General features: G+C 38.5%; 1 long non-coding RNA gene across 1 annotated transcript; it reads left to right on the top strand.

Annotated features, from left to right (window-relative positions):
- Positions 1-26,330: 26,330 nt before the first annotated feature.
- LOC142052074 (uncharacterized) lies at positions 26,331-68,203 on the top strand. Its single transcript, XR_012658701.1, has 3 exons — positions 26,331-26,401; positions 64,181-64,480; positions 65,006-68,203. It is a non-coding gene; the product is annotated as an uncharacterized LOC142052074 (long non-coding RNA).
- The last annotated feature ends 3,886 nt before the right edge of the window (positions 68,204-72,089 follow it).

Genomic DNA, 72,089 nt, shown 5'->3' with positions numbered 1-72,089 from the left:
GAATCTTCATGCTGTTGAAGCTGGGCTGCTTTTAGCACCCACTTGGTTAAATCTGGATTGAGCATATATGTGCTATAATGCTGCTGAGAACAGTCTTAACTCCAGGCTGGGGTAGTCCTGTGTTCTAGCCACATGGTCTTGTCCCCTGCTAGACAGAGGAACCAGCACTTGTGACCCGGTAGAGAGTTGTTTCAGAGAACTGATTTGGCAAAAACCCTAAACTTTCATTTTAGGTGTTTTTTGTCTGGTTAGCTTCCTGAACCAGCTCAAAGAAGGACATGAGGGAGCATGTCTCATTGGCAGTAATACCACACTGCAACTTAGGTCAGCTTAAGATGGCTGTGGAGGTATATCCTGAGCAGGCATCAATAGTGTGATGGTGTCCTTATTTGCTGCAACCTTCAGGATCAGGATCTTTGAAAGCAGATTCAGTGATCCAAGTGATTTCATAAAAATAAGACCTCTCCAGTGCTGGAAATTTATAATTTTGCTAGGCTGTCTAAACCTTTTTCAAAAGCTACCATAATTGTTTATTTTTTCTGAGAATTTACAACCAGTAAAGGAAGGAGAATGCATGAATTTTCTCTTTTTGCTGGGAGAATTAATGGGACTTGGTGTCCTGTCTGCAAACAAGCCAGGGATGGATTAGAGGTGACTCTGTCTTACTAACGGGTGTATGCACAACAACATTCTCATCAACTCCAGAAGAACTGATCCACTCCCAGCAAAGCCTGCCTTCCTTTCTCCGTGAGTGAAACCAGAGAAGAAACTGGAGTTCTTTATTCAGTTTGTTTTCCCTACAGCTCTTACTTACCACACTTAATTGTGTTGTGTGATAGTGATGAGACGCAGCTTTGGCTTTTCTAGCTCTGTAGATGACAAACAGAATGACAATTTGAGTAATTAAAACAATCGGGTTCTTTGGTGATTTGTAAACACATTAGTACAACAGAAAGCTTTGAAGTCAGGGAAATGTAAAAAAAACCCAAACAAACCAGAAAATAGCAAAAAAATTTAAAAAAATAATCCCTCTGGATGCTAAAATGTGACTGAGGTGGATTAAAATACCTCTCACAACACTTCAGGGAAACCCCTCTATTGTAAACAGCATTGCAAGAGAGAAAATTACTGCAATACATAGTAGCTACTACTGTATTATGTAGGTAGCCACCTGGCTGGACCTAGTTTAATTGTGTTGAGAGGGGAAATAACAATAAGAAAGGAAGTGGAATTTAAAAAGTACAACAAAAAAAAATTACCAAGATCTATTTATCAGTGTTTAGCTGCCTGAGCAAGATGATCACTTTTCATAGCAAAGGGTAAAATTGTTGTAGAAGGTGCGTCTGTTTCTGGAAATATGATGGAACGTGTAAAATTACAGTGGGGGGTAGAGGGAGGTGTTCGTTTCTCAAATAGTTACATCTTATACAGGGGTGCTTCCTTACTAGACACTTGTAGCCTGAATCCAATTCCCTAATAAGCATTTTCTGAGTTGTCATAATTAATTACCATAATTTTACTTATATGCAACATGGGGGGAAAAAGCTCCTTGATAGTATTTTCTACTGGCATGCAGAGGAGTAAAGGACAATGTAGAGTACAGTATGCTGGAGAACTGTGTTTAAAGCAATGTTATTTAGCCTGGTTTTTCTTCCCTCTTTGTCTTGTATTCTCCTTTATTGTAGTCTCTGTTAGATACAATATATTGGTGAGCATTTAATTAGAGCAGCCCTGCGATACAGAGCTAGGAATCACAATTTCCTGATCATCCAGCAACAAGTATACATGGCCACAGTTCAGAGTCTGGCCATAAAAATCAAGCTGCAGTGTTTCTGAAGGATTTCTCCTTTGCTTCTGAAGCCCACAGTGTCTCTTGAAACCTTTTAACTTTTGTATGTATTTCTGACATTCGTGAGTGCATGTTCCATTTGCACAGTTTTTATCCTACAAAACAAGTGCCCATGTGGAGGAAGGTTACCACACAAGCACCCATCCTAAGAGCTCTATGGAAGCATCAAATCTGAAATTTAACACAGTAAAATATCTCCCACCTCCAAAACGTGCTTTTAGTCTTGTCAGTTTGGGACTGTATAAGGAGTATTTAACCTCCAAGAATCTTTGCTGAAAAAGCACTGAATTAAGCTTTTTAGCAGGTACTCAGAAAATTAAATCTTGGCAGTCGGCAAATGTTTCTTCTGTGCTCACAAACAAGGGATTAAATGAGCATTGCGAAGCAATGTGATACAGGAGGCAGAGGGGAAGGCAAAGGAAACAGTGTTTCTCCAACTAACCGCTTGCATAGGGATCACATGGATAACAGTCCGGTTCCTTCGGCTCTTAGTGAGGCTGTGGTTTCAACAGATGGATTGGGCAGTGCTAACCCCCATGAAATAGGAGAGATCCTGTTTTTAGCCCCAGTTCTGCCTCTCTTTTCCTGGCCTGCCTGCTGCTGCTCCTTGCTTGGGATCCACCTGTGAGTCAGTTCAAATCAGCAAAAGATGAGGATGTTTCCCTGCTGGCTCAGAGCATTCAGTCAGCTCAGGGAAAGGTCTGAGCTGACACAGCAGAGGGGGCAGGGTGGTTGTGGTCAGCAGCTGTAGGAGGCAATGAGGTCTTCCCCTTTTGTCAGTAAGGAAACATGGCATAAGGCTTTCTTTTGACACCATTTCCTATAGGGAGAGGGCTGGGGTCCTCCTCTGGTGGGTACATCCCCTTAACCCTCCTTTGGCTGAGGGTCTTGGCTCTCCCTGTGATCCAGGCCAAGCTCATTGATGGTAACCCTGTGACTCTTCACAGTGGGTAGAGGCACCTCCTCGGCTGCAGAGCTGTGCTTTGTTGGCAGGAGTCAGCTGCCTTTCTCAGATAGTCTGCTCCTGGTTGCTGTGGTGGGGTCTTTCTGTAGGAAATTCAGCCCTCTAGAAAGCACTGCATAATCTCTAGGTTGTTTTTGTTGCAGAACCTGAAAATCTAACTTTGTGCACCGTTCTTTGCCAAAGTTTCTGTACTCCAAAGAAACGAGCTGCAGCATTAGGCTAGATTGATTGCTCTGAGCACATCAGAGTACTGTAGTTGGGTTGTCCTGACTTTTTACTCCGCAACAATTAAAGATTCTATGTTTTCTAATTTTTTTTTATACAGAAATAGTGGTGTAACATACAACATAAATTTAGCCTGTTTAAACTAGCCTGTTGGTACGTACCAGTGAGAAAACTTTAACATCCTTTAAGCAGGGAGTTTTCACCTTGGTGAGCCTGCAGCCTGTGTGAGACAAAAGCAGTTTCTTATTACATGCTGTGTCACTGGGTTTCTCTGTAAAATACAGGCATACACAGGGTTTTTAAAAAGCATTATTAAGCCAAAGATAGAAGGAGATTAAAACAATTTAGAAATACAATGTGAAGTTAATAATCAGACAAGTTAGCACAGCTTCATAATCTTCCTTCAACAAAATAATAATTTAAAACCTACTACAGTTCCTCTATGCCACAAACATTTTACAAAAATAATGTGTCAAAATGAGAAGATCGTGTGTAGATGTTGTATTACTCATATAGAAATCATAATGCTAGGTCTCTAGACTTAGAGGTTTTATTATGTGTGTGTATTAGATAGTACAGATAACTATACCAAACCAAAGATTAAGCTTCTGAAGCATCAGCACTGAATGTATTTGTCAGCTGTAGATAGTGTTCCTTTTTCCACATATGAAGATCTGGTGGTTTGGTAGGGGGTTTTCTTCAGTTGCTTTGAGAAACTTATTATAATTTTGATTTAAAGATTTCTTGTTACTAAGCCTTAAACAGGAAACAATGTCTGGAAGAAGCAAAAGTAGGTCCAGGTGGCCAAGAAGGCCAACAGCATCCTGGCTTGTATCAGGAACAGTGTGGCCAGCAGGAGTAGGGAAACAATCGTGCCCCTGTACTCGGCACTGGTGAGGCTGCACCTTGAATATTGTATTCATTTTTGGGCCCCTTAGTACCAGAGGGACATTGAGTTGCTGGGGCATGTCCAGAGAAGGGCAACGAAGCTGGTGAAGGGTCTGGAGAGCAGGTCTTATGAGGAGAGGTTGAGGGAGCTGGGGTTGTTTAGCCTGGAGAAGAGAAGGCTGAGGGGAGACCTTATCGGTCTCTACAACTACCTGAGCAGAGGTTGTAGTGAGGTGGGTGTTGGTCTCTTCTCCCAAGTTACTAGCTATAGAACAAGAGGAAAGAGCTTCCAGCTGCATCTGAGGAGGTTTGGATATTACGCAAAATTTCTTTACTGAAAGAATGGTCAGGCATTGGAAGAGGCTGCCCAGAGAGGTGGTGGAGTCACCATCCCTGGAGGTATTTAAAAGATGTGTAGTCGCGGCACTCAGGGACATGGTTTAGGAGACATGGTGGTGTTGGGTTGACAGTTGGACTTGATGATCCTAGAGGTCTTTTTCAACCTTAATGATTCTATGATTCCATGACTCTTTCTTCTTCTGTCTGACATTTTTTTTTGTCATGGAATTTAAATAGTAACATGATTATATAGATGTACTGTGACCTGTTTTCCAGAATTTCTTTGAAATCACTTTACCTTGAATAATTTTACAGGTGTCCCATTAATCTTTAAAAGCAATTTGATTTATATATTTTCTGATGACATTTTTGTTAGTGATATTGGTGCTGATGTGATATTTTGGTTTTATATGAAGGAAATGTTTTTGAAGTAGTTTTCGTATGATTCATATCCATCATAATTATGTTTTAATTGGGCACTAAGAAGCAAAATACCATCTTTTGATTTGAGAGTGTCTAATAAACTGGTTCTTCAAATCTGGGCGCCCATCCCTCTGGGGAGTAAAGGAAGACATTTTTGGGGGAAGGTACAGATATAAAGAAAGCATGTCCAGATCTACAGATCTAACCTTTTTCCATAATTGCTAACTATATCAAAATCCTTTTTGCTTGTACAGATAGCAAACACAGTTAGCTTAGGTTTTATAGAAAATTTTATTAACTATGTTTTGGGGAATTGTGAAAAGATTGTATTTTGTCAGCTAGTCACCAGTCTCAGGAAAAAATGTCTGTCTTTATTACCTGCCTGCTGCAAGCAGCGAATTCTGTGACCTGAGCATGCAGCTCTGAGACAGCCCAATGTGTATTTTCATCTAATTATGCAGATTCTTTTATCCAGTAAACTTACCTGTGTGTTTATTTCCTCGTGTCCATCATCAGGCTGTGCAGTTCTATCATTTATTTTTACTACCATTATGTACTACGGAGGGTTAGCTTGCTGCTGGAGGTAAAATCACCTTGTTTACAAGATGATTCAGAGAATCAGACAATATACATATGTTTCACTATAAGAGTCTGCAATACACCTAAGAGTGTACAGAGGCATAAATTAGGCTAGTATCCATTTTTTCTGTAAAGCATAAATGCAATTCCAACCGAGGTGCTTTTCCAATACCATCCAGGGTAGCTTTCTTATGTTCTGTTTCACATCTTAAGCAGGTTGTACTTTATGTGCAGAATTAAATCGTAACTTAGGCCATGAAAATTCAGTGAGACCAACATTTCATCCGTTATGTGCAGCCATGATAAAAAAAACAGCAAGAGTTCTGATTCAGCTCCTACCGCAATTTAATTATTCATAAAGCGCCTAGCCTATTAGATTTTTTTAATGAGGGATTTTTTTTTTTACTTTAAATAAATGAGGTTATTCTTGTGACTTCACAGTTAACATTTAACTAAAAACACTGCACAGATTCTTGCTAAAGTGAAGCAAGAAACTAAGCCAAATTATGTTTCCATTTTTGAATATAAAGACTGGCAAGAAGAAGGAGACTAAAGAATAAATTAATTTCAGGTCCAGGAGATTGTGATTCTGACAGGCTGAGTACAAGATATCAACTGTGATATCCTTCACAGTTCTCTAAACAAGGCCAACTTGTATGTTTTCTTTATTCAGTCATTTGTTATAAAGACACCTCTTGTATTTTTCCTCCTCTCCTTTTTGTTCCTTTGATGGCAAGCCCAGAAAAGAGTTTATATAGTCTGCAAGTATTACTGCAAGGGGACAGTTTTCACTTGCATGGAGGTGAGGTTACACAGATGACTCGTTTAGTGTTTGAAGGGTTTGGAGGAGAGATTTACTGAGGTGGCAGAAGGTGGTGCATATCTTTGGAAATGAGAACTGAAAACCTATGTTGTGTTTGCAAAGTCTGGACTTTTAAATTGCTAAAGATTTGTTTGGCAAAAAGATAAACATGACCTTTAGTTTTCTTCATCTAGAACAGGCCTTTCTAACCTGCTGTGGTTCAGGACACCAGCCTTCAAATCTCAACTCTGTTTATCAGGCTTTGCCTTCTAATTTCTTTGGGTACAAAGCCAAGAATTTCTCTGCATGTCGCCTTCCTGTGGGCTTCTTAATGGGTCAGAGGTTTAGCTGGAATGTTCTGACCTGGGAAATACGCCTCCTCATTTGGTGCTTGCTGTAGCACAATGCTGAAGATTTGTCTGAACATTTAAGATGCTTTTGTGTTAGATGTGGTGAGAAACTTCTTGTTTCTGGACCATTACTCATAAAGCAAAATTAATTCTAGTAAGTGCAAAATTATATTGGCACAAGGGGTTTTTAAGCTTTAAAGTGTAACACTGTTAGAAATAATCAAGAAACAAGCAGAGAACAGAAAATGACCCTTAAATAGCGGATGAAGACTTGAGCCATGTTGTGCCAAATGAGTTTGAGTAATGCGTAATTCCTTTCAGTGACTTTTTGTTTGCTTTCTATTGCAGGTTTTATCTTTTTTAATATAGCATATTATCTCGTTAGGATATCTTTATACCATCTCCTAAATGCTACTGTTTAGCAAGACTTAGGAAAATATATGAATACCTTTAAGTCTTCTGATTGCAATAAATTTAATTATAGATCCAACACTGCAGACAGAAGGGGTAGGGTTTATCTGACCAAATGTTGGTGCCAACTTTGTAAATATCTATTCCTAAGTTAGTTTCCTTAGGCTCCCTTTATATTCAAAGCAAAGAAGGTACTTGTAGTGCCCAATCTGTATTATTCTGAAGTAGATACCTGGAAAGATGAGCTATTGCCTCAACGTGCCTATTTCTTCCCAGACTGACAACAGGGAGAGATTAGGTTTACTACCTCTCATATGGACATCTACTTTGTACAAACAATAGGGTTTGGTGAGGTGAATCCCAACCCGTGTTCATGCTCTACGCTCTTCTGGAGTTTCCTAATCCAGAGCTCCTGTTCTGCTGTTCCTCTCACATAACTTTAGGTACCCAGTTGAACTCAATTGGATTTTATATGATACTCTTGTTAGAGTATGGGGAGAGACAGGTAACTTCAGGTTGTAACCCACCAAATGTATGAATTGCTCTTTTGAGTTGTTCTGATTTTTGTGCAGGTCCAAAAAGAAATTACTTCTGAGTATACTGTATACTTCTAAGTATACAGTATTAAAATAATACAAAGCATAACAGATTATACCAGTCTTTAACAACAACAACAACAAAATCTCAATTAACAATCATGTCATGCATGAGAGTAAAATAAAATTAAGATCTGGAAGAAGAAGAAAGTGAAAATAGGATTTCAGTGGATAAATACAGTAATGTTTACTGTTCTAATGCAAGAGCAAAAGAATATCTACACTTCACATTTCAGAAGCAATGTCAGTTGAGGCTCATGTGGTGTCTTCACAGAAGAGGGCATCTTCCATCTATCAAAAGCTCTCATAATTAAACCCTTAAGGTTTTCATGCTGTGAAAAGAGAAAAAACAAAAACAATTGTTTTAGTGATGATTTAAATATTCACTTAAATGTCTGTCCTTCATGCCCTCTATCCTGCAGTCCTCATCACTTGTACTGGGATCAGTTGTCTCACCCCATGGAGTCAGTTTGGGCTATTATACTTCTAACTTTAGCAGATAATTCTCTTTTTTCTGAAAGCTTCATTGCACCTATTCCCTTCAGCAATTGCTTTGGGAACACTCCCAAAGAGAAATCAGGATTATGTATGTTCGAAGGGCAGGGTGATATACACAGAATATGAAACAGGGTACTAAACAGTAGTATAGAACTAAATAAAAGAAATGAAATGGAAAAAAGGCAAAAGGAAGATTTAATACATTAATTGGAAAGAATACATCACAGAATCGCAGAATGGTTGAGGCTGGAAGGGACCTTTGGAGGTTGTCTGGCCCAACTGCCGCCCTGCTAAAGCAGTACCACCTAGAGCAGGTGACCCAGGACCATGTGCAGATAGCTTCTAAGTATCTCCAAGGATGGAGACTCCACCACCTTCCTGGGCAACCTGTGCCAGTGCTCGGTCACCTTCATATTCAGGAGGAACCACTGGTGTTTTAGTTTGTGCTCATTGCCTCTTATCCTAGCTCAGTACACTAATTCAAAGGAAATAAGCTGTATAGGAAAGCGATGACAGAAAAAGGAAATACAAAGTAGGCTGGAAAAGAATGGAGAAAATTTGTGGCTATCAACTGTCTACTGCCCAGATGGAAGGAACCAAAATGGTAAAACCATGAGGGTGGTTGATGAAGTAGTCAGATAATTGAAACTACATATCATGGGCAAATGAAATGGGGAAGTATGAGATAATATCAAACACCTAGTTATCTTGCAAAATCTACCCAAAACTCAAATGCTAGAGGAGAAAAAATTTATCTGAATTTTACTTTTTTTTCATAGCTTTGTTCCTGATTACATGTGTACTGTCTTCATTTGGACACTCTTTTATTGTTGTAGTCTGGCAAAAAACTTTTGGCACCATGCTATTGGATATTTTTCTTCTTCTTCTATACCAAATTTAAGTTTTTTATCCTGTGTAATTCCAAAGCTATTTACGTTTTCTCTTTGCTTTCTAGTTTCTTTTGCTGATCCCAACCTTATTTGCACTCTGTGCATATTTTTCGTCTTCTCTGTCTGCCTTCCCCATGCTGTGCTCCCTGTACTCAGTCATGTTGTTTGCATTGCAGAAATTACCAGTTCTTCACCAGTTCTCACCTTCCATCACATTTTCCTTAATATATAAACCGAGAGATGGCTGCTGCAAGATTATGTAACCTTAAATTCATAGTATTATCTTTTACATTAAGATATTTAAAATGTGCTGTCTGTTGTAGATAGTAAGCTCTGGGTCTGGTTTGTTTTCCCATGCAGGGCAATCAGACATACAGATTCAGTCAATGTATTCCAAATGATGCACCTGTATGGAGGAGCAAATGTAAATGTTGCAAAAAAAGAGATTTAGTATCTTTCCTCTGTATTCAACCTACTGTAATGGCAGATTTCCCAACAGAGACGACCTACTTTAAAAATTAAAAAATACCACATTGAAAAAAACGGAACCTATGCATTACATAATAAAGTATATCATATTAACAACTTACCCTATTTTTATATGTTGGACAATAGAATATGTTGATTTTGCAGAAACTTCAGAAAATAAAATGGTAATATGTGATTCATTATGACAAAGTGGCCAATCGTAATACACTGGTTGTAACAGGAATAATATTTTTACAGAACTGAGTTCTGAAAAGTTAGGTTCCAAAATCATGATAGTGTAAATAAAATAACAGCTAAAGACAGATACTCTCACAAATAAATTAGTTTGTTAGACTTACTGCACCCACTACATTTGTACCATAGCTTCTAATCCATGTTATCTTTATCTCTATCACAAATAAGCTGATTATCTTCAATAAAGCTATTGTGTAGCCCCAGTCGGAATCAAGCACACAGAGCCACTCGCTCACCCTCCCCACCCTGGTGGGACTGGGGAGAGAATCTGAAGAGAAAAAGTAAGAAAACTCATGGGTTGAGATAAGAACAATTTAATAAATGAAATTAATAATAATAATAAATTGTCATGAAAAGGAAAACAACAAGAGAGAGAAAGAAACCCCAGGAAAAACAACCGCTCACCACCCGCTGACCAATGCCTGGCCAGTCCCTGAGCAGCGATTGCTGCCCCATGGTGGACATTCCCCAGTTTATTTGCTTCCCCCGGTCACATGGTATGGAATATCCCTTTGGCCAGTTTGGATCAGCTGTCTTGGCTGTGCCCCCAGCCAGCTTCTTGTGTACCTGGCAGAGCTTGGGAAGCTGAAAAAGTCCTTGACTAGTGCAAGCACTGCTTAGCAACAACTAAAACATCTGTGTGTTATCAACATTAGTCTCATCCTAAATCCAAAACACAGCACCCTACCAGCTACTAGGAAGAAAATTAACTCTATCCCAGCTGAAACCAGGACACTTCTGTAAAGGAACAAAAGTTGTTAGTTCAAGGAAATACTGTCTACTCAAAAGTTTCTGCAACTTGTCATTTTTATAGGAAATTTTTGTTTCAGATGATTTTGAGGATTTGGGAAGTTTTGTCGTTTTTATTTTTGTAAAAGTATTTACCTTGAAAGGGGGATTATCAGAGAGATATTAGTTAAGTTTAGGTTTTTGAAGAGTATTCATAGGTAGTAAGTGAAATCCATGCTATATTCTATAGATTCAGATTAGCCAAAAAAACCCAAGATCATTTAAGAGTGCTTTTGCTCTATTTTGCCAGTTGTTTTCTTGCACAATCCATGCTGAATTAATGCATGAGGTAGAACATGTGGGTTTTTTTCAGGTAAAGCTCCTATTGACTTCCTAGTCAGAAGTGTGTGGAAACTAATGTTCTTCTGAAGTAGAACTTCCCATGATTGTGTTTGTTCAGTGACTTGTTGCCACATACAAAATGGTCCTGCTTGCTACTGATATTTTGTCAGACTAAACTAGTCTTTTTCATTTCACAGGGATTCTTATTAACACTGTTTCAAAGCCCATGAATGTATGTTTTATCAAGTGCTCTATCAGCACTGTGGAAGTGGATTTTCTAAGAAACCAAATTGACTTCTTGAGTCAATTATTCTGTTAAAGCTGCTTGTATGGTTTTCAGAACACAAATGTTGTAGGAAAGAGGTAATCTTGCAATTTTGTGGCATGCTGAAGGTTTTTATGTTGTTACCTACATTACTGTTTACAGAATTGTGGAATAGTTCAGACTGGAAGGCACCTCTGGAGATCATCTACTTTACCTAACCTCCCCCTCCTCAAAGCAGGGTCACCTAGTGCTGGTTGCCCAGGACCTTGTCCAGTTAGGTTTTGAGTATCTAAGGATGGAGACTCAACAGCCTCTCCAGGCAACCTCTGCCAGTGTTTAACCAGAAAAAAGTTTTTTCTTTCATTTAAATGCAATTTCTTGTATTTCAGTTTGTGTCTATTGCCTCTTGTCCTGTCACTAGGCACTACTGAGGAGAGCCTGGCTCTGTCCTCTTTATTCACCTTGTCAGGGTTTTATAGAAGTTAAGATCCCCCTGATCCTTTTCTTCTGCAGGCTGAACAGTCCCAACTTGTATGTCAGATGCTCCAGTCTAAATCATCGTGGCAGCCCTTCACTGTACTTGCTCCAGTGTGTCGATGTCTGTCTTGTATGGGGGAGCCTATAACTAGACCCAGCAGACAAGATCTGTCTCATCAGTGCTGAGTGGAGGGGAAGGATCACCACCTTCAACCTGCTGGCAATGTTTTTAATGCAGCCCAGGAGGCAGTTGGTCTTCTTTGCCACAAGGGCGCATTGATGGCTCATGGTCAGCTTGTCCACCAGGTCCCCAGGTCCTTTTCTGCACAACTATTTTCCAGCTGGCCATTCCAGGCCTGTTCTGGTGCATGAATTAACAGAATCAGAGTTTATATCCCAGAATGATGTGAAGACAAATAGATTAAACATTTAATTGTGATGCAGATGTTTTGTCTAGAGGAACAAAATACTCAAGAGTGTTTTGCTGGCTGAAAGCAGCAGTAAAATCCATTCCCTTAGTCATCTCTTCTTATGCCTGAATAAACCCACATTACCAAACCTTTCTATGTTGTGTGCTCCAGTTCCCTAATCATCTTGGTGGCCCTGAATTAGGCTTGCCCAGTTTCTCAGAATCTTCTGTGTGTTAGGCATCCCAAAACTGCACAGACTACTCTGGATGTAGTATCAGGTGCTAAAAGCAGAAGAATCACTTCCCTTAACCTGCTGACCTCACTCTTCCTAATGCAGCCCAATAATGCACTTGACCTTCATTGCTCAATTTGTCCGCCAGGCCCTCCATGCCCTTTTCTACACAACTGATCTCCCCAGAGAGTCTTGTTGCCTGATGTTACTCCATTCCAGGTGCAGGACTTTGCATTTGCCCTTGTGGAAATTCATGAGGTTCCAGTCAGCCCATTTCTCTAGCCTCTTGATGTCTTGAACAGCAGCTCTGCCCTTGAGCATGGTGATTTTACTTGATTTTGATTTTCCACAGGCTTCCTCATGGTACAGTCTATCTCATTATCCAGACTGATAAGAGATATCTTCCTCACTAGTGACACCCAAGGAGCAGCACTACCAGCTGGACTTCATAGCATTGATCACAACCCTCTAAGCGCAGCAGTCCAGCTAATTTACCATCCACATTATAGTCCACCTATTGAAACTGTATCACTACTTCGCTTAAAGGACACTATGGCAGACCATCCTGAAAACTTTAGTGAAGACAGGGTAAATGACACCCACTGCTTTCCCTTCAGCTGCATAGCTGATCATCTCATCACAGAAGGCTATCAGGTTGCTCAAGCAGGGTTTGTCCTTTGTGCCCATGCTGATTGCTCTCAGTCAGCTCCAGATATTATCCCATCCGTATCCATATTATCCCATATGCCCTAGATAAAGAATCCAGGAGGATTTGCTCTGTAACCTTCCCAGGGACTGATGTGGGAATGACAGGTCTGTCGTTCCTTAGAGCCTCCTTCTTATCCTTCCTGAAGATTGGTCTGATGTTTGTGTTTTACTGGTATTCAGGAACCTCCGATGATTGCCACAACCTTTCAAAGACATTATAGTGTAGCCTTGTGGTGACACTGACCAGTTCCCTCAGCACTACCTTTATCTCAGAAGTTGTTTATTAAAAAAAAAAATCTCAGACACTGTGCATTAACATATATATTTCTGGTTCTCTTTCCCTCCCTGTACACATATATATAAACAAAGAGAAGAATGTACAGGTTAATATTTACGTAGAGAAATTCCAAGCCAGTGGTAAGACAATATAGATTTTCAAGCAATGTTAGAAGAGAATAGAGCTTAGATTCCTGAACTTTTTAAGTCAAAGGGAGTTTTGCTGTTTCCTTCAATGGATCTAAAATTTCACTCACTGTATTCACTCACCTGCCTTTGAATCAAGTGTAGAAATTTCTTTGAAACTAGCTCTAAAGCTTTAGAGAGAAAAATTAATATGAATTGTAATTAAAAAAAAGAACTGAAAAGGTAGAGCATTCACAGTTTTTTCCATAAACTCATGCCAGATTCTGTGAAAAAATAGGGCGTGACCTTCATGAAATTTTTTTTCAGTTTTTTTGATTGACAGCAGATCTTTATATTGGGTCAATGTTAACCCATTCATGTGACTCCATTCATGCAAGTTCTGTACATAGGATCCCCTTCTGACCAAGAATGTGTATTTTGCATGTAGCAGGCAAGAAGCTGACCAAAAGACATGATGGCTGTGAAAGTGAATTTTCTCCTGGGAGTGGCTTAGTGGTTGCAACCCTTTTATTTGGCCAGACTTATGCAATCAGAAATGTATGGAGAGTCCATTCAGATGATAAAATTATATGCACACATTAAAGAATATAAACACATTTACGCACTAAGCCAGTTGTTTTAAGAAAGAGAAAATCAGCCATTTTAGAGCAGTTTTTAAATGTGACACCTAAACTGTCTCACTGGAGGTGAAGAAATTGCAGTAAATAGTGTCCAGCAGATGCAATAACCTTCAGCACATTAGAATAGGGGTTCAAATGAGAGGTGAATGACTTCCCTGCCTCAGTATAATGAAGATCAGTGTGACAGACAGTGAAAGTGGGAAGATCAAGCAAATCGATGGAAAATTTAATTAAGAAAGATACAATTTTCTCACTGGTATATAATGACAGTTGGCAGAGCCAAAGGCAGTTGCAGGAGGAGAAAATTCATTTAGTTAATACTCAGGCTAGGCACTATAAGTTTCCACAAAAAGAAAGAAACACATTTTCTAAATATATACTTCACTAGTCACATTTACTGAATTCTAAGACATGCTTCTATGAACCCTTAGAAAAAGGGACGGATTAGTTTTGATCCACATGAAATAGTGAATTCAGCTAAAAAGAAATAGAATTGATTATGCTTAAGCAACTAGGCTCTTAATCCAGTCTGTTTAACAGAAACTGCAAATGAACACATCCTACTTCTAATATTTGCAAATTTCTTAGTTGAGGAGAGTTATTTTTGCTGTTGGCAACAGTTTGGTTAGGGTTTAGGGTTTTTTTTAAAACTTCAGTTCTGCAACACATATTTGGAACCGATTTGTTAACATTTGCTTTGCTTGTGCAACTAATGCTTGTTTTACCCCATGTTAATGCTTGCCTGATCAACCCAGGGAATTTTTTTTCATCCTGTACCCCAATATCATAAAAACTAATAGCAAAGATATGACTTTCCCATCAACTTTTCCTTAGGAAGCAATAGTTCCTGCTTTGTTGTCTAACATGGTGGAACTAGGCAAGGAGCATGGAGTAATATGGCATGTGCCATCTTCATGCCATCTCATGTCTGCACAGACTTCCTCCTTGTGGGTCTTTAAGTATGTCTGGTCAGTCAGTCTGAAACACCTGCTGAATATCCTGCTTGGAAAGCCAAATTTCTTAGCTATGGTGTGTCTTATAGAAGTGGCTCCAGACCTTTTTCAGAGTCTCAAAAAATTCCTCAGAATTGTCCAGCATACATTCTTCTTTCTCACTGTAAAAAGGGTTTGCAAACCACTGAAGCATCTGATTTTGCTATGCTGTCCTTTGTTCATGTAATTAGATCATTGCAGGGCAGTGGCATTTGGGTAGGACAGGATTCATAGGATCATTCAGGTTGGAAAAGACCTCTGGGATCATCTAGTCCAACAGTCAACCCAACACCACCATGCCTCCTAAACCATGTCCTGAAGTGCCTGTTTTGAACACATTCAGTTTCCTAAAAGTTATTTTTGCTAGTGCCATTTGAAACACTCTTCCTTAATCTAAGCCAACTACATGGGGCTGGCAAATATGACACACTTCAGAGAGATTTGCACACTTGCTTCTCAGTGTGATATCCAGGATACCCAATGGCAGGTAAAATGGCCCTAACTGCCAGCATTGCACATCTCAATCCTGTATCTAGTGGTCAGACATCTGAATCACTCTGTAGGCTCTGGCATAAGGTCTGCACCTCTGCAGAGTACACCAGCTTAACCACCTAGATTTAGGTGGTTGTTACCTCTGACTGAACCCCACTCTGGTTGCCTAGTATTCCATTAGAGAAAAGACAGCTCTTCTAAAGTAAGATTCATCATCACTATTTGAAATGTTTCGCTTAAGGTAAGTTACATCCTTAAAATGCCCGTTTCCCATTACTCACTGTTGAGGGAAGCTGATTTCTGTGTACTCCACCCCATTTGTGTTTGGTGGCTCACAGTGCAGCTTAACAATGCAGACTGGTTTTGGCATAGAAAGTATTGAATCGTGTTGTCAAATTCTCCTTGCATGATACATCAAATTAATGGTCTTCCAAATAATAAGTAAAAGAGAGTCTGTCATAACCTACCCCATGTTTTGTAGATTGAAAATTATTCCAATTGTTTTTGGTAATGGTTTGTTATTATTACTTATCACACCCTAATTATGACTATTTCCAGTTGCTGTCTCTCCAGTCATATTTTGCATGTATTATTCTTCCCTTGTACAGGAAGGGATATTGTACACTGTAATAATAAAATAAATGTGAATGTTCCAGTAAAATAGCACCTCCCTCTAGCTAAAGAGGACTGAAAAAGAAGTAAAGAAGAATAGAAATTGAAAAGTGAAAAGTGCTTGCTCAAACGCCAAACATTAAGAACCTGAATCTTCACTGTTAAATTTCTAGATCCAGAAAATTGGGTGTTAAGATACCTGCATTTAAAAGCTAAAACCACCTTAATAATCTAGAAGAGTATGAAAGGAGTCAATTTCCCAACTTTTTTGTTCATTATAAGACAATATTAAATATCTGGATGTAACTATATACTCCAGTTTTATTTACGATTTATAAGTTTCTTAATGTGTAAATGGATTCTGATATATATATAAAACTGCTGTAGTTTTTATTCAGTTTAGTAATCCTACTCTGAAGTAAAAGCTTTTCTTTCTTTTTATAAGGACTTATATTCTCTGGGTGGAAAGCCTAAGAAAGATATTATTGCTCATTACCTTGATTTTATATGAAACCAAATTGTATTAATCACCCTGCAGATACTCTCAGCATGTGGAAAAGTAATTAAAGTAGGTATGTACCTTGTGATATGAAGTTTATTCACAGGTTTGGTTTAGCAGCTTTGCCAGTAGTCAAAGGAGCAGAACGTTGGTTTGAAGCTGAAGAAGAAAATGCTGTGTGAAGAAACACATCCCACTCTATTAGAAATGGGAAGCAAATAAGACTGAAGACAGAAAACACAGATTTGTGTTTAGGCCTAATTCGTTTCCCTAGCCCATTTCCAAAACCAGTCTTCCCCCACTTGCCAGTGCTAAGGATTATTTAACCAATACCTGTTTAAACACTCAGCCCGTTTATATCAGTTAGCGTAACAAGTGTTTGGCATAATTCTGCTTGAATGCAGTGTGTTTTTCTTTCCTTAAAATTTATAATGGAAAACATTATCTTATCTAAATAAAATTAGAACAAAACAGACTCATCATGCATAATGCCCTGTATCTGCTACGGAAATGGAAAAGGCTCATCCAGAACTTCATATAGGAGTGGTAAATGGTACAGTGCAATTATTCATGAAGAAGTAAAGTAAAACCCCACAACGCTGAGTATTTTAAAAACGTAATCAGGCTTTTCATTGTAAACTACAGTGGTGAACATGTAAAAACGGAGCTGTGCTGCTACCTTTTTATTCTGTAGATGGAGTTAGAAAAGTCTCTCCCTCTCCTGGGGCCCCATTTTACTGGCTGCTTTCCCAAGGACTCACTGACCTTGGTGAGAATGTGATGCAATGTTTCTGTAATTGCAAAGGAATGGGAAATCAGGTTGTTGGAACCACACACACATGGTTTATTTTAATGTTGACATCTAAAGTAGCTAAGAACCTAACTCTAAAGATCAACCCCAAAATTCTTATTTACAGCGAGAGATTGAAGGGTGTACGTATAAAATAATGCTCTCTGTCTGAAAATCAGTAGCCTCAGTCAATTCTGCCAGGAGCGACAACGTGGTCTTCACAAAGAAACTGGATATTTTAATGGTAATGCAACTGGAAGCATCAGAAATGCAAATTCCATTTCGTTGCACCAGCAAAGGTAGGCTGAACACAGGTGAGAAAACCATGTTCTCTGGCTGTGACTTCTGTCTGATCATGCTAGCAGCAAAGAAACCCAAGAGGAGGTTTGGACCACGGATCGTAACAGCCTTCCCTTCTACATATTTCCTTGAATTGTCAGGGATCTCTTCCTTGTACAAACTGCAGATAATAGGCAGTCAGTTCTGCCTCTGTCCCAAGGTTTTGGAAATTTGCGTATGGACAACCCAGGTAAGAAGCAATAAAGCATCAAAGTTTCGTTCTGATGGTGATATGACCAGACCTGCCTCCTCTTTCACTGCATCTTGAATTGTAAGAGAGAAAAACATTCTGAGTGTCCATAGAAGCCCTTAGATGATAAGAACATTTTCCTCAACCTTGTTTGCATGCTTCATTTACAAATACATGGCATCTCTGCCTTGTCTGTCCCATTTATTCTCACTAAGGCTCCCCACTATCATGGGCTGCTTCCTTCATGTCTCACTGCTTGGCCTTTGAGAAATCCCATAACAGCTCATAGTCTTTCTTTGCATACAGAAAGTTAAATAGCTGTGTCTTTTTTTGCATTGACAATTTATTGATCAAGAAAACGTCAAAACAGAGAGCAAGATATGACATTTTAGTACCACAAAATTCAATAATCTTTTTTGTGATATTTCCCTGAGCTAGGGAATACTAATACAGAACGAAGGTGGAAGACAGAAACTAAGATATGGCAGTGGGGTATAAGAAATCCACATGAAAAGCTTAGTTTTACTAAAATTAATTTATTATTTTATATCTGCTGTCATTCTAAGCAAAGTCACTTAAGGAATAAAATTGACACCAATACCATAGCTGCTCATTAGGAATTGGAAAATTACTCTGAGCCAAGACTTAGATTTGCTCCAGAAGTCTGAGACTGGCAGTCCTGAAAGTGGTAGTTTTCTATGGCCTTTTAAAAATTATTTCCTTTTTGATGGCAGAAAAATTTGAAGCACATTTGAATTCAACTTGTTACTCTAGTTTCACTTAGAAATCATGTGATGAAATACCAGCTGCCCTGCTCTTGAGTGGGATTCTGTGATGGGAAGACGAAAGGAGAACTTGCCTGCAGATCTAGCCAGGCATGTGCAGAGCTGGCTGAGGCACAGAACCCTGCAGCCTCTGGGTGCTGCCAGTTCAGCGGCTCTGCGGATTACATTTGGATAGTTAAGCATGTCCCCCATTGAACCTCTTAAAGCTGGAGTTGTTCAGCTAATTAGTTCTGATGAGGGTCTCCAGGCTCTGTTCTAATGGATTAAAAGTCAGAAAAGACCTTCCCAGCTTGTGTCCCCTTGCCTTATTTTAATCTAGATGCTTTAAGCATAGATAATTCCAAGGAAAACTCTGAGCTGAGTGGTATATCATTCTCTGCAGAGCTTTTTTTAAAAAAAATCTCCACATTTGCAAATTGCAGAGACTCCTTGCTCATTTTTGATTTCTTCATTCCCACTGGCAATGCTGAATGTGTTAGGTTAAATGAAAAGCCTCATTTTTTTTAGTGACTTATTTTTTCCAAGTTACTTGCATAACGGGGGATATGATTTCTTTCAAACCTGCAGCAACACATTCATGTGTTTATATATATTGTTGTGACTGAATATAAATGCATAATAATTAATATAACTGCATTTAAATCCTGCATTCCTATTGAAATATTTGTTTAATAGAAGTGAAGAATTCAGGGGACATTCAGATTAGAAATATTATTTATTCATCATCTGAGTAGCAATTGGCAGGGTTATGAGCTGAGAACAAAGGTAGTCTATTACATTATTGAAATTAAAATTACCTTATTTGTTTTGGTGATACCACACCTGAAGTTACATGTAAGATGCTACATTTTGAAACTAGTTGTGCTGGACAATACATAATTAATCTTTTTTGGTAAGAATTTTTGAATGTAGAAAGTAAAACTTTTTGCTAGAACACGTTATGCTGGTTGCAAAGTTTCACACTGCTATGGTATCTTTTTTTCCCTGAGTTCATAAGTATTATCAAACCAGGCTGAATATGTCCTAAATGATCACTTATATCAGAGATTATTCTTTTGTTGCATTGTGGAGGGTGTATGTAAACACGGTGTCTCCGCGATGCAATGCAACTATAATCTGTGTTACAACCACTTTGTCTGAGGTATTTCAATTTCATAAATCCGTTTACATTAAAAGTCACATTCCTAGTAGGAATAAGCATGAACACTGTTACTTCCATTATTCTTCTCATTCACTTGATGATTTTGCCACTGGAACTCTGTTTTCAAATTGTGTGCTATTACAAAAATGTTACAATGAAAACTCTTTGATTTGGCGCTCTGTCCACTGAAGCTCCTCTTCCATTAGCATCCTCTCGGTTTCATTTCTCCAATATCTCTTCTTATATCAAAAAGGTAAGATATAAATTAAGCTAGTCCAAATCCTTCTTGAACATATCAGCTCTGAGATATTGTTTCTCCCATTCTGTTTCTTCTCTGTCTTTTCTGAGTTTTACATTTTGAAATGTATAGCTCATTACAAAGACTTTAATATTGCCATCAAACACTTCATTATTTTCTGCAGACACACATGGGCCACTCACTTATCATGTCCAGGTATTTCAATAATAAAAGTATATCCCATTCTTAACACATGAGACAACTGTTACTTAGAACATTTTTAGGAGATTTGGGAATGAATAATCATTAAACCAATTTTATAGAAAGGGCAGAAGGAAGTGTTAGGGCTGTATGAGCAATAGTATAGCCAGCAGGTTGAGAGGAGTGATTATTCCCCTGTGTTCAACATGTGTGAGGTGGCAATATTTTGCTTTTTGGCTCCCTAGCAGAAGGAAATACTGACCACTGGAGCAAGTCCAATGGAGACCTGCCAAGATGGTTGGGGGCTGGAGTACTTGATGTACAAGGAGAGGCTGAGAGAACTGGTTTTGTTCAGCCATGAGGAAAGAAGGTGAAAGGGAAACCTTGTGGCTTCCTATGACTACCTAATGGTAAGGTGTAGGGGAAGTGGACCCAGCCTTCTAGGAAGATCATGGCTACAGGACAGCAGGCAATAGCCACAAGTTGCAACAAGGGAAATTCTGACTAGATATTAGAAAAAAAGAAATCACCATGAGAGTGATTGGGCGCTGGAACAGGTTATCTGGAGAGGCTGAGAAATCATCATTGGAGATGCTCAAAACTCATTGAGGCAAAGCCCTGAGCATTCTGAGCTAGTTGACCCAGCTCTGAGTTGGCTTTGTACCAGATGACCTCCAGGGTCCTTTCCAACTTCAGTTGTTCTGTGATTCTGTGGAGTGACTAATCAAAGGCTAAGCTAAACCTATAAGCTTTTCTTTACTGGCTTATCTGCCCTATCTTTTTGGTTTTGATGTTGCTTTTCTAGTCTAGTCAAAATAACATACCTAAAATTTATACACAACTCTTGTGCTTTTTTCCAGCTTGAAATTCAAGCTTCTTGTCTTCGTTGTTAAACATCTCCGAGGTATTACCTGTTTATATCTTCGCCTCTGCTAAGAGGGCTCCAGTTCTCTCTGACCTAATCCACTAGATTTATCCCACAGAAAGTAGAACAGAAAAAAATTAAAATCTCTCTGTTCAAAGGAACCAAGTGCTGTTTCTCTTATTTCAGAGAAAGCCTTTGATCTCATGAACTGAACTCTTTGAAAAAGTTTGCTTAGGGCAAAAACTTCCAAACATGGTTGGAATAGTTTTGTTTTAATGCAAATTAATGAGTCATCATGAAAAAAAATTGCAATAGAGAGACCCACAGACCTTGTTTTTGCCACTGGGGTTCACAACACAAGGAACTAACTACGGAATTAATAGGAGTATTTTCTCTATGAATGTCACAATGAATGAATATTCAGCAAATATTCACAAGAATGTCACTAAGCCATAGACAACCTTTTCTAAAAATCAAGAAAATCCGAAGTTAGTAAACTGTAAAATATAAGATTCATTGTGATAAATTCACAATGTTGCATATAACAACAATACCATAGAACATATTATGCAGACTGGCGTTACAGCTGAGTGGCAGAAGGCAATAAAAGACTTGGGGATTAGAGTGAACAAGGAAGAAAATAAAATTGCCTGTGCAGCAAAATGGGTTTTTGAGATTCTGTCTGGCTTCCTGGAAACTACTGCAGTAAATATAGACTAAGGGAGAGCGGCTTGAGTGTGTGTGTTTCAGACAGACATATCTTAGCAACCATGATTTTTAGGGGAGAAACATCAGACTGAATCAAAGGAGCAGTGAGTTGTGAGTACTTAAAAGCCTTTTTTTTAATGACAGAAGATTCAAATCACTTGTTTCAAAAAGCCAGACTATAGTGGGAAAGTTTGTGAAGGACAGAATTGCTAAAAAAAAAGTGTTCTGTTAAAATGTTATCTTCTAAAACACACTGATGAAGGTAGGATGGGCAAACCTATTAATAACCGAGGGAATGCATCCAAAGCCGTATTTCAAGGGACAGCAAATTTCCTCCCTTGCCTGTTAATCTTTCTGTGTTGCTAGGACCTGGGAAGGCATTTAGCCCCTCTGAGTATATTCTGTGGGGAATATTACTTATCTAACAGACACTAGAGGTGCTTATCCAAGTGAAAGTGAAAAATTGTAAGGTAGCTAGATTTAAGAGTAAGAATAATAACACCCAGTATGATTGTTATAAAATTGCTGTTTATAGTGCAATAAAGCTTACATATAAATGTAATCATTTTATACAAGGAACGTGGTTTGGTTTTGTTTTGTTTTCTTGAAGATCATTGCATTAAAAATATTTTATGTGAAAAAAAGAGCACAGGAATGATCAATCATACAGTTAGTGGGGGGAAAATAGCCCTAATATTCAAATGATAGCTGGCATTTCAGCAGACCTATCTATAACAGCTCAGCATATTGAAAAGTCCTGCTAGGTTCCCTATAGTACTAGAAACTATAATCAGAAAGCTCACATATATATAGGGTTCATCCGAGCACGCCAAACTGTTACTGAATTTCATCAGAAAGTATAGCACTCTTCCCATGGTCAGGCCTTGAAAATAATTTTACCAACCCATTTTAATTATTTTCAAATTATTTTCCATTTTTTTACAGTCCTGTATGGAATCACTGCAGTGACTTTACGTAAGTGATTTAATGTCCAGCTTTCCTGCTGCTGTTAAACATGACGGTGGAATTTCAAATAGCAATTAATTACTCAGCATCTAAAGTATGTGCAAGTAGAGTGCGCTTTAGTAAGCTATTATTAGTGGTCAGTTCAATATCTACCCAATATACAGACATCCAGGCTCAAAACTTTTCAACTACATTTTATTTCTTTGTAAGCGATTGTGGGGAGAAGAGAGGGCAGCTGAATAGGGCATTATCCATCGTTTCATATCTGTCCAGGATTTTCTCTCTTGAACCTTGTAAAGAGACTGCTTTGTGTTTTGAATATTACCACCTTCCCAATTCCATGCTTGTCAGGGGATTTATTGAAACCATTCTGGCATGCTGTTGTTCACAAACCTGCAATGCCTTTCATAATGAAATGTATCTTTTTATGCTATAGCGCAGCTCTTCCAACTCTGTGATTTTGCAATGGGAGAATACTTCAGGGCAAATAATCTGGCACATGTCAGGAAGGAGGTCACTGTCTGGATAGCATTATAATTTACATGCTTTTCTGTTGCAATGGTTAAGCACTTTTTCAGATCTGATCGCAGGTCCCTGGTACATAACAGCCCTTTGAAAAAGCTTGCATTTAGAAAGGAATATGTGCAGGACAACAGTCAGACAGTTCCTTCATTAGGTGGTTCTCTGAGAAGGATAAATTACTGAAGGCAGCAACTGAGAAACATTTTAGTGATGATCAGTTTTAACCAAGTTTTGGAATGCAAATACAGTGTTTGTCAATCTCTTTAAAAAGCTTCCCAGGGAAAGGTTTAGAGTGGGTGTCTGTGAGAATTTAGTCTCTGTTTTGATAACTAAATGCTGTAAATTCTGGACACAAAGCCACAGAGGATGAGGAATATATAGGTACATTATACTTCAAATTATTAGGTTGAAGATTCCACATCACTTAGAAAATAATAATTTTATTTAATGGGCATATTAATTAAGATACATAAAGATTGTTTTCTCCTACAGTTCCTGCTTTGATCATTGGTACATACAAACGTAGCCAGTGTCTTTCAAACATTATTTTTTCTGTTTTTCTCCAGACAAATCTCACTGGGCATCTCAAGATGTAGCCTTGAGAAGAGATTTCCAAATTTCTTAGACAGCCTTTTAAGAATATATTATCTCTGTAGTTTGTATCTTCAGCTACCTCCTCAAAAAAGTCCCCTCAGGAGCATTGGGGATGAGCCTACTTAAAACAACTTGCACAGAAATTATAAAGTATTGTGTAGCTGCTTTGGAAGAAATTATTTCCCTCTGCAGTAGGTCCAGCAGCTGAACTGGGGAGGCTGTGTGCATTTGGACTGGTGCACTAGTCCTCCAGAAAAGGATTTCTGTGTCTTCGTCTGTATTTTGCTGGCATTAAAAATGTTGTCTTTTCCCTCCTCAGTTTCCTCAGAAATCCTTCCAGCTTGCGGGAGGTTTTGCTTTTTCCTGCATCTGTGCTAAGAAACACAGTAAACAGAAGAGAGGAAGGTTTGTTCCTCTGCACGTTCAGACTTCGGGGGAGGCTGTAGATTATTATTTATCTTTCTAGCCAGGAAGGCCAGAAAAGGGCCCCAAACTCTTTCAGGGTTCTGTGTGCAGCCAGCTGGGTGATAGAGGTTCTCTGGGAAGGAAAGGTGGTAAGTGTAAGAGGTGGGAAAAGGGCAACTGTTGTGTTGAGTAGGTTGGGCTGTTTCACAGCTAGAGCCACAGCTGTTTTCAACAGGAGAGAGCTCTAAATGCATTAGTGAGGCATTTGGTTTGGAGAGAATAAAAGATGTAAAGAAATTGAAAAAGAAAAAACACACTCCCTTCTTTCACATATGAACACACTGGATTTTCAATATAATCCATTAACCTACACATAGCCTTTCATTAGAGCCCTTGGGAGACTGGAATATTTTTGGCAATGTATTGTTATGAAAAATACAAGTAAAAAACCCACATAACTGTCCCCTCTCCAGCAAATGAAGGTGTCATAGGGAAATTCAAATCTTTTCTCTGGCCATACCAAGAAGTGTGTGAAATTACATGCACATCAGATATGTTTCACTCTATATTTACATGATTTTTGTGAAGAAATAAAAAAATCACCCATAATTTACCATAATTTGCCTACTTAGTACTCAGTATATAAGGCAAACACAAAGTCTTTCAAATATGTGTAATTAGGAAAAAAGTACTTATAGGTTTGGAGAAATAATGCAGATTTAGTTTCAAAGGTAGTCAGAAAAATAAACAGAATTAAACACTTATTGAACCAGTAAATTCTTCTGATTTATCACAGAACTATTCCGTTAATTTCATTGGAGGCATCTGGGGTGTAATACAAGAACTTGCTGGTCATTCCAGTTGACAGGGTAGCACATTATTTTCCAGTTTCAGCCTGAGTCACTGCTATGATGCGCTACATCACTTGCCTTAGGTCTTTTAAAGGACCTTCAAGATGCCCATTGTATTACCTATCTTTTTAACTCTTGTCTGGGATGACACCTGGGTGCTTGTGATTAACCATGTGACAAAAAATACCATCAATATTGTATGAAGAGTAGTTTGAACAGTGCTTGAAACACGAAGTTCTAATGCCTCTGGTCAAAACCTCTTTGAAAAGTGGAGAATAATTTTTCCTGCATTTTTTGTAGACTTTTAAAATGTCAATGTTATCCCATAGATACTTTGAAATTAAGGAATTATATTAAATATATCTACTCCCCTTTCTGTGCATTAATCTAAGCAAAGAAGAAAGCATAATAATCCCACTGGCATTTTTTTTAATGAAATACTCCCTTCCAGCTACCTCTTTGAAGGCCATACAGTTCACTTGGAGAAGGTGCAGCAAATTTGTGGAGAAAGTAAAACTGGAGACATTTTCAGTTTTATATCTAATAGCTGAGATTGTGCCTCTCCTGAAAAAATTTTGATTTCTCTTGTGGAACTTGGATTTTCATACAGTCAATACTTTTTAAATTTAATACTGAGATCTTGCATTGCTTAATATGTAAACTATGTATGTTCATATTTCACCAGCAGATTATGTTGAGAACTAATCGGACTTTGCAGAGGAGCTATACAAATATAATAAAGGATATCTGAGTGACATTAGAACACTGGTACCATAATTACGGTTTTAAAATATTGTATTCAAAGCTGTATTTTTGCTTGAAAGCCACCTCTTATTTGGGCCCCTCACTACAAGAAGGAAATCGAGTTGCTGGACAGTGTCCAAAGAAGGGCAACGAAGCTGGTGAAGGGTCTGGAGAGCAGGTCTTATGAGGAGAGGCTGAGGGAGCTGGGGTTGTTTAGCCTGGAGAAGAGGAGGCTGAGGGGAGACCCTATTGCTCTCTACAACTACCTGAAAGGAGGTTGCAGCGAGGCAGGGATCGGTCTCTTCTCCCAGGTCACTAGCGATAGAATGAGAGGAAACAGCTTCAAGCTGCATCAAGGGAGGTTTAGATTGGATATTAGGAAAACTTCTTTATTGAAAGAGTGGTCAGACATTGGAAGAGGCTGCCCAGAGAGGTAGTGGGGTCACCATCCCTGGAGGTATTTAAAAGACGTGTAGACGTGGAACTTAGGGACATAGTTTAGGAGGCATGGTGGTGTTGGGTTGATGGTTGGACTTGATGATCCCAGAGGTCTTTTCCAACCTTAATGATTCTATGATTCTGTGATTAACTAGATAAACACATTTTCCTCTATGGCCATTGGTTAAGAATTACACCTTTTAACTTTTCCAGCTCTGAAGTGTGTTTTGGCCACATTTAAAGAAATCCATTGTGAAAATATGCTGGGGGGAAGCCCCAGACAGAAGTATGTACTATTTTTTCTATTTGGTTATTTGTTGTAGCTAACAGATGTTGTACAAATGTATTATCAGCAGCTATATCTTCTTGCAGCAATGTTTTATTCTTCTTTGTAATAGCTATTTTTATAATTTCCAACAGTTCTTTGTGAGTTCAGAATTTCTAGTATCAGCTGCTGGATAAGAAAATTTCATTGTTTTTCCACAAGGTGGCATGTAAGAATCAGTCTGGATGTATTTTAATTAATGTAATTCAGTTAGTATACATAATTTGTATGTCAAATGTATGTGCATACTCAAAGAAGAAGGAATACATTCATAGGATAGAGTATACCGTGACTGGCTATTTAAATACAACACAGCAAGTGATACTCTATCACTAGCTAAATTATAGAGTTGGTTACTATTGTATAATTTACAGAATAACTTATCAAAATAAAATCTATCCTGAGCACCTCACAGTTACTTATACCATGAAATGAGATTAAAACCTGAATCACAGAAAGAGATTCTGTGGAATTGTCCAGTTACTTTAGGATAAATTATTTATTCATTATTCATTATTATTTATTCATGCTTTCATTTTCTGAAAGACAAAGACCAGTATCAATATATGTTTCTTTAATGTAGTTAAATAATTTTTAAAGGAGGCATTTAGTTATTATTAAAACTCTTCACATTTATTAAATTTGTTAGTTGTTGAGCAGTTTCTGTTCAAGAGAACTTCCTACTCAAAACAAGAAATAGTTCTGACCTAAGTTGCCATCCAAGCTCAAACTAGTCATGATTTTGCAGATCTAATAGTGTTCAGCTAATGATTGGTTTCTTCCAGTGCTGCAGGTCTCTACATTCTCTAAATTTCCTAGTACTTCAGTAAATCAAAGAAACAGAATCTGCTAAACCACCACCAAAAAGTTGCTACTGTATTATTTTTTTCATCTTACTTAGAAGCTGAGTAGACAAGAAATCTGAGAAACTCAGTGCTTATAACAGATTTTCAGCAAAAGAGCCTTTTGGCATACAAAATCTGGGTGCTGATCAGAACTGAATGATCTGCAACTTGAATCAGGTTCATCCTGCACTCTGTCATGATGACCGTTACATATTTGAATCTGTAAAGCTGTGTGCATTATTCCAGGGACAAAAAACCCCATGTATAAATTTCATATTGTTTGTTGGTAAGGAGTGTCTCGTTTAACCAGCTCCAGGAAAGCAGCGGTCCATCATGTGTAACAGTTACATGGGATGATAAATGCCATCACCGCAAACGTCCCCCACTTCCTTCCTCTTCCCCTTGTCTTTTATTGCTGAGCATGACATCATACAGTATGGGATGTCCCTCTGTCAGCCTAGGCCAGCCACCCAGCTGTGCTCCCCCCAGCCTCCCGTGTCCCCCAGCCCACCCGCTGGCAGGACAGCGCAAGAATCAGAAAATCAGCCCCAATGCTGTGCAGACACTGCTCAGCAACAACTGAAACACCCCCCTGCCATAAACACTGCTCTCATCACAAATCCAAAGCATAGCCCCATACAAGGCACCACAAAGAAATTTAACTCCTTCCCAGCTGAAACCAGTACATAATCCCAGCTCTCACAATGCACCTTTGAGAACTGCAGACAACCCGAGGTAATTGAACATGGTGCCTTCTTTCACCGGTCTCTCCTTACTGTTAGGTAAACCACAATGTGAGAAGGAAATGAAGTGATTTGTTCTAGAAGGCTGGTGACAAGAAAAACCTTCAGATTTAGGCTCTTCCCTAAGATCCTTAACAATGTGCCTGAAGTTTGTTTTTTTTTCAGATTGAAAACTTTGGAATATTGCTGTAGACTTGCAGATCAAGAAAACTGGAGGAAAAGTCATTGACAAAGGTTGTATCTCAGCTGAAAAATATATGCAATTTTTTAATGATTGCAATGCAATTTATTGAACAGCTTATTGATGTAGTTTATGGAACTATTGATTGCAATCTATGCAGTTTATGCAATAGAGAGAGGTGAGCTTTTCAGTTACCTTTAGTCCTGTTTCCATATGGTTGAAAACTTCATTATTATAGATTTCACATATGCCAACACATCCAAGGGTAAAGAACAGGATATGAATACTAAAGACAAAAACATCTCACCAAATTGATTTCAGCTTCAAAGCCCAGTCGGTCATCTTGTATTAGTAGTAAACAAACTCAGTCTCTTTTCTCTTTTGTGTTATGTGCACTATTCCATCTTCCATTAAAAAAAGAAAAGGCTTCTCTGCCCCCATGTTGCTGTTTGGTGTGCAGTCGAAGCCAGACAAGATGGCTGAGAACTTCTTAAGCCATGTTTGCTACCAAGGAAAACATACCAGGGAACTGTTCTCTAAACTACCCTCATGTCTGGTACAGCCCATTACTTTTGTCCCTCATTTTATCTGTTTGCATCTTTTATCTAAGGCAGAAGTCACGCTTTTTTGCCTGCTGAGACATTTGCCCAGCTGGATCTGCAGAGGGAAAACAACTGCCCTTAGTACTTGCCCCTCACAGTCTCTCTCTGGACCCAGAGTGGCAGATAACTCATTCTTTTCATGGCAGTTGGAGAAAAATATATGTTCACATTGTGGAGAATGATCTCATTCTTCCTACAAATATGCAAATTTGGTGGCCAGATACACAAAGTTTTCATAAATACAATATTAACCAACTTTAGAGACATTCCTCAATTTTAAATTTGAGGAACAAAGGAATCCATATGGTAACACAGTGAATAATAAACTGTGGGCCCCGCCGAATCATAACAAGAAAGAAAATGGCATTTTAACTAGACTGCAAACATCATATATAAGACATCTAATTTTGACATCACTCTGCAGCAGATCTCTTTCCACAAATGTGAAACACAATCTTGAGTACATAACAGTGTTCTCAAGTCCATATCAAAGACATATAATTGTTTGCCATCTGCTAGGAAAAGTTGCCTGAAAAATATCTTGCCTTTTTAATTTTATTATTCAGAAAGATTATTTTCCCATGGGTGGTGGAAGAGCAACATCATTTTAAGTGAGCAGGGGACATCTATAATCATCTCTATGCCAAGCATGGCTTAGCAAAATATGTACAAGGGATTAGAAAGAAGAAAATAAGCAACATGCCTTTGGCAACCAAATTCTAAATTCAGAGTCATTACCATAAGTAACAGAAAATTAGCGTTGTGTCTCAAACACTTAGAAAGTATTCTTAACCCAGGAGAAAATTAATATTGAAATCTTGAACTTGATCCTTGATCTGAGATTGATCATTTCTGCAATTGTTCATCACTGAAATTAATCTTTCATCAACTAAAGTTCTTAGAAAGCCATAGAAGTATCTCTGTGCTTGAGGCCCTTAAGGAAATGACTTTCCAAGTTTGCTGTTGGCATTTTCCCTACGTTTTGATACAGCAAAAAAATAATGTTGTAAGTTCCCACATGCTGCCATTTTTGGAAACAAACTATTCAGGCAATGTAGAAAAGAAGATTGAAGATGACAGAGGGGTAAACAAGCAGTTAAGAACTACAATGAGTTCAAGCATCATGCACAGAGTCCTATGATCACATGCAGCAATGGTGAACTGAATATTGCAGTTACTGATCCACTAGTGTTAGTGATCTGGAGGCACTCGACTCCTTACCCAAGCAAATCATACTGACAGCTGAAGGACAGTTAGCACCATTGGTGGCAGAAGGATTTATAATTTTATGCCTGAGAAGACTGATGCTTGCCACTTCTCAGTGAAATTGCTCCCTTAAGCTGTGACACAGAATTTGAGTATCAGTTCATTTTTTCTCCTGAAACAACTGCTGCTCTAACACCTCCAGTGTGCCCACTTGCACTTCTGGAGGTGAAGAGATACTGGATTTTGTCAGCTCACAGAAGACTCCTCTTTTTTTTTTTTTTTTTTTTTTTTTTTTTGAGCAACCAGCTTGTTCACTATCTATCTGTCTCAAGATGTTTGGAACTTTAAAAGGCGATCTAAGAACTGTCAGTGTTTCTGGTTTTAACCCCTTATTCCCTCCCTTTCTCTGTGCACAACAGACTGAAGCTGAGGCAGCAGAACTGTATGATACTGCAAAGCATGAACAGGCTGTTTTTGAAACTCTTTCCCCACAGTATGTCAGAGACTGCATGTGCCTCCCTGGAATGTTTTTACTACAACAACCAAGGGAAGAGTTACTTTCCTGTTACTATTGCTAAAATAATTGCAAACAATTGCAGCCCCAAAAAGTCTGGCTAGTGTGCAAAGCAGATCACTATCTTTCTGAGAAACTGTAATTATTAGTAATTATGTAATTACACCAACCGTCTGAAGTTCTCAGACCTCTTGAGTTGCTGTTCGTCATACGTTTCGTAACTATCAACATGGCTCTTCAATCTCTATGAGGGATTTCCATCCATGCAGTGGTTATTCCAATTACATACCAACACGAATGATACTACTAAATATGAGAGTGTAGAAGTCTAGTTAACGTAATTCCTTCAAAATCCTATAACGTTCCTATGGTACCATCAAAGTATTTGAAATAGTATGATCCATTTACACTTTGAAAAAGAAATCCAGGATTGCAGTTTAATTGACTATCTGTAACTAAATAGACATACAGTGTGCTGAATAAAATTTAGGTGACAAAAATTTAAGTGACTAAAGGTTTTTTCAATTTTCTCTCTCCATGGAAGAAGGAAAAATCTTTCTTCTTAGTAAAGTTGTCATTCAGAGGATTTATAATAAGGATGTAAACAAGCTGACTCTTTTGCTCTTCATTATTGCTACTGGCATGGCCCCAAAGCAGGTCAAATATTGTTGACGTACTCCCTGAGTTTATTCATCAAACAAGCTGACTTGTTTTTTTTACTTTGGAGAGACAGATGCAGGCAGACTGAAATGTAACGCCCATTTTAAGCCTCAAGCATAGTAAGTATAAATAATATTGATGATGTCAAAGAAATATGTTACTGCTAACCCACCAAGACAGTAGTGGAAAAGTGAGATTTCAGAAAAATCAATTTTGTTTCTCTCTGCCTTTTCAGTATTTTTAGTCTTATTAGTTAGACTGACTGATTTTAAAGGCCCCTAAGACCATACTTGAGGAAGTACCCCCAAAATCAGATTTTCCTTTCTTGATGTGAAAAAGGCAAAGTTACAATGCTTATTCTTAATAAGATAGCCTTCTGTTGACATACAGCAGGTTTTTAAACAAGCCAGAATTTTCTGTCTTCACACTGCTAGTGGCTTGCCTCTGTAGTCCATCTCAAAATATCTTCACCTTTCTTTCACGTTTCATCAGGCTTCAGCAAGAAGCTGGAATAGGAATTCTGACACCAATCCTTTAGGTGCATTTGCTACATCTGCTACTTGAATTTTATTTGCCACTCTAACACCAAGATACTGGAACAGAGGTCGCCTTGTGAGGTCCATCGATACCTTCTTTGATTCTCACTGTGTCACCCTGAAAACACTTGCTTGGATTTAACTAAATCTAAAAATAAAATAAGTTGTACTGGGTTAAACCACATTCTTGGATTTATGAATTCATGGCCCTGGTCATTCTGACCAAGAAATGATATTAAAATGCTGTCTGCCTTTGTATCAGGGATCTAAAGCTGGTTGTTCTCTCCTGCTATAACTTAATCTACACAATGTTAAAGCTTTAAACTGGTCTGATTTTAAGATATTCTCCCTTTGATATTGATTAAATAGTTTCTAGTAGCTCCCAGTCATGCATTTACTGAGTACGTGTATTGAGTTTTTAATACAATTTAGTGTGTTCCTAATAGCAAAGGCTGTAAAACTCATCTATTGATCCAAATCTTATTTTGGTGGACTGGCTATGGGAATTATTAGAGGCACAGCTATCTTTTTTCCAACCAGTACTATGAAATCGAGAAAACAGAAATTCTCCACTTCAGTGACCGCACATTTCTGCCTCATGTTGGTAAACTCAATTTTATTTTTCTTAGCTTTGTACACATTCACATGATGGTCAGTGGAAGTAACCTGTCATGCCATTCTTTACATTTTATCTAGAGGAAAATGTGTATATGAGAAAAAGGAGATTCTCAGAATAAAGGATTCAGACTGCAGGGTTTTTTTCAAATTGTCTCCTTATCGTACCTTTATCCGGGTCCCTATAAATCCTCAAATACTGAGCTCTCTCTTCTATTGCTTTTTAAAACCTTTGACTTCGCTGAATTTTTTTCACTTAAATTTGCTATGTCATACATCTCATCCAATCATGTCTACAGACTAGAGGCCATCATCTGAGCTACCACCTCAAACTCTAATTATTGTCAAAGGAGAATAACAACAATTTTCTAAGCCAAATCTGGCCTGTTTCAGAAGGTCATATTAAAATAAGCTATGCCATTAAAAAGGTTATTTCTCTCTCCTGTCTATAAGAGGGATCCTTGATGATACCTCAGGTGTGGAGGTCTACAGGATGGTCTCATCCTTTGTGTTAACAGCCTACAGCTATGCCTTTAGTGTTTAAAGGAAGAGAATTTGACAAAGTCTTTGGGAACTGTAGACCATTGGCTTACCATTGGCAGTTATACTTGATGAGTTCATCATTTATTTCTGGACCACAGTGAAATCTCTCAACACTGCGCTGCAAAAGCCCAACAGCAAATGCTTCATCAGAGGTGCTGCAGTTTGCTGGCCTAGACTGTCTTCTGGACAGAGCTCTCATGCATATCAGTGCTTTAAGGCTGAACAGCTTCAGTGGGCTTTGTCTTGCCTCTTGTCTGGCAGTTAAAGGTTAACTCAGCTGAAATCTCACCTCAAAGACAGTAATTTGAAAGAAGCAGTAATATGTGGTAATATCTTTTCTTTATGAATCTTCTGCTTACCGGGCGTGGGGATGCTACTGACTTCACAGGCATCCTTGGACATTGTCTTTGCAGACACCTTAAATTCAGACAAGCCGTAAAAATGTACTTACTCCATTAATGAGATGCTGTCTATGACAGTGTAAGCTTTGGAAATGGCTCTACAATCCCCTTGCTAGACAGCTTGAGGCAGATTAATTGCCTTGGCTGCTGGTAAGAAAGGAACACGAAAGGTGACTTTTCATTGAAAACGTTCAGCAAGTATAGAAAAAACCTCTGAATTGTTACAGGTGTTTTACTTTAGTGCATAATCTTTTAAAATGCATAATGGACAATCAGTTATAAGATCCATATTGTTGAAGGAATGAAACTTACTACCAGTTCTAAACAGAGACAATTTGGAACTGGCGATATATTTGGCTTTAATAGAAGCAAAATCTTAATGCGGTATGTGTGGGGGACACATCTCTCACAAATAAGTTGAATCTTTTGCATTGTAGGGTCTCGATTTTTTTTTTTAAAGGAGAAGCAGCCACCTGATAATACGCATTCACACTGAGTCTCTAAGTAGTGCAGATACTCTTGCTCATTTCTAAGCTAACATATTGATCCTCGCCATTTCTGTTCTTCAGCTGAAATCTTTGAAAATAAATCAATCATAAAAGTGTAGGTATGGGTTATTTCTCAGTGACAATTACTCTAGATGTGCAAGTAAGATATTTATTTTTGAACTTAACAATAACTTGGTTGTAGTAAATATTTATTAGTGCTGAACATGCCTATGAAGCAATATTTTTCTTTGATTTAATGTGTTAAAACTAAGCTATTGGTTTTCTGTGCAATCCTTTTTGAATGCTGCTGACTATCTTTATAGAAAGACATAGCTTTGAAGAACATGTTTCAGAAATTCCATAATGACAAGAAAAATGTGATCAGTCCTGGGGTAATTACATTTCTTAAAAGCTTTCCATTCCAGTATCAATTAGGAATATTGTGGCTTTCTTCCACTATCTCATAACACTTACCCAGAAGGTGGTTTGTCTTTTTAATGCTTTCTGCTGTAGAGTGGTGTATTTATGATTACATTCCTGAGTGATTAAGTTCTAAGAATTATCTGGACTCCCTTGACTACTTGAAAACATGCACTTCTTGTTGAAGTGTGGTGACTGTGATCTATCGTACCTCTTTTCTCCCTGGCATTTATAATTTTCAAAGGTTAAATTTTGAATTTGTGAACTTTGTAAAATCCATTTTTGTCAATAAACAAAGGACTACTATGCAAATGCATGCATTTCCAGGGTCAGCTACTATTTCTGTCAACAGAGAAAGCTGAATTGGACCACTGAATATGTACAAAACACTAAAATGTATGCAAGCACCTGTATGCATCATAAACCCTGAATCCTTATAGTGAAGCTCTGTGGAAAACTTTATCATTAGATGATACAGCTTTGGAACAATGTCTGATTACCACCAAAAGTCATCAGCTCTGCATTCATGATGGAGAACCCCAAAGCAGGCCCAGATGCAGAATCACAGGATGGTAGGCGTTGGAAGGGACCTCTGGAGATCACCTCATCCATCCTCCCTACTTCAGGCAAGTACACCTAAAGCAGGGGGCACAGGAATGCATCCAGGTGGGTTTTGAATATTGCCAGGGAAGGAGACTTCACAACCTCCCTGGGCAGCCTGTTCCGCTGCTCTGTCACCCTCACAGGAAAGAAGTTTTTCCTCATATTGAAGTGGAACTTCCTGTGTTCCTGCTTGTGCCCATTGCCCTTTGTCCTGTCATTGGGCACTATTGAAAAAGCCTAGTCCCATCATCCTGACACCCACCCTTTAGGTATTTACAGGTGTTGATGAAATCCCCCCTCAGTCTTCTCCAGGCTAAACAAACCCAAGTCTCTCAGCCTTTCCTCATAAGGGAGATGCTTCAGTCCCCTGATCATCTTGGTAGCTCTCTGCTGGACTTGCTCAAGCAGTTCCACATCCTTCTTAAACTGGGGGGCCCAAAACTGGACACAGTACTCCACTCACTAGTGGTCTCACTAGGGCAGAGTAGAGGGGGAGAATAACCTCCCTCGATCTGCTGGCCACACTCCTTTTGATGCATCCCAGGATACCGTTGGCCTTCTTGGCCACAAAGGCACATTGCTGGCTCATGGTCAGCTTGCTGTCCACCAGCACTCCCAGGTCCTTCTCAGCAGAGCCACTTTCCAGTAGTTCAGCCCCCAGCCTGTACTGGTGCATGGCGTTGTTCCTCCCCAGGTGCAGGACCTTGCACTTGCACAACAGATAATTAGGATATGTTAAGCACACCTTTTTGATGGTTAAAATTAGTCTTTCCCCTGTATACTACCTGTTTGCTCCCGCCCCCTTCCTAGCAAAAGAAACAATAAGAGTGAGGAAAAATATTACAACACTTTCTAAATTGTTACAAATATATATTAATTTTTTCTCTTCATCAATAATAAAAATATATATTAAAAGGAATATTAACAGGCAATCACCCCTATGATAGGATTTCTCTTAATTTTTCATCTTGAATTAACCATGACTTGGTCATCCAAGATCCTGTTAATGTTCATTTCATGTTGTGAGGAAAGGAAAATTTGTGGGTTTGTTGCCTCCTTAACATATAAGAGATTTTTAAAAATGTATTTTGTAATTACAAAGTAGAACAAGAATGGAGGCTATAACTCCCAAGTGTCCTGGTGCTTCAGCAGAAAATTCTAAAAGAACCAAACTGTAACTGTTAAATTAGCTTCCTTCTGTTTCTCTTCCCCTTTCCCTTTTTATTTCAATTTTTTCCACATTGCTGGCCTAGGGTCAACTTGCTGTCCACCAACACTCCCACGTCCTTCTCAGCAGAGCTGCTTTCCAGCAGGTCAACCCCCAACCTGTACCAGTGCATGGGGTTGTTTCTTCCCAGGTGCAGGACCTTAAAAAAGCCTTGCTGAAGTCAAGGTAACAACCACTGCTCTTCCTTCATCTACCCAGCCAGTCACACCATCATAGAAGCCTGACAGGTTGGTGAAGCATGATCTCCCCTTGGTGAATCCATGTTGACTACTACTGATAACCTTCTTTTCCACTGCGTACCTGGAGATGACCTCCAGGCTGAACTGTTCCATCACCTTTCCAGCAATGGAGGTGAGGCTGACTGGCCTGTAGTTTCCCAGGTCCTCCTTCTTGCCCTTTTTGAAGACTGGAGTGACACTGGCTACTCCCCAGTCCTTGGGTAACTCTCCCTGGTACATACGCTGTTATGTTGCACAGAATATGTACACCTTTTGTAAAGCCCATGAAATGGCAATAACCATAAAATGGCAATTAGTTGATTTATAGTGGTAACCTTTAGGAGCATTTCAAAGTAATAACCTGTGATGTGTGGATCAAGCACTACCAGTATCAGGAGCAGAGGGTATACAACCTTGCTACAGCAGTAACTCCTCTAATTTTCAAAAGCAAAGAGAGCCCCATGCACTTCAATAACAGTGTTGGTTTGTAGATCAGTTATGCATTTTTACAGGGCCATTATAATGTTGTAGGAGGTAAAGGCATCTAGAACAGTCGCCCCTACCCAGCAGGTCAACTATCATTGAGGTAGGTATAAACATTTATGATGTGATCACTCGAGCAACAACCAAGGATTTGTAGAGGTATGAACTGTGGCAATGGGTCATCATTCCTGATTTTCAGCAGCAATTCTTCCAGAGTGAGAGGGGGACATAGGGAGGACAAACCATAAGAATATTTTGAGAATTAAGACATTAATAGAAAACTTAGGGAGGCCCCTTGCAACAGGATCAAAAGGTCAGTGATGGAGAAATTGGAGATATGAGGCAATCAACCCTCCTATCCATATTACCTCCAGATAAGCTTATCAGGAAAGGCTGTTAGTAATTATATTTTAAATTAGCAGTGATATAGCAGAGCAGAAGCATGATTTTGCATGTACTTTGCCTTTTTGGAGCTGAATATTATTTCTTGATTAGTTTTCACCCATATATTTAAGTAGGTCACTAGTTATTATCTATTTATGTTATGCCAGTTCAGAATAAATAGCTACTACATTTCACTGATGGAACTGTATGCTTCAAATACTCTAGAGTTAGATACATGAAAGTACTTAATTATTTGGGGAAGTAAATTATCCATGTCTAATTGAAATGTCAAACTGTCCTGGATAAAATGGATCACACTTCTGTTTGATCTAATTTCTGTAAATATACTGCTATGTTTAAAAGTGTAAATCCTATCTCTTTCACTGTCTGTGTATGTATATACACTCAGCCTTTGCTGAGAGGCAAGTGTAGTGTTTGGTGAATTTGTGTTGATCAGAAGCCTAGGCTGAAGCCTAACACAGCTGCTATTAAAACTGTTCACCTGAGCCCAGATTCAAATACCTCCTCAGTCAGAGTTTAGAACTTGTAATCTCTACCATGAGCTGAGCTTGGCATCTGGGTCTACCTGGGTTTGACATGTAAAGCAAACTCCAGTGCAGTAGCCAAAGGCTACTTTACACCATACACCCATATTTTGGAACCCTTAAGTCTGTTTTGACTGTGAATTTTCTCAGCTCTCCTGCTAACATGTTTAAAGGTAATTCCTGTTTCTCAGCCTCCTCTGCACTCACCTACCATCTCACAACCTGTCAAGTGCTAAAATATGAATACAAATTTGACATAATTAAGTTAAACTTAGAGCAATTGTTTTTCACTTACACTGTGCTTGGAATTTGTTTCTTGTGCATGAAGCCGAAGATATGCCTTACTTGCCTGAAAGCTAATCTGTTTAGCAGCCAATATAACCCAGCATAATAAAAGACACTATTTTTCCCTGCAACACATGCACTACTTAAGAGCAAATCCAAAGAGTTTTATCTGAAGTGTTAGCAGGTAGCTAAATATTAGCAATCACGTGGTTCCCTGTGGCTGTGAAACAGGTGATGAAAATGAGTATTTAACTGACTACTCTCAAAGACTAGCTGAAGGTTTGCTAGTTATCTTTACTATGTCTCTTCATGCTTGTGGTAGAGCTGTCTGTATGGTGGCCAGTCCTCCGAACTCAAAGAGATGTCTGCTGGCATGGCAGGTAGCTGAAGGGCACAGACTGGCAACACAAATGAACAGCACCTTAAGAGCTCTCTCCACTTTCTGTTGATTAGAAATCGAGCCTCCTGTTAGTAGCAGAGATGTAAACATATATGTCAGCAATATCTAAAATTAAGTGAGGTGAATTGCACCCAGCTAAACTGTGGTTGTGTCACCTCTTTGCTTTCTCTTGTGACAACCTAAAAAGGGACAAAGTGTCCATAAAAGCGAAGGCCAGTTCAGATGATGTGTGCTACACAGTTATGGCAATCAACAGGAGAGTCAAATAAGTCCACCTACTTATAAAAAAACACAAAATGCATGTGGTAATTTTCATTTCTCATTCTTTTACAAGTTTAGTCATGCATTTCTTCAATAATTCCTGAAGTCATATATGACCTGAACAGATTTGTTTTGTGTCAGAAGTCTTGGACAGTCTGCTGCTAATTTTGTTGTTCATAATATTATGTCTATAGAGCAGCATTTTGTGTTCTTCACCTTTAGAAAAGGCAGTTGCAAGATGCATTACCTTAGAGTAAATGGCAGATCTGGTTTTCTTCATATTTAGACATGATAAGCTCTTTTTATATTAATATGAAAAAATATGTGATTTCATGGATGTTTTGACAGCACCCATCAGTTTATTTCAGAAGGCTGAGGAAGCTTTTGATTTTGTCTGAAAATTAATGAACTATTGAACAGGAAAAAGAAGCAAGCAAGAAAAAAAAATCATCCTTATTCTTACTCTGCAAACAGAAGGATTTCCCATAAAGAAAAATAAGTATATGTGGTGAATAGATGCAGCAGATTTATTTCTCTATCAGAAAATTCAAAGCCAATGAACAAGATGTGAAACACAGAACTATATACAACAAATAGCAGATGAACTCAGGAAGGGGGCTGGAACCGGCTTTGCTATATCGAAGATTATTATGCTAAGTTGCACATTTGCTTAGCAATACTGTAGTCATCTTCCACATAATCACTCTGTTTTTTTCCATATGGTCTTAATAAGTCATCTGATCTTCTGGTAGCTATCAGGCATAGCCTCAGAATAACACAAAGCGTGGTCTCTGTTTTACCTTGAAGGACAACATGTCAAAGGTATAACTTCTTGTTCTTTTGCTGAACACACTATAGAGGATTCATTTTTTCCATAAGATTTTGGGTGAAGACTACTGGATATATATATAGTGTGTTCCATGTTTTCAAAACGAAAACTGACTTTTTAGAAAACCTCAGAAAAATTCGGGTCAACCATTGCTTTCATGTTGTAATGAAATGTGAAAAGTTGGCTCATGCAATTGGCTCAGCCAGGGCTGACTATTTTCTGCACCAAAGGCATACAAAGCAGGGCAGGACTAATTTCAGACCTGACAGCCTTTCTTTCCTCCATTAAAGTGAATCAGGTCAACTGGAGAAGTATTTATTTGGGGTTTAATTGGACTACTCATGGACTTTCAGTTTTAAACGTGAAGCAGCCTGTTGAGCTGGAACCATTTGGTGCCTCACTGAAGTCTTTCAATTTAGCACTTAGATTATATTGGTATTGTAAACTTAACTCTAATTTTCACTCAGGCTTTGCCCAATACCATTCTTCCTCTGTCTTTCACTGAGGCAAAAAGGTTGACACAGATTTTTGAGATTTTTTCACCTAGTTGCTAAGGCAAATACCCTTCAAATCAGGCATCTTCCTAGGAGAGGACACTGGGTAACATCACTTAGTTTCTGTAGTCTTTTAGCGTCTTTCTCACCCTGCCCTCTTGTCATGGTTCAGTGCCATTCGGCAACTAAACACCACGCAGCTGCTCGCTCACTCCCCCCACCCCTGTGGGATGGGGGAGAGAATTGGAAGAGCAAAAGCAAAAAAAGACTTGTGGGTTGAGATAAGAACAGTTTGATAATTAAAATAAAAAAATAATTGTAATAATGATAATGATAATACCAATAATGATAATATAATAAAAAGGAAAAGGGAAAAATGGAAAAAACCAGAAACACAAATGATACAGCCACTCACCACCTGCCGACCGACGCTGCTGGTCCCTGAGCCATGATTGCTGCCTCCCTCCCCTGGGGCCAGCTCCTCCCAGGTAACATACTGGGCATGACATTACGTGATATGGAATATCCCTTTGGCCAGTTTGAATCCGCTCTCTTAGCTGTGCCCCCTCTCCTCCTGGCTTCTTGTGCCCCTGGCAGAGCACAGGAAGCTAGAAAAGTCCTTGACTAGTACAAGCACTACCCAGCAACAACTAAGACTTTGGTGTGTTATATCAACATTGTTTTCATACTAAGTCCAAAGCACAGCACTAGGGCAGGTGCAGTGAAGAAAATTAACTCTATCCCAGCTAAAACCTTGACACCTCTGAAAGGATAAATAAGGTTCATGTGCTTGCAATAGCTACCTGGAAGAAAACCTTGGCCATCTCAGTTCTTGCCTATTCCTGTGCTACCTAGAGTGCGCAGGTAAGCTGAGAGGCAGGAAGGTCACAGTAATACATCCAGGGGTCTATGCTGGGCACTGCAGAGCAGATGCCAATGTTAAATGACAGAGAATAGAGCCAGAGGGATGTTACCCAGGGACAGTGTTACTTCTAGGTGCCAACGCAGTTTGAGTTGTTCAACACCAATCTACATCTTAGATTTTAACTTAAATGCCGACATTGTAAGATTTATTACTCTGGTGGCATAGTCCCAGTAGTCAAAGAATGTAAGGAAGATGTAACTTTTTGAGTGAGGATACTATCAGACTAGATAATACTTAAGAAAATTTCCAAACAAAATGTGTCCAAACCATATCTGCTTTTACCAGCCATCCTCATTATTGCCTCACTATTAAAAAATATTCTGTCTCCGCAACTTTTGGGAAATATACACGTTTGATACCTTGTCAGTTACATCTCTGGGACAACAACCAGAACATGGAGAGATTATTTTTTCCCCTCTTGATTGACAATTATAAGATATGTATGGAGTTGATGACATGCAGAATCTCCCAAGCTCAAATGGAAGAAAAGCAGAAGAAAAGAAGATCAAACAATGACTATGTTCAAGGATAAGTACTTATGACTTTGAGACAGGTAAATCAACCTTGATTTTGGTTTCCCCTGATTTGTATAGAGAACACTTTTCGAGAATTCATCTTTTCTCCTGTGCATCATTAGTTATCTATCTTTATGTGCAGCAAGAATATTGAGACCTACAAGAGACACTCAGGTCAAAAAAAGGGCAGGCTTAAGCATTTACTTCCTGTCAAAACCACTTGTATTTATGACAAAATCTTAAGAATTTTGAGAAGAAGGATCCATATGTAGTACAGCCTTGGGGTACAAAGTGCTTATGCCTTGCCTGCATACGCTAGTCTTGAGTGTATTGGCTTTATTTAATTGCTCCCTAAGGGTTGCACAGAAAAAAATGCCTTTTAAAGTACATTAAACTTGACACACATGCCATCTGTAAGATACCAGGCATGTTAGGAACATGTGGGTCTATTATAAGAAAGGAAATAAATCTGCTTTGATAGTTTTCAGCATTGTTCAACACTGGATCTTTCAGGGGAAGAACAATCACTTGCTTAACGACGATTGTACTAAGTAGGTCAGCTAAGTAGACCTTGTGTCTCACAGGAACATCGGTTTCTGCCCCGAAGTACTTAAGATCTTTGGAAAGAAGACACAATGTGGAAGAAACAAGAAGATGGAAAGGGAGAAGAAAGTTATAACGGGCAACCCAGAGGCAGCATGATTAAGCCATGCCACCTGAAAGGATTGAAAGGCTAGTTAAATTTCGAAACCAAAACTGTGAAAGATGAGGTGGGGTTATCCTTAATTCAGGGAAGGTGCTTGTTTAGTCAGACTTCCTTTCTGTGTTGAGGGCATGACCTCTGGGGATTTGTAGTCTGCCATGGTCTGTGTGTGTGGGGAATTATAGTCCAGGAGTAACACTGGATCCCCACTACCAATCATTTTTCATTTTGGGAATCAGTGGCAACACTTCTGACAAAGTGGTATTTCTTTAGCAATCCGAATACTGCAATAATAGGGAAAGAAAGGTTTAACAGTAAACATTTTTCTTCCAGTGTTTAGACATGCCGTCTTTAAAAATAAATACTGAGCAGCTATATGTAGGAAATTGGTGAACAGAATGGGAGAAAGTCAGTCGACCTGTTCTGAAGATATGTGACGTGTGGGCCTTGCATTGGGAAGAAGAGGGAGAGATGAGACAGCTATATAGGTAAGTCTCATGACAATGTCCAAATAACGATACGCACGGCATGACAGCTCATGTAGGTGTGTTATGGTAGGCCTGTTCCTCATATTCTATGGTGAATTTGATTTCCCTTAAGCAAAATGTTTTTCATGCTTTCTTGTGCTATACCTTTGAACATCTTTGCTGCCTAAGATGCTGTGGGTCTAAGCCAACTCTGGTACCTACACAGTCCTTCAAAAAGATTATGGTGCACAGAACAAGGAGCTTCTGCTTTGTTTCTGAGTAAAACTACTGAAGACTTCTTCCTCCCACCCCAATAAATGCACAAATTAACTTTCTTTTTAAAATCACAAATGAGCTTTGGCAGCATTATCTTAGCAAGGAAAATGATTCTTAAATCTTTTTGGTATTTCTAAATTTCATATCATTAAAGTATTTTTAATATTAAATTTTTAAAAATGTATTTGCAGAGAAGACTTTATATAAAATATTTATGTTAAGAATGTAGTTATTTCTAAGGTATGTCTAATGACTAGAAATTGCTTTGCTAAACTTATATGAATCTGCCATTATAAAATTATGTCAGATATATATTCAATCTAATTATTTTAAAAAATTTCATTCATTCCAATTACTTTAGGTTTCAGGATGTACTTTACTATTAACATACTGATACATATAACTTTTTAAGATTATATTTGGTTTTGTCTGACTATAAAGCAAAATAATTTCCTATTGCATAACATTGAGAAAAAACCAAACAAATTCTGTACATTACTACATCTTTCTACTCAATGTGTTTCCAGTTATACTGACCCATTTGATTTAATGACAATATCTCAAGCAGTGTTTGAGAAAAAGAGGTCATCAAGGCCTGCAATGAACAAATAAATTGACAATGCATCCCTGCTAATCCACATCATTGCTGGGAAGACTGTGCCACCCGTGAAGAATTAGGCACCAAGGTCACTTCAAGTTCAAGTGGAGGCTCCCTGGAAGACCAAGGATCTGCATACAATGAGGAACCGGTCTCCAAAAAGAGGGTCAGGAACAGTATTCATGCTTCAAGATAAGTATTTCTTTTCACATGTAATTCTTCATGGAACCATTTTTGCTGGATCTTTAACTTTCAGAAATTATGGACTAAAGACACATCTGGTGGGAGATTCCCTATGACATATATTGTGAGGACCTTTATCTCCTTCATTCTGCAGCCCACCACACATTGCTTCCAATGCACAAGCCTTATATTTCAGGTAGAAGTATGACTTGCAAATATGCAACCATTATAATGGCATGGGCCATTATTTTAGAGCATCATTTTTTACAACTCTTCAGCTTTTTTGAGATCTTTTCTCAGTAAAGAAAGATAGGTTAGATTAAACTGCCACTGAGGTGACTTAAATCATAATTAAACATTAAGGCGTAGCCATCATATTCCAAAATTCAGTGGAGGAGGAAAGCGCACACCAGCAGTTACCAATCCAGTTGTGTAGCTGATGCATAAAACTGTAGCTCTTTAGCGTATGACATTTTTTGTAGACTTGCTTTTCAAAGGAGATGAATTGCACCCAGTTTACTTCAAATCACAAAATACCATCAGACATTACTACAGCCCTTCAAGAAAAATCCAGGTTGGCAGCCATTTAGTCTTCTCACATCCTGCCAATGCTTCTGAAAGCATCCTGTCCAGATTGCTTTAGAGTGCACTCTACATAAACCTGGACTGTTTCAGTCATGGCTGGGAACAAATCTGATCATTCAGAAATGATGTTGTACAGCTTACAGTTACAATGCAGATAAACTTTTAAGTTCTAATAGATGAAAACTTTGCAATTCATAGACATCAAGGATTGTTTCCTTTTATAAAATAAGCATATAATTTTCCAATAGTGTGTTGAACAAAGGATGGACCTCATGTTCATAAAATACATTTTGAGAGGCAGTTATCTGTTTTTCCAGTAACATTGTGGTGAGCCTCTCTCCCTGGAATTTCCCTGCGCAAGATTTGGAAATAAATAGAGAGATAGAGATAAATAGAGATAAATAGACATAGAGATAAATAGTCATAAATAGACATAAATAGAGAGAATGTCTGGGTGGTCTGGCCTCAAAAGGAACACCAGTTTCTAAGCATAAAGGAAAAAAAAAAGGGAAGTCTAAGTTAAATACTAAGCCTTATGGAATTATTTTTAAAGATGTCCACCTCTTTACTCAAAATATAAAAGGTTGTATTAATAACTTTTTATAGCAGCATTTCCTCAAGCAATTTTCCCTGAAGAAATTAATGCAGAAAGGGAGAAAATCTAAAACCTGTTAATGGGAAGTATATTAAAAGCTTCTGCAACCTTCCACATTCTGAAAGAGGTGCCTGTGTTTAGCTGTTAAATCATTTAGATTTCAGTAATTCCAAATTTTCCATAGGTGATGTCAGTGACAGTTCATAGGTTAAACAAAAGCCTCAGAGACCTCATGCCCAATGGTGGCCACCTGGATTCCAGGTCAAATTTAGAAGTTGAACAAAAGCCCTGGTCTGCAAAAACAGAGCTTTGGCATTAGGGAAACAAATTTCTCTTCTAAAAGATGATGATGATAATGATGATGATGATGATTACTAGGGAAACACTTGTAGGGTGACATGAAAAAAAGCAGAACCCCCTCTGTATTTTGGTGGAGTACTGCTGAAAGAAACGGATCTGTGAGTAAAGGAACTATCTACACTTGCTTCTGTAACTCTACTGTAAAATCTACTGTATTCTCACCAAAATTTCTGGAAAACACAGCTTCATGCAATATTTATGAGCAAACAGAGCTACATGAAAGACATACCTAACCTATCACCAGATATTCCTACAAACACAAACAAAATGCAAGACTCAAGACTTTAACTGTCTGCTAGGTGACAAAGGTGTAATAAGATAAAGAAAAATAAGGAAGAGTTTTGATGTAAAATCAACCCACCTAATTTCTAATTTAAATTTTTAGAGTAGGAGTAGATTTACACTTGACTCCAATGTTAGTCAAAAGTGTGAGATACGTCCAGAACAAGGCTTATATCAGCAATTAGATGTGGCGGTATAGAGAATCCAGAGTAAATATGGGGGAATGTAGAGAAAAAATCAAGTGATCCGGAACACAGAAATAAATGGGAAGAATCCAGACTGCAATGTTTTTTAGAAAAACACATAAACCCCGTTCACTGAACAAGGGAAATAATAGAAGGCATTCGTATTTCATAAACAGATAAGGTTATTTGGCTGAAATGATCATTTCAAATTGCACAGAACTTAATATTTCAGAGGTATCTTTTCTAAATTTTTTTCAAACACAGTCATCTATTGTTCTATTGTGCTCTGATAAGTCAAGATTTGCTGAGAGAACAACGTGGCCTGGTCACTTGCCCCAGTACATTACAAGTTCAATTTTAAGTCTTGACCATTTTGCTGGATGCAAATTAAAAAAAAAAAAAAATTTTCTAACAGTTCTAATAATTTTGTTAGGGAAAGTAAGAGCAAGTGGAAGTCACAGTCAATACTTTTGCTTAGGAGTAATTCTTATACTTCATATGAGTCCATTCATCCATAAAATAAAAGAAAATAACATAAAATTACTTCATAATTTGACATCAATGAGCACTCTCTATGTATGTTGAAATCTGGAGAATTCTTCTGTCTAATGTATTTAGCAAATATTGGGAAAAAATCCTTTTCAAATTTAAGCTTTAAATCATGTAATTGCCTATTATTCCCATAATATCTTTTCCCCTTTTTTTGTTTTCTTGTGCAAGAATATTCAAGTGGTATTTCCAGTTCTATTGCTGTCTCAGTGGCATCATTAAGAACAGATTTCAAAGATCTTTCTTTCTGTTTTTGAAGTATATCATCCTCTGCATGAGAAACTTATTGGAGGCAGATAGTCCTGTTAGGTACTACTCTATGACAATTTTTAGTTTTCAAAAAACGAATCCAAAACCACAATGTCTAGTTTTGGGTTTGCACTTTGTCTAATACTGTGGCATTGCTGGTAGTTCTCTGACAAGATATCGAAGTTCCTTGACCATTTAATGTCCTCTGGATCCTGGCTTCCTTGAATCCTGACTGTCTCTCAGAATACCTTGATTGCAAAGGGGGAGCTTTCTGCCAGTCAGATCTGGAGCAGCTAGGCTCATTCAGAAGGCAGCCCACCCAGGCAAACTATTCAGAAGAGATTTTGGGGACAGCGGAAGTTCACGTCACAGAAGACAGCTTAAAATCTTTCTTGCTTAAGAAATTTCTTAACTAGAGCACCAGGTCCCAGTCCTGGCTGAAAGTTGTCAAAACCTGTTCCACAAATAAGATTTCTTGATATAAGGTTACTAATGCACAGACTTTTCTGTGGCTGAATCTGTATCCTCTTATAAAAGTTTCTCTTTCATCTGTTTTTATTGTAGTTCCTCTACTCCTAAAATGCATCTCAGTCCACTTTTTTTCCAGTGATACTTGCTATCACATGGTAGTTTTTACCCTCCCAATGAATTTCAGAAAGCACCTTTGGCGTCATAGAAACCTGTTCTTTTAAGATTTGTCAGAGATAGTTTGAACTTCTCTTGAAATAGCATCAGAGCAAAGTTTCAAAACAAAAAATATGAAGCTTAGCAATTGCTTAGCAAATTGTACTTGTCATCTCCTCAAGGTGGAAGATGCAACAGAAAGCAATGCTTTCATTCCTCCCTTAAGCTTTCTTTTTCCAGGTCAGCTATAAATATTCTTCAGCATCAATATTGAAAGGGTGTTCTTGTGCTGTCTTTTAAAGGCTTAGTTCTTTGAAACATGTACCTGCAAAAGTGGAGAAGGAGCGGAAAATATGCTTTTTCATCTCTGCCCAAATATATGCAGGTGAATGGGGTCAAGCAGTTATTTCCTTATCATTTTTACTTTATTCAAAGGGGAAGTGCTCCTAGGAACATGATCTGTGGCAGTTTTTTATCCGGTTGCATCACAGTTTCTCCCCTGTTCATTGCTGTAGTCTTTATTTCTACCTCGTTTCCTGTAATATCTTCCATTTCCATTTGTGTGTCCCTTACTTCCCCTTTCACAGAATCACACAGAATCGCAAAATCCCAGGTTGGAAGGGACCTCAGGGATCATCTAGTCCAACATTTCTAGGAAGAGCAGAGTCTAGACAAGATGGCCCAGCACCCTGTACAGACGACTCTTAAAGGTGTCCGAGTCACCCACTTCCCTGGGGAGATTATTCCAATGGGTGACTGTCCTCACTGTGAAAAATTTCCCTCTGGTGTCCAATCGGAATCTCCCCAAGAGCAACTTGTGTCCATTCCCCCTTGTCCTCTCCATGGGACTCCATGTAAAAAGGGAGTCTCCATCTTCTTTATAACTACCCCTTAAGTACTGGTACATGGTGATGAGATCCCCTCTGAGCCTCCTTTTCTCAAGGCTGAACAAACCCAGTTCTCCCAGCCTATCCTCATACGGCAGGCTTCCCAGTCCTTTGATCATCTTGGTGGCCCTTCTCGGGACCCCTTCCAGCCTGTCCACATCCTTTTTGTAGAGCGGGGACCAGAACTGTACCCAGTATTCCAGATGTGGCCTGACAAGCACTGAGTAGAGTGGGATAATGACTTCTTTCTCTCTGCTGGCGATGCCCTTTTTGATGCAACCCAGCATCCTGTTGGCCTTCTTGGCCGCAGCAGCACACTGTTTGCTCATGTTGAGCTCTCTGTCGACCAGGACCCCCAGGTCCCTTTCCACAGAGCTGCTCTCCAGTCAGGCGGATCCCAGTCTGTGCTGCAGTCCCAGAAAACTCCTGGTTTTCCCAGGTGCAAGACCCTACACTTGTCCTTGTTGAGCTTCATAAAATTTCTTGTTAGCCCACTCTTCCGGCCTATCCAGATGTTCCTGCAGAGCAGCTCTCCCTTCTGGAGTGTCTATTTCCCTGCTCAGTTTGGCGTCACCAGCAAACATAAAAGGTGTCATTCCTTTTATATGTTTCTTTCACAATACCATATAAACATTAAATTTGATGAAAACTGTTTGAAGCAGAGCAGCATGGTGTTGGATTAATTAGGCAGTTAAATTTAACGAGAGGAGTCCCTCTCTTAAACGTCCTTGGAGACCCATCCATTGATTATATACAAACATGGGAATATAAATTAGAAAGATTGGTTCATGTGATGCCTGAAATTCAGATGCAAGTTAGAAGTTTGAATTATGAAGAGAATTTTGCAGTCTAGGATAACTAATAGGATTTATACTTGCATAGGAATAGGTGTTTGAAGAATGAAATGAAGTCGCATAAGAATAAAAGGTAATACTAAGTTAGGTGTACATAAATGCTTTCGAACAACTTATTAGCGAAGACTTTGAATATGCTTGAAATGAATTTCATTTTTTTCAGTTAATACTTAGTGTAGAATTTGTTAGGTAGAGTTAATAAAACTGCCATGGATCTGTTTGGGGTTTTAAAAATTATTATTACTGAAAAATAATTTCCAGGAGCCTACCCTTGCCCTTTAATGGAACCCTCATGTTGGCATCCTGCAAAACTTAGGAGTTCTGCATGCATGAGAGAAGACTGATTTCTGTGTACTTGTTACAAATCTCAGTAATGAAGGTAACTTCATTACTCAAGAAGGTAACTTCATTACTCAGAAAGATAACTTCAGTGTTTTCAGTCCAAAGGTCTCTGAAGATGCAGTGCAGACCTCAGTGCGCGTTGGCCCATTGGGAAGTTCCAGTTACCTCCTTGGAGTCTCAGCCCCACTGTCCATTCAAGTGGCTCCCTGGTTTGCTAATGTTTTATCTTCTACTGTCTCTCTTGCCCTACACCTCTTCCACTGCATGTCCCCTATTTTTCCACTTTTGCTGTATTGTCTTCCCTTTTCTTGCCTGGTCTGTTGGAGTGCCCATGTGCATTGATCAGCTGGCTGCGTAGTCAGGAAAACAGTGTGTGCTGCTCTTCTCTGGCCAGATTACCAAATAAAACTTTTCCATCACTCAGACATAGTGTAGTGATTTAAAGATACCTGCTAGATTTAAAAAATATTTTTTTATATACTTAGAAATATGAGGTTTCAGGCCATCGGCACTAGGTTTGAGTTGCAGTTAATGGCAAGAAGAATTACTTTTCATTAGTGAGTTACATTCACTGGTTGATTGTTCATTGACCTCTCCTCATGTTGTACACCACTCTGTTGCCCAAGAAGGAAGTTCCTACTTCTGTATCTATGCTAACAATGGTCTCCTAAACATCCCATCTTCCTCAGGCTTTGCTTTTCTTTTTATTTCTCTTGGTCGACTGTTTTCACTACTTTATGCTTATTTTTATCTAAAGGAGCTTGCGAGGGAAATAAAGGGAATGTTTTCTTAAACATGCTTAGAATCTCCTTGTTTGCTCTCATTTTGACTGTAGATGCGAAAGCTAACTGCCAATATACCAGGATTATGACAATTACATGTTATAAAAGAAACCTTTTAATAAATGCTTTAATTTTGTTCTATAAACCAGTAGACAGACCCAGAAACTTTCTTGGTCCCGTACCTGCATGATTGCAGCCTGCTGCATATCTGTTATACAATGTACCATGTGTAATCATGGGAGCGACAATGACAGATGCCTTGAAAATTTTATGAGATTCCAGTCAATATTTTAAACAGCTATTTACTGATTCAGTGGACTTTAATGTACCTCAAGAAGCGATATGGTAACGATCTTATTTTTTATTTAAAAGAATCCATGTCTGGTTTAGAGAAAGTAGATGGGTTATTCCTGTAAAAAAGATTGAATATGTACTTGGTATTACAGAAAGATAGGTCTGGACTAAACTGGAAAATAGTATGATCTAACAAAAGACATTTATTTGACAACACTAAAGACATGAAAACATCTGGTGTTACATTCTGAAGCTAAACAATGCTACGTGAAGTTATTAGAAGCTTTCTGTCCTCTTCTGAGAGAACTGAATCTCTAACCAACTTCCTAGTTCCTCACAACTTATATTTTGTATATCTTACATGAGGCAGACTTTTATTTGTATTTGATTTTCAGCTGTGTATTGAATACTCAAACAATAAGGAACATACAAATTTCTATATGAGGTCACCCTCTAAGTTCATGTGCACCGTCAGTAAGTTTGGAGACAACACCAAGTTGGGTGGGAGTGTTGATCTGCTTGAGGGTAGGAAGGGTCTGCAGAGCAATCTGGACAGGCTGGATCAATGGGCTGAGGCCAATGGTATGAGGTTCAACAAGGCCAAATGCCAGGTCCTGCACCTGGGTCACAACAACCCCATGCAACGCTACAGGCTTGGGGAAGAGTGGCTGGAAAGCTGCCCAGTGGAAAAGGACCTGGGGGTGTTGGTTGACAGCCACCTGAACATGAGCCAGCAGCATGCCCAGGTGGCCAAGAAGGCCAACAGCATCCTGGCTTGTATCAGGAATAGTGTGGTCAGCAGGAGCAGGGAGGTGATTGTGCCCCTGTACTCGGCACTGGTGAGGCCACACCTTGAATATTGTGTTCAGTTTTGGGCCCCCCACTACAAGAAGGACATTGAGGTGCTGGAATGTGTCCAGAGAAGGGCAATGAAGCTGGTGAAGGGTCTGGAGAGCAGGTCTTATGAGGAGAGGTTGAGGGAGCTGGGGTTGTTTAGCCTGGAGAAGAGGAGGCTGAGGGGAGGGAGACCTTATCGGTCTCTACATCTACCTGAGCAGAGGTTGTAGTGAGGTGGGTGTTGGTCTCTTCTGCCAATTTACTAGCAATGGAACGAGACGGAAAGGCTTAGATTGGATGTTAGGAAAAATGTCTTTACTGAAAGAGTGGTCAGACATTGGAAGAGGCTGCCCAGAGAGGTAGTGGGGTCACCATCCCTGGAGGTATTTAAAAGACACAAAGACATGATGCTTAAGGACATTGTTTAGTGGTGGATTTTGGAGTGCTAGGTTAATAGTTAGGCTCGATGACTGTAAAGGTTTTTCCAACCTAAATGATTCTATGATTCTATTGGCTGTATGGATTGTGATCTGTGAAAAATGCGTAATAGAAATGTATAAAATATTTTAAAATGAGTAACTAAACCAAAGGGAAGGGAAGGGAAGGGAAAAGGAAATAAAATGGGAAAGGGGAAGGGAAAGGGAAGGAAACTAATTTAACAGTTACAGTTTGGTTCTTTTAGAATTTTCTACTGAAGCACCAGGACACTTCGGAGTTATAGCCTCCATTCTTGTTCTACTTTGTAATTACAAAATACATTTTTAAAAATCTCTTATATGTTAAGGAGGCAACAAACCCACAAATTTTCCTTTCCTCACAACATGAAATGAACATTAACAGGATCTTGGATGACCAAGTCATGGTTAATTCAAGATGAAAAATTAAGAGAAATCCTATCATAGGGGTAACTGCCTGTTAATATTCCTTTTAATATATTATTATTGATGAAGAGAAAAAATTAATATATATTTGTAACAATTTAGAAAGTGTTGTAATATTTTTCCTCACTCTTATTGTTTCTTTTGCTAGGAATGGGGGGGAGCAAACAGGTAGTATACAGGGGAAAGGTGTGCTTAGCATATCCTAATTATCTGTTCACCATTTTTATTCATTTTTTTTCATTCAGTTATTGGAGACATTCATAGAGTATAAGTTGTCAAATGTAAAAGCAAGTATCTAAAATAGTTACTGTCCTGTGGAGATGTTAATGTCTATCCATGAAGACAAGAGAATAAGGCTGCAAAACTAGCCATGATAATACAACATTTTGCAGGTAATTTCTCCATAATGCTCAAACTGATCTCAGAACTTCAGTGTCAAAGCTCACTGGTTATCTTGGACGTTATACGTTCTTGTTCCGGTCTTACACTTTTCTTTATGCTGCTACTTTTCCTTGGCTGCTCTTGAACAAAGAATAGTGAGAAAAATGCACCTTTGTGTGACCCAGGTTAGTAATTCTTATGTTCTTATATACTCTAAAAATGATGCAGAAGTTCCACATGGCAGAATCCCATGGGTACTATATGAGAAAATAGGGCTAGATGGAAAAAGGCAGATTATACAAACCTACAAATACCCATAGGATAGATGTTTAGTCCAGGTTTACGTAGTATATGCTTTCCAAAACCCACACAAATACCATACTACAGGATGATTCCTAGCTTCTATAGTAATTGTAAACTCTTATGTAACCAAAAGCTATTATATGTTGCAGGAATAGTAAGCAAGCATCACCAATATCCCAGAATATTGCTATAAGTCAAATAGTTAAAAGTGCAGAAGTAGATAAAAAAATCTGAATATGTTTTTGACAATTTGAATTTCAATTAAACATATTTTCATACAGCTCAGTAAGCAACCCTGGAGTTAATTTATTTACAATTAAGTCTTTAATGTTACAAACGCTGAATCTGTCACAGCAAATAATTTGATGATAGTAAGGTTGACCTACTCTGTTTAATCCTTGCTAATTACTGTTCTTTAGATATCTGCTATGGCAACTGTGTCTGATGCAAATTTTGTTTTTCTTCTGTTTACTTTATTGTGATGACAAAATTCCTGTTCTTATTTCCCTGTTTCTCTACTGCATTGCAGCAGTCTCAGCTTGGTAATACATTCAAAGATCACAGTTATGCCTTTGATTTCTACCCTTATTCATGGACCATCTCCCTGTACTGGCTGATCACTTCTTTGTGTCTTATCCTTCATTTTTTAATAAGGTCTATTCCTTTCAGTAAGCATCAAAGATAAATAGCTGATAAGAATAAGTGGATGCTACTTGAAATATTTTTTACATGAGCTCTAAATGGATATAGTCTCTAAAAATGTCTGGTTTCTCTATTTCTAAGTTAGCTAAGGTAGATTTCTACATTAATAAAAGTGACATCATCACTGTATGGGAAGCATTGAAGAAAACAGCGTACCACATCACACAGACCTGGAATCACTTGCTGCTTTAGGATATTTTAGTCAAAATGTATTTTACCTAAATGCATTTGGACATTAGAAAGCTGGACTGTAGCTCATACTGTTAGAAGAGATGTTCTGTACTAAACTGTAAGGACTCTGAGAAAGACCCAAGGCTTATAGCTGTGCCTAGCAAGTAGAGTGGACCAATAGAACAGGATCTATAAGAGGACAGAGCTGATGCTGAGGTTATGGCATCCACACTATATATCTTTAATTTTTTTTTTGTTTGTTTTGTTTTTGTTTTTTTTTTCCCGCCTTCAAACTAGTTCTAATCTTGTCCCAAGGGCGGTGTCCATTTCTGCCTGAGAGGCATTGGGTGCACTCCTAGAATTGCTTCCAGTTGCTTCCAAATGTTTCCATCTTCCAGTCTGGTTTCACCCAAAGGGAATACCAGCTAGGCACTCCATGGCCACACTATGATGCAAATGAAAGTGTAGTAAATGGGGGAAAAAACAGGAGATTGACTTCAGAGGTACACTCCTGATCTGAATTAACAAACTAATGTGGAAAAAAATAAAGATTAGTATGTACTTACAAAGGATTAATGAGTAGGAGAGAGGAAGTGTGCACCGTATTAGTAAGTGCAATACTGGAATACTGTATTTAGTTCTGGTGCATACATGTTTAAAAGGATATTTGTAAAACAGTGGATACCAAGAAAATGGAGCAATGAAAGCAAATAAACTCTTATCAGAGCTTAATCTGGTAAAGCTATTAAAGAAAACAATTACAATTAACCTAATTACAGGTATAAGTAACTTCACAGAGAAAAATGCTGGCTATTAACTAATATGTTGCTTTAGTGAAGAGAAGATAATCCTACAGCTAAGGCCTAGACAGGAGTTGAATGTAAATTAAATTGAATTATAAATAGAGCAACACATCCATAACAATGATTAAGCATTAAAGGAAATTGTATATGGTAATGGTGAATTTGGCATCTTTTAATACCTTCCAAATAAGATGCTATGCTTTCCTGGCAGACATAATTTTGTGAGATGTGAGTTACTGGCCTCATTGTGGGACAAAATGAATTAAATGACATAATGTGATGTACACAGGATCAAATTAGGTGATATGATAGTCCACTTTCTGAAGACTCTGTATATTTTAGAACTCTTTATTGAATAGGATTTATTCATTATGTTTCCTCAAGTAATGTTACCATCATAGCCTTATGTGTAATTTGAATATGAAATTGTTTATGTTTTCCATTGTTCTGGTCTGTGAGTTTAAAGATGCCAAACCCTTGGATACTTCTCATGCTGTTATGCTTATTATTACATACCTTGTCTGCTAAGCAAGCTGCAGCTGTGTGTAACAAGATGAAAGTATTTGTACTAGTCTTATCCACAACTTTTTCAAAGAATATGGAGACAAAAATTGCCCATGGTAGTAGAACAAGATTTGTCCCTTATCCTTTTTAGAGAAGTACAGTTCTGATAGCAACTGCATGTACCATTAGTATGTATCTTATTGTCATAAGTGGAGCTGATCAGTTCTCTATCTTTATTTCAGTTATCCTTATGATATTCCTTTTAAGCGAGATTTCTGTTTAAAATCACTGTTGCCTAAATACATGCTGGGCACTGGCCTTTTGACAGTCCAGGTTGGGATCATGCTGAATTTTTCCAAGTCTTCCATCTTACACCTCAGAGTTTTCTTTCACTGAAAATCATGGTACACAGCAGCTGAGGAAGCAGGAGCTGGTGAGCTCTTGAGTCTTGCTTTATGATGAAGCTGAGATACACTCTGGCATATATTTTCCTAGGATCTCAAAAAGTATTTCAAGCCTGAAATATGGGTGTAATCAGAAAAACGGAGGCCACCATCCTCTGTCCATTAATTTTGCAACTCTGCAAAATTAATCCAGATCAGTCTTGAGCACAAAACTACATTCTTAATAAATTGGCTAGAGTTCAGACCACTGTGATGTTTTTATGCCTGCTTTGTATTAGCTGCAAAAAGCAGAGGATGCCTAGTTCTGGCATCGAAGTGAAGTTTCTCAGTCGCTGTTTTTTTTTTGAACAGATTTGAGTGAGTAGACACAGATTTTAAGAATCAGGACTTTCTGTCATGTGACTTAATGTTTCTTTTTCCACCTTGTGTTAGGAACATTAAAAAGGGATTTATTGTACAGTCACATTGGAGATTGCAATTGAGATTCAGTGAAGGATTTCTATAATGAGAATGTTTTTAAGTGGAAGTTGGTTACCTGCATCCATAATGTTAATTCTGACAATTTCAGCTAAGTTTGGAATTGCCTAGATGTCTCAAAGGCCTTATATATTTGTTGATTGATTGATGTTTACTTTTTCATTTACCATTTGCTTACAGGTGTTTCTTTCACCTCTCCATAATTGCCCTAATCTTGAAGTAGCTCAATGCTTGGTTGCCTTCCCTAGATGATGCATACTATCAGCCCAAATAGTCAGAGAAAACTATTAAATTGTGTCTTCATTCTGAAACACATTATAGAATTTTAGTAAAATATATATTTTGATTCAGTATATATTTGGTATTCCATTCCCTATTGGATTCTGCAGTTTTCCAGCATTCTTTCCAAGTTTCTTATTATGATTTTGTGGAATCCTGTTGTTTACCATTCAATTTTTTTTCTTCCTGCATAATATTAGGTTGAGACCAGTGAAACTTAAATATTCTTGCTCTACTATTTATCTAGAGGCACTAGAATAAATCAAACATTTTAAAATGAGACCAGCCCCTATTAAATATATGGAGAAATGGGTAGTTAAGATATGCACTTTGAAGTAAAGGAGAACCAGGTTTTGAATTTGTTAGCATTTTAATAGAGTTTTGAAACCATGGGTATTCAAAGAGTCAGGAAAACATCTTTGTTGATCAAGTGAATAGATAATACCCTTTAAAGCTTCCTTTCCCTCAGGATAGTAAAAGGACAAACCTCGTTATCTTCTGTATTTTTTTACACTAATTCAGTGTATTTTTCCTTAAAATAAAAGGCATTCACATTTTAAAATGAAACCCAGTAATAGCTTCACCCACCAGATAATATGCATTTGCTATTAAACAGAGCTTTACTTTAAATATGCTGTACTAAGTAAAGTACTATCATTATCTGATACAGTTCTGTGCAACACAGGAATACTACGCTTTTAATGAAAGAGAAACTCCTCACAAGCATTAGTAAGAAATATCTTTCAAGATTTAAACAAGAGGACTAAAGTGAGAACAAAACAGCTCAAACAGTTTATTTGCTTTTAAAGATTTCCACAAGGACAATGAGAGAACTTAGTTTAGGATTAAAAAAAAAAAAAAAAGCAACAAAGCCAAACCAGATTTACTTGAAAACCATTTGTTGTATATACACTGTAGAAAAGTGACTCCTAAACTCTTTTTATTATGATTCTTGTTACAAAGAGCTGAATTTCTGTCAGGGTCCTGATGCCACATCATTGCCATGAACTTACTTGATGTTGTAAATCCTAGTTCAGTAGCAGCTCATCTTAAAGCATAAGACAGGTTTGAGATGGTCAAAAGGTAAGGATTTTGTAGAAATATTCAGTTATGTTCTAAGAGGATTCAAAAGGGGTGTTTGTCAATAAAGATTCTGTGAAAGCTTCAACAGTTAACTGCAATTTCCTTTGTGTGATGCCAGGAAATATTTGGACCAAGAGAATAAAAATGACTCTTAAAAATTAATAATTAGGAAATTAAATAAGTTTCCTAAATAAAAGGTATATTTGGTGCTTTACCACTTATTTCATGTTTGATAATTCATTAGGAAATGAAATAAGACATGTAATTTGGTGCTTTAGTGCTTATTTCCTCTTTACAAATACTCCTCACAAGACTCATATGTTTACTTTTCTATTGTTCGAATAAGACAGATGAAAAACAGGAAAAAACCAATAAATATCCAAATTTGTCCATATTTTGGTAGCCTGATACCAAATGAATTACAAGTATCTATGCAGTGTTTGAGAGAAAAGAATTAATTCTTAGGGAATTCCACTGTTCCTACAATAGCACAGCTAAAGCAACCTTTGCCTCCAGCTGTGGTGGTGTTTTGGTGTTGTCATATTAATTTATATTAACCCTCTCTGTTGGAAAGTAATAAATATTATATGGTTCCCTTTTCACAAGCCTGGCCTTATTTGCTAATGTATATTTATTTTTTGATTCGTATTTTGCTCCAGCATTACACCACTTAGGAGGAACTTTCCTGGAAGACTCCACCACCTGCATCCCCCAAATCCTGTCATTCTGTGGATTTTCTAGGCTGAACCAAAATAGGATCAAAAGAACCCAGTTATCTGAGTCAACAGAAAAAGGATATATTTTGGCTTTGATTTTGTTTGCTGTGACTTATTATACTACTAGGTGCTTCATTCTGCTTAGGACTTGAAGCTTATATTCATCCCTTGAGGTAGCATCTGAAGCTTCCCCCCCCCCCCCCATTTTGATAATCAGTGTGTACAGCAAGAGATTTCAGTGTTTAAAATGCATGTGGTGATGAAGCAATGCCTTCCTTGTCTACAAAAACTCATTTGTTTTTAAAATTTAGAAATCACTGAAGGTACTAGAGACACAAGTTCTCTTCTCTGCTTGAGATGTTTCAGAATCATATCAGCTGTAAGAGTGTCTTAAACGTCAGGGTAATAACAGAGAAAGTGAGCAGCAGCACGTGGGTGCCGACGGCGCTCACCACTGCACTGCACATGGATGCTTCTAGCTCCTTTCTCCTTTCGCTTCTCCCAGTGTCTCTTGATTCGACAGACAGAATTGAGACTTGGTCTCCACCTTGGAACAGCTGACAGCCTTGTACTCTGGGCACTTAACAGAGCTACAACATGGTCTCCTATACAAATATTTGCTTTAATATTTTTTTCCATTTTTACATAAATGCAATTAGAGTAGTATACTTAGAAAAGTAGAGTAATGGAAGAGGTGCCTGGCAGAAGTGACCATTGTAATAATAGTTTCCTTTCATGTAAGCTGAATGTAGAGCATTTTGTTACAATTTCTTCAAATTATACTTTAGGCAGTATTGGACCTGATTCTGTAGTATTCAGAGTTGCTGAGACTGCTTTTCCTTGTCTGAATCAGCAAGTTTTTTAAAAATTGCTATAACAAATTATTTTATTCAGAATCTAGCAATTATCTATTTTAAAGGATGACTCCTGCTTTCTGTGCAGTTTTGTCCTCTTCGTTTAAAGTGTCTTTTTTAGGAAACTGAAACAGGGACCAGAGCCAGGAAGACTCTTAAACATAATCAATGTATCTGTCTGTAGTTTCATCTGTGCTTATGCTCCCTAGCTACGATGGGTGCTAATTTGTTTGTTGGGGAATTAAATGCTATAGCTTGATCCTTGTCAAGAGTTGCCTTATTCTACATCTATCAACAGCTTTCCATTGATTTTGATTCCCTTATGACTGAAAACAACTACCTATTTGTTGGGTCTGAATTGATTAATCTGTTCTCACCTACAGGTCTTCAGATAATTTTCTAGGGAGAAGTTAACAGAAGAAAAGAGAAGAGATAAATGAGTTTCTACATTACATTTCCCATCCATTTGTTTTAATATTATAGCATAACTTTAAAATATTGACCGTCATTACTCACCAGATAGTACAGCTCCCTTACTCAGGAAACAGTCTGCTAACATTTCTCAAAGAGGGTTTAACTTCCACTTACTTCTTTGAAGGTATTTCTCTGAAGTTATGAGCTATATAATTTTATTGCTATTCAACTCTTTTGTTACGTTTTCTCTTTATTCGTCTGAGACAGCATATGTGCAGTGAACCTTCAGGAATTCCTCCACCCATTGTACAGCTGTCTCTGAGAAATGCTGGAATTTAAGAAGCATCCCTTGAGGTTCACTCCAGCACATAAATTAAATTTAAAAAAAAAAACAAAAAACAAGACCTTTTTGTCCCTAATCAAGTATTGCAGCCATGAATATTGCTACAGAAGGTACATGTTAGATAGGGCTAGATAGTCTTTGGGTCCTAGTTTAACAGGAAGTATTTGATACCTGATTCCAGAAATGTCTCATTTGAACATAGAAAATTAAGCACTTCAGTGCAGTGCAAACCAGCCAATTGCAAATACTGAAGAAAAAAGTGTGTGTGAAATCTTGCCACTCTCTCAGATAAAGCAGCCAAAATCTCTTTGCAACATCTGATCTTATATAAGACTAAATTTTGAAAAATACTTAGAAATTTAAAAGAACATATCTGAGAATATACCTATTTAATGGAGAAAGTGAAATTTTCTAAGGGCTTGCAAACATTTCTCTTTGAACCAATTTTTTTGAGTATTTTGATCAGAGATCTAAGGGGAAAACTCATCAGGCATTTTAGAGAAAATTAAAGAAATTAATTTGGCTTTCAAGGCTCCTAGTAATTAGGTAGTATAATGTGAAGTCTAAACACTTTTCATGGTCTATTTAGCTTTTTGGGAATCGGGTTAAACGTTTATTTGATTGTGGTCGAGAAGCTCTACACAGTCAGGCAGTCTTTATATAACCTAATATAAAGTCTTTGATATCCAATGGCTGGAAACATACTAGAAAATCTAAAAGGAAAATGTGTTAGAAGGGCAGGGCTGGCTGTTGGAATACCAGGGCTGGGGCTGAACATTTATCTCATGGAGGTGAAATTACCATTTCTATGTACTACACAGAAGAGTAAATGAGAAACAAAAAAGGTCACCCATGTCCAGTCCATTGAGAAACCTCCCAACACTATCCTTCCTTCTGAGAAGTGGCACTAAGAACATTCTGGGCAGGTGCATGTGGGGAGACAACAGACACCAGACAGCCAAGAAGCGCCTATGTCAGCTTAGGAACCTGCTTAAAGTAGACTTAAGTCTTATTTAAGCTGTGCATTAATTCCTTAGCCTATTTGTTCAGTCCAAAACAAAGTGTTACGTTTCACGCCCTCCTTGGCTGAGTCAAAAGCGGACAGTATGTGCTTTATGTAAACCCTCAAACCATGTCTGTATGTGGTCTAGACTAAGAGGTCCTTGCTTGCCCATGGGTACTGTACTGTGCAAGCAGTGTGCTATGGGCAGCATCACTCTTATCACTTCATGTCAGCAGCCAGCAGACTCGTCTTATGTTTGTTAAAGGGCTTAGCAGGCAGCACAGTATCCCTTGAGCCATGCACTGAAGATTGGTGTCATAGACAGGTTCTGTAAATTTCTGTGCAAGACTGGGTGAGTGATTGTCCTTCACTGCAAGTCACACTGGGTGATCAAAGTGGTCCTTTCTGCCCTGGTGTGTGTCCAGCCTGTTAGCTGTCTTTAAAAAGAAAAATGTCAGACATTTATTTCCGATCAGATTTCCAACAAGAAAAATAAAGCAGTTTGCTGACATTTTAAAACACTTGCAAACAGGTAATATGTTATAAAAATTGATGAGGCAATGAAGGATTTATTCCATATATTAACCAGTTCAGAAAAATGGTCAAGGATTAAAAATTGGAGAAGAGAACCAGAGTTAAGGAACTCCCATTAAAAGAATTGGCAAATGGAAGACAGTAAAGAATGATAAAGTGTTTTGTTTTAATCCTTTAAGAGCATATTGAATTATCAATTAAAAAAACAACAACAACAAAAGCAAAAGCAAACTGAAACCAAAAGCAATGCAGAGACCCCAGAAAATACCTCTGGAATTTGTTCTGTGTTTATACACAATATATCATCCCACCTTGTCAGATTCACAATGGGAAGTGGGGGAAGGACAGTGGGAAGGAAGTTAGGTGCCAGCCTGGCCCAAAGGAACTGCCCCTGCTACTTTCATGCTTTAGTCATGTCACGGGGAACATTAATGGCACTTTGCATGTTCCTCCCTTTGCCATTTATTCAACCACGTTGCAACTGAGTTGAGCGTGCGGTTATCATCCAGGACTGGGAAACTGCATGCAGACAGAATAGAATAGAATAGAATAGAATAGAATAGAATAGAATAGAATAGAATAGAATAGAATAGAATAGAATAGTTCAGTTGGAAGGGACATACAACAGTCATCAAGTCCTAACTACTTCAGGGCTGTCCAAAAGTTAAAGATAATGAGTAGTAAGCCTTAGTGGGAGCTAAATCCCTGCCTTTTTGGTTTTGGGGTGTTTTGGGTATCCTTGATGCTTCCAAGAACCAAAGATGTCTGCCAGTCAGCTTGAAAATTGCCCAGGAAGGGGCAATTCTAGAAACTTTTATGATCTACTAAAATTTGCTTCACTGGTGAGGATGACTCTTTCTCCCCTAGCCATCCTTTTTCCTGGTTTAGAATCAGACTATTCCCATGCCAGTATATCACCAGATGTTAGTTAAACAAAAACATTGCTTACCTAGGAAATCAACACCATAACTGCTAGCAAAATCCTCTATTAGTTTTGTGGTGACAGGCTCAGGCAGAGGCTTTTTCTGTCAAGGCAAAAATATACTGTGTCAGGAAAGATAACCTGCAATACTCTAGCTTTCAAAATAAATAGAAACCTGTCCTTATGGAAGTCAGTGCAAATGGTAGTGATTTCAGTGGATCAGGTTTTCATTCCTTCTCCTTCTGCTTCTCACTTTGTAGGAGAACTAATATGAAATGGTAAATCCATAACCATGTGCCAGACAAATAAGTACTGTCAGAGGATAAAAGCAAGTCTTTAAAGAGTTAGCTAACTTTGAAGACTTCACATTCATTGACCACACAGTGATCTGTCATCTGTGTGGTTTTTAAACGTACATTTTACACAGCATTAAAATTGTGCTAGTAGGGCGTACTTAAATGTGTGCAAGTTTTTCTGCAACTCTTCAGCCATTGTTTTCCTTCCAATATGTTTATTTTGCCAGCAATGAGCTTTCTCACAGTATATTTATTTTCAAGAATGTCTATCTCTATATATAGTAATATTTGTATCCATTGCTGGCAATGAATATGGTAAATTGGTATTGCAATTCTGGAGTGTGTCTACTATGAGATAGAATGATTCAGTAATATAATAGCAGAATGGCAATTTAAAATCCATTCTTGTTTCTCAGTTTATTTTCACCAACATAAAAAAGTAACCTGCCCTCAAGATAAAGTAATATGGAAAGAACCTTAATAGATTTTTTTCAACATACACAATTAAGAAAAATTAGTTCTAAAAAGGACTGGTTTAATGGCAATGAATTACTTTGAAAGGCAACACCTAGGAGAAGTCAAAAATGTTCTGATATGTGTAAAGATGAGACTTTCAAAGTTGCAAACATCTTCAGTGATCAAAAACAGATTATTGCTGGAAAAATCTGTTCCTGTTTTGACTTTGACAGGATCAGACAGGTGAATTTAGCTGAGATTTGCTTTCTCAGAAATCACAAGGCTCCCTTAGGGCTATTAAATACTGAGGTACTTTTCAAAGGAAAAACGGTGGGAAGAGATGTTCAAAATTATTGATTAAAGGCAGTGGTTAATTCAGACAGTGAGTAAGTAGAAAAATGACCCAGCACTGCTTTTAAAAGAGAGTAAATTATTCCTAGTATAGATTAAAAATAAAATGGTAAATTAAAAAGAAACCTCATTTAAAAGGGAGTAGAGGAGAAAGCTTGTAAAGATAGAACTGATATGGTCAGTTTATTCAATTTTGTATATGAAGCATCAAGATAAAAGGCGCTTTGGAATGCCCTTGGCTTAAGGTGCTCTTTTCGGCATGCCACAGTAGAAGTGAGATATCTTCCATTCCCCAGCACAGCTTTCTTGCTTGTCTTTAACTTGTCAAGTTTGGATGCAAAATCAAAATACAGGTCCTGCAAATTTATGAAACTAGATTTATAAAACAGCAAATAAATGAACTGTTTGCTCATTGTCTGACATGACTCAGTGACACAACAGAGCTCATGAGATGCTGGGATCAGTGATTGCCACCTCCCAGCTGTGTGCCGCGTCCCAGCTCTTTGGGGTAGATTTATCTTCACATGTTCAGGTGTAACATTTCCTTCTCTTTGAATGTGTGTGAGTATGAGGTTGAGAGTGTGGTACCACAGATGAGTTTTCAAATCAACAAAGTGATTCAGGTTTTGAAACCCTCCCATTAAAAAGAGAACGTGTTCAGCACAGTCCCACAAACAGGCACATGCTTATGACTGAGAGCAGTAAGCAGCCCTGCTGGCACAGGAGTCCGGGTTCCCACCTAGAGCAAATACATTTCTTCCAACTTAGCACAAGTTATTCCAGTCTAAATCTTGATCAAATGTCAGCTAAGTGCCATGGCCTCATCCGTACCAGCTGTCAATAATATTTCATTATTTAAAATACTTGAACAGCATTGGGTCCCTCTCAGGAATGATGACTCTCCTGACTTGGGAGCATAGGGATGCTGGCTGAGGAGGCTTGGATATTATGAGTATGGTTATTTTTGGATCAAGATGGACTTTACAAATTTACTTTTGCTAAATCATTATCAGAGTTTTGCTTCCCAAGGGACAGATTAATGAGATTTTTCTTTTTCAAAATAAAATTAAAAATTATACTACAACTAGTTAGTGCACTTAGATCTATACAAATATATGTATTTGTGCTATGAAAGCTGATTTGAAACAGCAGTGCAGTCAAGATAAAGAGAACCTATCCTGAGAAGTATCTTAGCTCTTCATGAACTTGCCATTCACTGTCACATGTGTTTTTCTTTCCATTGTTAAGGCTGCATTTATCTGTATTTTGTTTCTGACTCTTCTCCAGTTTTCTCAGGTAATTAATCATGAATAATGAAGAAACATTTGGAAGACACCAAAGCAACTGCCTAGAGAACAACTAAGCCATTTTACAGGGTCTCGCTTGCTGCAGTGGGGGCCAGAGCCACTCCATACCACCTGAGCTGCTCTCCAGGATTGCTTCCTGGCATGGATGAAGGTAGCAGTAGAGGCATGCTACTCAGTACCATAGTACATTAGTACCAAGACTGCAGCTAGCAGCCTACATAATTTTTCTCCGAGTGCCTGCATCCGTCCTGCAACCCTAAATCCACTTGGAACACTCCAGGTAAGTGTTCCTGTGCCTTAATCCCCTACACCTTAATCCCTCCCTTAGCAGAACAGCTGGGCACCTGATGACAGCTTTCACTCTGCAAGCACCGCTGCATATATGCTCAGCAATGCGTTAGCCATTGGCAAAAGTCAAGGGGTAATACAAATACTGCTCCTGCTTTTGCCTCAGCTGAGTCAGAGGGAATGGGAACAACTGACTTCTGGTATCAGAGGGAGAGCAGGCGTGAGCAGAGCTCTGCAGGTGAGACAGTGCAGTACCTGCCTGGGACATGAGAGGCTCTGGGATGTTCAATGTGGGAGCCATGAAGTGTCCAGAGAGCAGGTCTCCCCTTCTACCGGCTCCATTCATGCTCATTTGTGCAGTCTTTTACACATGTCCCTTGGCTTCCCTCTGCCACAACTCTCAGAGGAGGAACATGTTCAACTTGCGTCATGTAAGGTCACTTGTAGTGTAGGGTAGTGGGTCTTCAATGACTCACATTTTGTGCACAGCATGACCTCATTTTCTCCTGTTTTACAGGAAATTGATCTCTGTCAGAAAACAGTTATACTGAGGAAGAATGGGGCAAACAAGTCCACTTAAAAACTTCCTTACCTGCTGTAACACCTGGACCATGCAACACGTGCTCCTGTGTCATCTTACATTGCCACATGGCCCATCACCCTCTCTTGGCTACAACAGAAGGCACAGGCACAAGCATCACTAGTGGACAAGTTTTTTGTGTTTGAAGGATTACTTAGATATTAAATTCAGGTAACGGCCTGAGGCTGTGAAACACATTCATACGTACCTGAGGCTGCAGAAATCGCCTTTGGTCACAAGAAAGCTTGGATTTCATCTGTACTCCTTTGCTTTGGTGTTTACTATGTTTAAGGACTTAGTGTGTCGCCTGTCATGACACACTAGATTAGATAAGCAGAAGTTTCCAGGCAAGATATTACTATCGTGTGAAGTGAGAGTAGGGTCGCTACCTGCATGGCTGCTTCTCCTGAGAAATTCATGCTGTTTGGGACCAGCTCTGTTCCAGGTCTGGTGTACAAGTATATACAAATTACATTACTGCCAGAACAGATACGTCGTCTGCACTACTGTTCTTTCCTCTGCTGAGTTAGCAACACCGCAGGCTGACCACAGTAATAAAGGTATTTCAAAATTAAGTTCCTCTCACATGAAAAAGGCCACATTCCTCAGTAAGCACAGAATGCACCTCCCTATGAAGTTTTAACACAAGGAACCTGTATATGCAAGTGAGATAACTGCATGAGGATTTTGAGCCATATTCCTGAAAGTGCTCAGGCACACAGCTTTGATGTACTTGCTTCATTTTCCTTGCAGTCCATTCTTTCCTCGTTCCTTAACTTCAGAGAAAATTATGTCAGCACTAAAGCCCAGTAACAGATACTTCAACCATCAAAATGTTATTCTGTAAAAAATGTGTAATAACTGAAAGTGAAGAATTCAGATCTGGAGACCTCCTGACCCGTAACTGCAGTGTGTGAATATGGTACTTATCAAAGCCTGGAGCAGCGGGACAGAAGTCCCCAAAAGGGGCTGTGGCGTGCCAAGCCTGACATTCTTCCATTAGGCAGGTTTAGAGATGTTAACTCACTCCGGCCTCTTGGGTTTAGGGAGGATCATCTGCTGCAAGTCTTGGTTGTCTCTATGCCAGTGCAGTTTGAGATGGCTTAGGAATACAGTGTGTGTAAAGAAGGTGGATAGTCCATCAGCAGTCATATGTCTGTGGTTAGGTATGTATGAGACTGACTCACTGGAAGGTGTGGTGTGTGTGTGCGTACATGGGAGACAGAGACATCTCCACAGTACCTTAGGTGAGTGTGGTTTTGGATGCAAGACCCTGCCCCTACCCTGCTCCTGACCAAGGGCTCCTGCTGGGGAAATACTGTTCCTTTACATCACCCAGGCTGAAAGCAGTAAGCAGAGAGCAGCAGGGCAGAGGAAGGGCTCCAGGGAGCCTGTCTGAAGTGGGAAAGCAGAGACCTGTATGGGAGCAGGGGCAGGAGTGACTCCCCTTGGTCTGTGGTGCTGCTTCAGAGCTGCTCTTCACTGCTGGTGTCCCCAGGGGTGTCAGCAATGCTCAGCTGCCCCAGGCTTCAGCACAGCCGCTTCAGATGGGTGCTTGGGTGGGGACAGAGCAGGGTGGGAGATTGGGTTATGCAGTGGTAGGCCACTTCCTGAGGTGCCTCTGGGGACAACTCCGTACACTAAAGCTAAGTGAGGGTGGGCTATTTCCTCTGGTAGGTGGGCACAACTTTTCAGTCACCTCTGAATGCAGCTGCAACTGCAAAGGGCACATGGCACAGCAGAAGCTCACTATGGCCACAGGACACAAAGAACACTTACTTCATTTGGCTCCCAAGAAAGTCCACCCCTTATTAAATCTCCTGGACCCTGTTAGTGATAAGACCAGGTGCTGGATTTGTTCATGTTATCAATGAGTATGGCTTAGAGGAATCTGGCTAAATTACTCTATAAGTGGGTTTGAATCAAAATCAGCAGAAGCTGTTTAGAAAAGTGGGATGAAATTATGTCTGGGTGTCATGAGAGCACAGGAAAAAGACATTATTCTGTGCCAGAGTGTGCCAGCACTGCAGATAGCCATGACTAGACGTGCCTGAGGAATATGCTACCAGACGCTGGCCCTAAATACCTGCTGCCTTTTGAAAAAGAAATCTTTAAAATAATTACTTTCATTTTCTTTTTCGTTATTCAAGCAGATTGGATTCAAGATGTTTTGATGATGTACAAAAAGCCTAATTAGCATGCAAAATATATCCCAGTTACTTACTCTTTAAATTTACTGGGTTTGCTCTGAGAATATGTTTTAGTAATTATGCTATGGATGCCAAATGGTAGGAAGAAAACTAATTTCTAAGGTAATTGACATATATCTCATTTTGACTAATCTAGTTTTCTGTGTGTTGATGAGAAATAACATTTTTTTCTTTTACTCTTTTTCTTTCAGTAATGGGATTGCTCTTCTTTGCTTATGCATGCTTTGCTTGCTTCTCTACAGTGTAACCTCTCTATCAGGCCAAACAAGATAATAAGACTAATTTGAGACAAGAGCCATCTACTTTGTGGATCCTGGAGTCAAATTTGTATTAGGAAATTGTTATGTTTTAAGATGCACCGAAATGAAATGGTATTAGATTTATAATTAGTTTTGAAGTAGTCTGGGAAAAGTTATTTTGACAATGTTTGGTTAAAGCCAGTACATTAATTCTCAAAGGGTAAGTTAGGAAAAATTACCTGCACTGTACCTAGAAGCAGACTGATGATCAGAAGTGATTTTTAATTTGATTGTCTAAAATGTGGCGATCAAAATAAATGTTTAATTTTGGGAGGGAGTTTGACAACCACATGGATGCAGAAACAGTCTGCAGTTCTGAAAGGAACTTTTATAAGCTTAATCCTTCAAAACTGATGAAGTCTACTTAGTAATTTAAGTTTTTGAAGTAAAGATATTAAAGATACCACACCAAAAATCTAATTATTAAAAAAAAAAAAAGGAAAACCATTGTAAGTTCTATGATTATTTGTTCTGATTTCTGTTTTTATTAGCACATAAGGTAAAAATTTTCCAAAATACATGATCACAAGTTTCAGCATATTGGTATTTCTTTTTTCTCCCTTCTTCTCTATAATGGGGAGTATTCAGTTTATAATAGGTCACTTTCTGACATGTTTTGCCTTTCTGAAAGTACTGCAGTATGATAAAGTTTAAGAAATGTAGTTCAGATGATTCACCTAAAGTTGATTATGAAACTCCAGTTATGAGAAAACATTCTTGTCTGTTCTCTGCCACTTCCACCATCCTGAAGATATTGGAAAATAATCTTAAGAATTAAGTATGGTGATATTAAAATTGATTTTGGTAACAATTATTCTTGATAAATTTCCCTGGTATGTCTGATGAACATGGGAGGACAGAGGCAGATAGGATTTATTGGTAATCTCACAACAGCCCAGAAAGTATTTCCTCTATGTATCCTGAAAGCCACAAATAGCTCTTTAAACACTTACTTTATTCCAAGCTTTTTTTGTTGCCTGTGAAGGATAAAAAATCATCAAAAGGCAAGCTGTACAGGAGCAAGGCCTTAGCACTCTTACACTCCAAGGATTCTGATCACACTGAACTTGCTGAGTTTTATCAAAATTTCTAGGTCATATTTCATTGTACTTAGTAGTGGCATTATTAGCTCCTAGTATTATTCGTGCTAACATTATATAATCCTAATTTGATCATAGATCCAGCATTCATAAACTGATATCTCAAACAACATACGCACCCGCAAATGCTCAGCAAGAGGAGACAGGAGCTCCTCCTTGCAGATGAGGATACGGAAAGGTGACATTTTATGCATCTTTGTAAGCAGTTTGTACCGTGTTTACTTCTGAAGTTCAATTTGGCAGTGTTACCTGTCACCAAGAGCAGAACGGATTTGGTGAGAATGATGTAAGGTTGTAGCTGCTTACAAATATGCAGACCAGCTCAACTCCTTCTAGAGGGAAGGTCAGGAACAGAAACAACTAAAATCTTACTTGTAGCTGCTTAGTGATACCACTGCCCCTTTATGGGAGCCAAAGAAAGTGCTTTAGTCCAGTTGGTATCACTATTATACTGTGCAGAAGACAGGTATGTGGGAAAAGGTGTAGGTGATAAAAACCTCATATTTGTGAGATGGTGTCCCTGTTTCTTTTTCTTCCCATTGTCTGAAATGCGTAGAGTGGATAGTTTGCTTCCTTGTTTTATGTAGTTCCAACTAAAAGTCTGTTGATGGCAGGGCATGTGCTAACAGATCTCCAGTGAGGCGTTTGATACAGTGCTGTGTGGACAATTACAAAGGTAGTTGGAGAAGAGTGGATTTTATACAAGAAATTTTTAGAGGAATGAGAAGCTGACTGAAAGGGATGTGACTAAAGGTTGTTTGAAAGAAATATTAGGCCCAAGTAAGTTTAATAGTAGAGTTCCTTAATATGTGATATTCCAACAGATTGTAATTAGTGATTTCATTAATGACAAAGGATAAATACATGTTAATGAGGCGGAGGCACAAGGCACAAGTCATGGTTGAACACAATTATTTTAGGTTGCACATACTTTTAAAAGACATTCGACTTAAGAGATTGATAAAAGTTCATGAGAGACACTAGCTATGGCATAGGTACAAAAACACATGAATGCACAGGGGCCTAAGCATTTCTATAAATATGTTACATCAGAGCAAAAGATAAGGAGAGCTAAAACCAAAACCAGTACTACTCCTAATCTCTACTGTGGAGTAGGAAACATGCATATATTTCAGTAGTAAATGGTGAATTATTTGAACAGAATCACAGGATGGTAGGGGTTACCAGTTCTGAACCATGACTAAATTATCTCAGATCTCTTTCTGATATGAAGAACTCTACATTATAGTAATGAATTCAATGGTAATATGTATAAATCAGTTGGGTTTGGGAGAATGGTTGTGAAGGTCTTGTTTGCTCAAAGACCCTCTCTGCCTTCAAGACAGAGGTTTATTGCCTTGTCCAAGTGATAGATGTAAATTACATAAATACTCAGGGTAATGGTGTGGACCGATTTACCAAGTGGGAGTGTTCACATATAAAGAGAAGATAATATCCTATGTTTTAACGTGTTTGGTCCATCTCTTTTTGAGATAAACCGTGAAATAGTGCAGATTCTGGGCATCCTCATCTGAATGCCAGAAGTGCACCCCCTCATTTCTACCCCATAAAAAGTTCTTCATTAATTTGCAAAGTGTATGTGCGTAGAACATTGACTAAACTGAGTGGAGAGCATGCTTTTGAAGGTATATCCACTGCAGCTTTGTAGAATAGAAGACTGGAAAAATTATGCTGGAAAATTCTCAGAGTCTAATAATATTTATGATCATTGCACTCCCTTACCTCCTCCTCAAGTGCATGAAGATGCAGCTTTTATTTTCATTGTCTTGTGTCACTTATCTATACAGCAAGCTCACAAGAAGGTCAGTTCTTCCCATGTTTACTTTGTGATTCATCCCTGTGGGAGACACCAATGACACCTGTGAGTACCCCAGCTCAGGAATTATGAGCCAGCTGCTCTAACTGCAACAGATTTCCGTGAAAGCCTGAGCAGAGTCCGCATGGCTGTAATCACTAACTACATCCCAACTGCACCTATGGTTTCATGTCCTTGCCTTCTTGCCTAAATCGGCCATGCAATAATTAATCCAAGAGAAGTGATTCAGACCACAAATATACCCTGCAGAAAACATAAACAAATGAAAAAAGTAACTTCTTTTCATCCAGAGCTGCTCCCTGGAGCAGTCTGTTGCAGAGAGGCACACTAGTGCCTGATGAAGGGGAGGGTCAGGTGTGTGCGAGAGGAAGATTTGGGCAGGACAGGTTTAGCTTTTCATTAGCAGTCATGGGACTGCATGCTGAGCTCTGCATGGAAGAGAGACAGATTAACTCGAGCTCAGCATCAGGTTGATGTGGCTTCACTGTTCTGAGACCTGACGTACAATCAGCAATTAACACTGCACGGGACCATGCAGACACAAGAGTGTTTGGTGTTCCCTCAGGTGTTTCTGTATTGAGCTGTGCTGGTGTGTGTAGGCATGACATTTCACAAAGAGCAATGCTGTTAGGATGCAGCTCAGTAACCTCCAGCATGCACACTTAAAATCACATCCAGCCAGAGTTCGACCCGTATATGATAGGCTGGCATGGGGAGAGACTATGCAAAGGCAGTACCTTAACAGGTTCCAGCTCATGCAAAGGTTCAACGTCACTTCTGATTAAAGGCTGCTGAGCTCTGAACTTGGAGACAAGAGCTGCAGCTTCTCGCATGGTCCAGATCAGCTGAATTGCAGCGCCATGTCTCTTTGAGAGACAAGTTTTTCGACCCTCCATTGCATTTCTGTTGTCACGCTTAGTCTCAATACATTGTGAGAAAACTCTCCTGAAAAATGTAGGGTTTAACAAGAATCATTTCAAAACAAAGAACTCAGAAAATGATCAGTCTCTTAATGGTGTTACACCGATTCTTTCACTGATAAAAACTGTACTGGGATCAAAATGCACATTCATATAACCACAGGGTGCCTAATTACAGCCATTAGGAATAGGGTTTCTCTACTAGCTTCTTGTTTCTTTCCTGGTAATTTGCCTACAAGTATGTTTTACTGTCTGTAGATTTGTCTGAACATAATCAAGCCCAAATTAATGGAATGACTCAAGTTATAATCTGATGATTCAGATACATCAATGATGGGAGTTCAGGAGAGGTTTTCAATAAATAAGTAGCAAAACAGAAAAAAAAACCTATCTGAAAATGTGAAGTGAAAACTCTAGGTTTTAATGTTCATTTTAATTTATTACGTATTCAGACTCTATCTTGGCCTTGGCTTTCTCTTTTCTAAAAGGCATAAATGTAGTGAATTAACGAGTTTTTTGTATTGTGCACTTGAGCTTCACTGCAATTATACCCAGCAATTCTGTACAGAATCTACAGGCATGAAAAATGTTACTGTTGGACAGTCATAACACTAGATTATTGTTATGCCACACTTTAACTAGCTTAATCAAAAAG

Source organism: Phalacrocorax aristotelis, chromosome 1 (assembly GCF_949628215.1).
Source record: "Phalacrocorax aristotelis chromosome 1, bGulAri2.1, whole genome shotgun sequence".
Classification (NCBI taxonomy): domain Eukaryota; kingdom Metazoa; phylum Chordata; class Aves; order Suliformes; family Phalacrocoracidae; genus Phalacrocorax; species Phalacrocorax aristotelis.
The sequence above is the reverse complement of the archived record's forward strand: the minus strand, read 5'-3'. Positions and strand labels throughout refer to the sequence as shown.